Source organism: Drosophila miranda, chromosome XR (assembly GCF_003369915.1).
Source record: "Drosophila miranda strain MSH22 chromosome XR, D.miranda_PacBio2.1, whole genome shotgun sequence".
NCBI lineage: Eukaryota > Metazoa > Arthropoda > Insecta > Diptera > Drosophilidae > Drosophila > Drosophila miranda.
In genome coordinates, this window is record NC_046674.1 from 38,615,223 (window position 1) to 38,686,930 (window position 71,708).

At 45.0% G+C, this 71,708-nt stretch overlaps 3 protein-coding genes across 5 annotated transcripts; all 3 read left to right on the plus strand.

Moving 5' to 3' along the window:
* Positions 1 to 7,554: 7,554 nt before the first annotated feature.
* LOC117186785 (BTB/POZ domain-containing protein 7-like) lies at positions 7,555 to 55,046 on the plus strand. 3 transcript variants are annotated; one of them, XM_033388043.1, is made up of 5 exons: positions 7,555 to 7,695; positions 30,145 to 30,265; positions 51,514 to 52,151; positions 52,211 to 54,730; positions 54,787 to 55,046. In XM_033388043.1, exons 3-5 carry the CDS (start codon positions 51,774 to 51,776, stop codon positions 54,928 to 54,930), a joined length of 3,042 nt encoding a protein of 1,013 aa, XP_033243934.1. In that variant the 5' UTR covers positions 7,555 to 7,695; positions 30,145 to 30,265; positions 51,514 to 51,773; the 3' UTR covers positions 54,931 to 55,046. The 3 variants fall into 3 exon arrangements, with proteins under 3 accessions (XP_033243934.1, XP_033243936.1, XP_033243935.1); XM_033388045.1 differs by having other exon boundaries at positions 30,145 to 30,197; XM_033388044.1 differs by lacking the exon at positions 30,145 to 30,265.
* A 9,454-nt stretch (positions 55,047 to 64,500) lies between these two features.
* Positions 64,501 to 65,107, plus strand: LOC117186396. Its single transcript, XM_033387137.1, has 2 exons — positions 64,501 to 64,795; positions 64,852 to 65,107. The coding sequence occupies exons 1-2, from the start codon at positions 64,544 to 64,546 to the stop codon at positions 64,993 to 64,995; spliced, it is 396 nt and encodes a 131-aa protein (XP_033243028.1). The 5' UTR covers positions 64,501 to 64,543; the 3' UTR covers positions 64,996 to 65,107.
* Positions 65,108 to 67,071: 1,964 nt separating this feature from the next.
* LOC117186397 lies at positions 67,072 to 68,210 on the plus strand. The gene is made up of 2 exons (XM_033387138.1): positions 67,072 to 67,894; positions 67,951 to 68,210. Exons 1-2 carry the CDS (start codon positions 67,643 to 67,645, stop codon positions 68,092 to 68,094), a joined length of 396 nt encoding a protein of 131 aa, XP_033243029.1. The 5' UTR covers positions 67,072 to 67,642; the 3' UTR covers positions 68,095 to 68,210.
* The last annotated feature ends 3,498 nt before the right edge of the window (positions 68,211 to 71,708 follow it).

The window sequence follows — 71,708 nt, forward strand, 5'->3', positions numbered from 1 at the left end:
TTGTAGAGGCTTGGCTAGTTGCCGCGGGACTGGAGCTGGCAACCCCAAAAACAGAGGCAGTCCTCATATTTAGCCGTAAAGTGGTTGAGACCACCAGAGTGCAGGTTTATGGTCCAATCCAATCCAATCACAGAGGCCTATCAAGTACCTGGGCATGCACCTCCTCCTTCAAGGGGCACTTGGAGTTCACGAAGACTGGCGCGACCCCGGGAGCGCTATCCAGGATGCTGCTGAACACCAGAGGACCAAAGCAGGGAACGAGGAAGCTGCTGACGAGCGTCGTGAAGTCGCAGATGCTTTACGCCGCACCAGTGTGGGACACACAGAGTTGAGCGTTTTCAAGTGCGGTTGTTTTGAATCACGGGCTCCTGATTTTCCGTTTTTAGCATCCGCGCTGCGCGTGTTACCTGGAAGAAAAGCTTTTGAGAGCAGGTTGCTGTCGCACCGGTACGTACTGCGTATAAAAACCGGCCCCACCGGCATCCCGCTCTGTTGCAGGGGCACAATCAGTGCGCTCCAGGCAGCAGGGGAAGGGGGGGTGAACCCTTGTTTTGGCGCCTTCCACTTCCACTTTCCACATTGTTGGTGGAGGGAAAAAAGGAATTTTCACTCAACTTTTCTTCTTTCTTCTTCTTCTCGTCCGGAGCTTCACACACAGCAGCTGATCGCGCCGCCAGACAGGTGATCGCGTAGAGTTGCCACACGGACGGTGTTGCCAGACAGCCCCGATCGAACCAGGGCTGCCAGAGTGTTGGAGAGAGCTGGAGTTGCGCGCCAACGGAGGGAGATTTTAATTTCGAAATTCAAATTCTAAAGTAAACAATAGGAATGGAGGAGGATGAAAAGCTCGCCTTCAGGAAGGGTAGCATGCTCGCCCGATCGCCGGCACCCGAGCCATCTCCATCTCCAGCAGCAGCGGCGCAGAGTCGGGACCTTGACTCTAGGGAGACCCCCAAGAGGGTTCGGGACCCAGCCAGCCCGGGAAGTTCCCAGAGGCAAACGCCGCCCAAGAAGAGCAAGGCCCACCAGGAGGCTACCTGCCTTGAGAACCTCTCGGAGCTGGGAAAAATCCTTGATGAGTTTCAGACCAGGATGATGGACAAAAATACGCGCCACATCAACATGGCCACCAGAGGGTAGAAGCGCGCTGCAGGAAGGCTCCGACGCCCAAGGCCTGTGCCCGAAATGCTCACAGAGCACGCGGAGTTCAGACAAGGAGCAGCAGACAACGACCGTCTGGAGGAGAGATGCCGCAGCGCAAACCGAACCGTGGCGTAAGCTTAGCCAGCCATCCGTGGCCGAAGGTCCAATGGGGGAGCCGGGAACCCCACCTACGCGCCCAAGGCAGCGAAAAGGAGCTATCGCAACCAAGAGGACCCTTAAAAAGGCCCCGTTGCGGCCACACGGAGACGTGGCGACGACCAGCGCCTTGAGGCAGCCCAAGAGCCCCGGAATCCCGGACAGCGAATGGAGCGTGGTGGCCAAGAGGCCGAGAGCAGCTCGCCGCGCTCGCCCAGACGCGGTCATAGTTCAGGCCCCCGGGAAGTCGTACAGCGAGGTTCTGGCAATGGTCACCAGACGACACGACAACCAGCTTTCCGACCTGGGAAGCTGCGTCTCCAAGGTACGCCGCACCATAAACGGCAACCTTCTGCTGGAGGTGGCAAAAGACAGCGTGGAGAGTGCTGAGGGCATGAAAGCCAGCATCGCACGTGTCCTCGGCGATGGAGCGTCTGTGCGCGCAATGACGGAAGACTCGAAGGTGGTCATATTGGAGATACGGGACATCGACTCTCTCGCGACGGAGCAGGAGATCTGTGCCGCTCTAACTCGCCAATTCAACATTGACGAGGGTCGAGTAAGAGTCCGCAGTCTGCGCCGCGGATACGCGGAGTCCCAGCTGGCGGTGGTCAGCTTGCCCTTCTCCCTGGGCCAAGCGGTCCTAAAAGGCGGCAAGGTGAGGATCGGCTGGACCATATGTAGGATCCGGGAAAGAGATGGACTCCCAAGGTGCTACCGATGCCTGGAACCCGGGCATATCGCACGGAACTGCAAGAGACAGTGGACAGGAGTGGCTGCTGCATCAAATGCGGGGAGAAAGGGCACAAAGTTGCCGAATGCAAAAAAGAGCCTGCGTGCTTCATCTGCTCAGCAGCTGGAAAGAAGGAGGTCACGCACCAGGCAGGCACTAAAAACTGCCCAGCCACGCGAAGCGGGGTCGGCAAAACCAGGACGACATGCAGATTCAACTCAACCTGAATCACTGCAGGGCCGCACAGGATCTCCTGACGCAGGCGGTGCGCGAGCTTGGCTCTGAGGTGGCACTCCTCAGCGAACCACATAAGGTGGGCAGCAGCAGCGATTGGGCCACGGACCTTACTGGCAAAGCGGCCCTGTGGCTCTGTGGCGTCGACGCGCCACAATTGCGCGACACCAAGTCGGCAGACGGGTTCGTCCAAGGGTATGTAGGCGGCATATGGTTCTACAGCTGCTACCTGGCACCCAGCCTCTCACTGGAGACTTTCAACCGCATTATGGACGAGCTGAGCTGCGATCTGCGAGGACGGAACAACGTCGTAGTCGGAGGCGACTTCAACGCCTGGGCCCTGGAATGGGGGTCCTCCCGTACAAACGCCAGAGGCCGCACGGTGTTAGAGGCTTTTGCCTCTCTGGACGTCGTCCTTCTGAACGAAGGGTCCCAACAAACTTTCAGCAGGGCAGGTGTAGGGTCGATCATCGATCTCACCTATGCCAGCAGCGCGCTGGCCCGGCACGCCCGATGGAGGATCAGCGACGTATATACTGCCAGCGACCACGAGGCCATACTATGCACCCTGGGCACCCTTGCCCGATCGAGAGATACCCCGTTCCGGCATGGGAAGGCGTACCGCCAGGACACGCTGAGGGCCCAAGCCTTCGCAAGCGCCCTTGAGAGCTACTCTGCAAACGATGCAGACGGAGCCAACGATATGGCGACCAAATTGGCGGACGCACTTGAAGGCACCTGCGACCAGAGCATGCTACCGAGAGGGACGTTCCGGAAGCACAAGGATCCAGTTTTCTGGTGGAGCGAAGCGATTGCGGTTCTCCGTAGAACCTGCCACCGGGCCAGAAGGCTGCTCCAGCGAGCCAGAGGCACACCGCGCTTGGCCCGATGCAGCGAGACCTACACAGCGGCGAGGAAGGATCTGAAGACCGCCATAAGGAACAGCAAGAGCGAATGCTTCCTTAAGCTGTGTGATGCCGCCGAAGAGGACCCCTGGGGAGGCGCGTACAGGATGGTGGTGAAGAGGCTGAACGCGGGCAGTAAAGCTCCAACAGATCCAGAGGCACTGGAGGGTATAGTCAGGGCACTGTTTCCTCGAGGACGGCAGATCCCTAGCTCCCTGCGGTTCGAGCATAGCCCGAGCGACATCTGCGAGGTTACGGAAGCCGAGGTGTTGCAGGCAGGCAGAAACCTGATACCTAGGAAGGCTCCGGGTCCGGATGCGATCCCCAACAGCGCGTTGAAGCTGGCACTTCTTCTACTCCCGAGGGAAGTTGCGGGCCTTTTCAACAAATGCCTCCAGGAGGGGACGTTCCCCGAGAGTTGGAAAAGGCAACGGCTGCTACTATTAACCAAGCCGGGCAAGCCGCCAGGGGTGGCCTCTTCCTACAGGCCCATCTGCCTTCTGGACTCCATGGGAAAAGTCTTCGAAAGGGTGATCGGTGCGAGGCTGAGCGCAGCCATCGAAGCAGCAGGTGGTCTCTCCCAGAACCAATACGGGTTCAGGAAAGGGAGGTCGACGCTGGACGCCATCTTGAGGGTCGTACAAACGGCGGAGGAAGCCATTGCTGGGACTAAGTGGAGAGGCGGAAACAAGTCCTATTGTCTGGTGGTGACACTGGATATAAGGAACGCCTTCAACTCGGCCGACTGGACCCGGACGCTGGAGGCACTGAGGTCCTTCAACATCCCGGGCTACCTACTGAATATAGCGCGCAGCTATTTCAGCAATAGGGTGCTGACAATGGACACATGTCAGGGCTCTAGGGGATACGAAGTCTCAGCCGGAGTCCCGCAGGGCTCCGTTTTGGGACCTCTGCTCTGGAACGCCATGTACGACGGGGTCCTACGGCTCCCGATGCCAGCCAACACTAACCTGGTGGGTTTCGCTGACGACGTCGCAATAGTGGCGGTAGCGAAGGAACTTGCCGCAGTGGAGGAGCTTGCCAACGGCGCCATACAAGCCATCGAGGCGTGGCTAGCCGCCGCGGGGCTGGAGCTGGCGGCCCAAAAAACGGAGGCGGTCCTGATATCCAGCCGTAAAGTGGTCGAGACCGCGATCGAATCGCAGAGGTCCATCAAGTACCTTGGAGTCCTCATCGACACGCGCCTGTCCTTCAAAGAGCATCTGGAATACGTCCACACGAAGGCCGGTGGGACCGCGGGAGCGCTATCCAGGATGCTTCTAAACACCAGAGGGCCAAAGCAGGCAACGAGGAAACTGCTGACGAGCGTCGTGACGTCTACGCCGCACCGGTGTGGGCAGAAGCCGCGAAGGTGAGGAGCTACATGCGAGGAGTGGAGGCAACGTACAGACTGTGCGCCATTAGGGTCGGGTGCTCGTTCCGGACCATCTCAGACGAAGCCGCGTTAGTCATTGCCGGGCAAGTTCCGCTCAGGGAGCTGATAAGGGAGAGGAAGGAGATCCATGATGCCATGACGGACAGTGCAGCCGAGGTACGCTCCAAAGCAGTAATTAAGGACGCCGCCAGAAGGACCAGCATAGACAGATGGCAGACTCGATGGGACCACTCACCCAAAGGCCGATGGACCCACACCCTCATCCCAAGCATAGCATGCTGGGTTGAGAGGAAGCACGGCCAGGTGGATTTCTACCTTACCCAGGCACTGAGCGGACATGGCTGCTTCCGCGGCTACCTCAAACGCTTCGGCCACGAGACAGAGGACTGGTGCCCCGAGTGTGGCACAGGCATAGAGGAGGACGCTCGCCACGTCCTCTTCGACTGCCACAGGTTTGACCTCGAGCGTCAGACATTGGAGACAGCAGCAGGGTCTAGGGTCAGCACCGAGACTCTGGTGCCGCTGATGCTGGCAGACCCGAAGGTGTGGGAAGCGGCCGCGGAGTTCGCCTCTAGCGTGATGCGAACGCTTAGGTCCTTGGAGAGAAGGCGGAAGGAGCAGACGGAGTAGGTGTCCACGCCACTGCGAAGCAATGCTTTGCGGCAGTACCGCAGTCCGCGGGGGCCCTAGTCCCAACATACTCTTGTCCGTTAAATTAAGTTAAATATAAATTGTATAGTATATATTATAGAGCAAATAAATAAGTATATGAATATAAAAAAAAAAAAAAACCAGTGTGGGCGAAGCCGCGAAGGTGAAGACCTATATGCGAGGAGAGAAGGCAACTTATAGATTGTGCACTATCAGGATCGCGTGCTCGTTCCGTACCATCTCGGACGAAGCAGCGTTAGTCAATGCCGAGCAAGATCCACTCAGGGAGGCGCCAGAAAGACCAGCATGGACAGATGGCAGACACTCAACCAAAGGCGGATGGGCCCACACTCTCATCCCAAGCATTGCCTGCTGGGTAAAAAGGAAGCACGGCCAGCTGGATTTCTACCTCACCCAGGCACTGAGCGGATGGCTGCGACCTCGGCTACCTCAAGCGCTTCGGCCACGAGACCTCTGGCATGACGCTAACGCTTAAGTCCCTTTAGAGAAGGGATGCTTTGCCGTAGTACCGCAGTCCACGGGGCCCCTTGTCCCAACAGTACCCCTGTCCGCTAACTAATCATACAGAAAATAAAGAAGTGATACATCTACAGTCGATCGATTAGGCTTGCAGTTCGGGAATCAATCTCCAAGTCTGTCAGTGCACCGTTTTTGTCGAGGAAGGCTACCAGGATGTACTCTTTTCAGTTAAGGGACGCTTCGATGATCGATGTGATCGAGTGTTGGGCCGTTTCGGTGGATCTTCCCTACCGATAGGCATGCTGGGAGTCTGAGATTAGACTATGCGGAATACTCGCCATAAGATGCAGCCCCAGAAACCGTTCCATTGTCTTCAGAAGGAAAGACTAGAGACTTATGGGTCTGAAATCTTTGGGAGCAGTAAATGAGGGCTTGCTTGCCTTAAGAATGAGGACGACTTTGGTCTGAGGCCAGGTGTCAGGGATGTGCTCGTGGGAGAAGACTCCCCCGTAGATCCTTTTTAGCCAATTAATGGCTTTTTGTCCAACATGAATCAGTTAGGGAGGGATGATGTCATCTGTAATTGCAGAGTTGTAGGGCTTACATTTGATTGCCCAAGAAATGTGCTAATGACTTAGCCGGTTCAGGATAGCACTTGAGGCAACATAAGAGGCACGATGTAATTAGGTCTGTTTTCATCGCAGCTAGGGAAGTTGGTATTGAGGAGAAGATTTAATGATTCATTGCTGGATATTGTACAAGACTGTTCGGCTTCTTCACGTAACCCAGGGTTATTATTATCTTCGAGAGAATTAGCCGGCAGGATTTACCAAGTGCCCTGCTGCAGCCCTCGGTAAATGCTTTAACCAGACGGGTCGTGGAATTCTTGAATTTCCTTTTCAGGGGGGAGTTCGGGGACAATACGGCCAAGTTGATTGAGGTTACACAATTGAACTGGACTTGGAAAGGAGAAAGTGAATACAGTTTCCACGTACCTGTGGTCAGTGACATGCCAGCGGTTCAACTCCACTATTGTTTTCTCTGGGTCGCTATCGGGGCACTCTAACGCCTCCCCGACTCTGATAAGTCTGAGACTCCTAGGTCTAGGCTAGGTTGCTCTCGTCGGACTCGTAGTCGTCCAGGATGTTGTCCGCCACCACAGACGCTATGTTCGACGCTCCCGGGTTGGCCTCCACATTCGGGTCCTCCCCCATCGGAATCTTTGGGAGCTCCGGATATGATATGATCACCTTGTAGCCATAATCCACTAGTTCTCCTCATTCAGGACGATGATGAACTGGCCTCTCAGCCCTGTAATATCCTCTACCTTGGCCACCTTCCATTCAACTGTAGTAAGGTGAGAATTGCAGACCTGCAGTAACCTCAGGATCTTCTGCGGCTCTGCAGGCTTCGCCAAGACCCAAGTTTTGGCCCCCCTGCATAGACCTCATTTAGGTCAGCTACCGTCTTCATATAGAGGGCCGCAGAGCGAACTTCGTGGCAGGCGATGGGTTTTAACGTGCCTTGGTGCCTTCCTGCGTTCTTAAATTTTGATGGTAGCCCGCTGTTCTCCTCCAGCTTATTATTTCTAGTCAATTTAAGTGTAGTGCAATATTTAAGTTGTTAACAATTTTAAATTTGTTAACAAACAGGAAACAGTAAAATGGCAGGGCATGCTCAAAACCGTTTTATCGTTTCCCACGAAAATCAACCCATTTATACCAACGATATATGTATCGTGTCTCAGTATTAGGCTCAAACAGTGAACATCTCTTTCAAGAATACCATATATGTAATTATGTGATTCAGCGTATTTCGTAGTAGAATTAGTTACGTGTGCAGTCGATAAATTTTAGTTAAAAAACGGGCTTACTATTTTTGCAAACTTTTTTTTCCTGTAAATAAAATAATCATTTTTAACTTTATAAAAAACACAGTTAAATGTGAATATTAAATGTTTTTCTGAGCAGCCAGCTGGGAATTGATTTTACATATTGGTAATCCAATTGTGTGCTCTTTAATACATAAATACATCTTCATAACAGTTTTAAAGTGCATAAAAAACCACTTAACATTAGTACGTACATATGTACATATTATTGTACATACCACATGTCGATGTGTGAGAAGCAATACATATTCATACGTATGTTTTGAAAAGTGATAAAATATTAGAATTCCTCTCAATCATAAATAAACAAAGATTGATGTAAATTTTCGTCTGAAATTTTCAACAGCCGCTCTCCGAACTCATTTTGAATAATGAATGAGAATTCATGTTTGTTGCTTTGATAAATATTTCGTTTGGGCATGTGTTCATGCATATGATATGTATGTATTAACTTCTATGGATTTTGTGTGTATATTAAAGATAAAAATGAAACCAATCGAATTAATTGAAAAAATTGATGCTTCTTTATACATATGTATGTATATGTATATCTGTGCGCATAATATGTATGTATATATGCAAACATATACGTTATGAGGTATACAACATGCATTTATTATATTTTTTCCAGTCCTTTTATTTCTTTAAAATAAATGTACGTTTCCCCAATAATTACGTACATATGTAAATATGTATAGAATTGAATACAAATTTTTTAAATTTCTTCTGCAATTAGGTCAAGGTTGACGATTCCATATTGGTACATACTACACATAAGTACATAAAAGTTGAAGCAACACAAAATATATACACTAGTCGGCATAATTATTTTGACGAAGTATAAATCGTGTATTTTTTAGCATAACATTTTTGTGACTTTATTAAGAATTTTTGATTTATTTTTTCTTTTAAATATATAACTAATAGAAACTTAAAAATAAGGAAACAAATATATTTTCATTCAAACTTTAAAAGATTTTAATTAATAAGTAATTTCACAGTATGGCATAAGTATTTTGACAAGATTGTTTAATTTAAATAACAAAGTTTAAACTTTACAAAAGTGAATGAATTAAGCAAATTTTAATAAAATATATATCCTCCTTTAGCTTCAATAACTTCTTAGAGTCGCCGTGTTACAGAATCCACTAAATTTTGAAGGATCTCCGGAGATACCGCTTGCCAAAGGGAAGTGAGTTCAGAAATTGTCTTTTCTCTCGTATTGTTGAACGAAACTGTTCACTATAAATTTAATAAGTTTAAAAAACATAATGGTTTCAGAAATTTCACCAGATCATGCGCCAAGCGTAAAACAACTCCAACTGATGTCCGAGTCCTTCTACGCGCATTTACAAAAAATGTGTTTCTGAAGCCTCAAATTGCTTCACACTTCTTCCACTTGAACGCAGAGAACCCAATCAGTTAACGCAGCCTGACGACGTTTAAAGGAATGACATTTTAATACCTCTAAATCCAAGGACGTGCCGTTTATGACAAAGGCAAACAAAATAAAAAGACTGGCCTTTGCAAAGGAGTATGTGCATAAGCCAAAGAAGTTCTGGAGAAGCGTTTTGTGGACTGATAAAAGCTCATTTGAGTATAACTCATAAAAACTAAAGTTTTCATAAGAATGCCAACAAAGCAAAGAAAAAGTAAACGGTTTGTAAAAAAGTGATCCGTGGCGGAGGCTCTGTCATGTTTTGGGGATGTGTTGCATACAGTGGGCTAGGAGACTTTATTCCTATCACCGGCTCAATGAACCAGGGCAATTATTTATACACCCTACATGAAAACGCATTCCCCTCCGGTAATAGGCTGATTGGAGAGTCATTAATCCTGCAACAGGATATGATTACCACATTTTTGAGGGATGTTGGTGTTACCACATTGAACTGGCCTCCTCAAAGTCCAGATTTGAATATTATTGAAAACGTCTGGTTTGTTTTAAAACGCAAAAGAACAGTTTCGTTCAACAATACGAGAGAAAAGACAATTTCTGAGCTCACTTCCCTTTGGCAAGCGGTATCTCCGGAGATCCTTCAAAATTTAGTGGATTCTGTAACACGGCGACTCTAAAAAGTTATGGAAGCTAAAGGAGGATACATATTTTATTAAATTTTGCTTAGTTCATTCACTTTTGTAAAGTTTAAACTTTGTTATTTAAATTAAACAATCTTGTCAAAATACTTTTGCCATACTGTGAAATTACTTATTAATTCAAATCTTTTAAAGTTTGAATGAAAATATATTTGTTTCCTTATTTTTAAGTTTCTGTTAGTTATATATTTAAAAGAAAAATAAATCAAAAATTCTTAATAAAGTCACAAAAAAGTTATGCTAAAAAATACACGATTTTTACTTCGTCAAAATAATTATGCCGACTAGTGTATGTTTCAACATTTTTTTAATACAGTTTTAACATTTAAAAATAAAAATACTGCCTTTCTCCAACACACAGCTTATTTGAACCGGACTGTTTAAAAAATTATTTTTATACCCGATACTCAAAATGGATGTGTGTAACGTCCAGAAGGAAGCGTTTCCGTCCCCATAAAGTATATATGTATGTATATTCTTGATCAGCATCAATAGCCGAGCCGATTGAGCCATGTCTGTCTGTCCGCCTGTCCGTCCCTATGAGCGCCTAGTGCTCAGAGATTATTCAAAACTAGAGCAACGACATTTTATATCCAGACTTCTGTAATATGTCACTGTTACAAGTATATTTCAAAACTTTGCCCCGCCCACTTCCGCCCTACAAAGGACGAAAATCTGTGGCATCCACAATATTAAAGATACTAGAAAACTAAACTAACGCACAATCATAAAGAATGACCATATCTACCAGATTGCCGAATCTGGATCAGATCGCAAACAGTAACAAATCAATTTGCAGTGGATACACCGCGCCTGACGACATGTTCAGACACGTTTTCTGTCTCCCGCACGCACTCTTTGCCGCTCAATGTAGCCATACTGACTACAGTCAGCACAACATTTATTCGGACACTCGTCTATATCAACTTTCTTTATAAATAACTTGAAAAGTATTTAAGTTTAAAAAAAAAAATTTTTATTTCATTATGAACATGGATATTACTACTATTAATTTCAAATCTAAAAACATAAAAAACCTTCTTTGGAATATCAAAAAAAATTAAAAGTATCAAAAAGGCCACTTTTTTACGCACAACAATTATTCGGACACTTTTTATTTTGTACGAAAAAAACTTATTGTCCCCAATTTTTTCTGATTTCAATATTTTGTGGGGCCGCCCTTAGCTTCAATAACAGCTTTTAGACGTCGGGGCATACTTTTTACCAAATGATTGGTTTCATTGGGATTAATTTTCTCCCATTCCGTCATCAGAGCCGTTTTAAGGATTTCCTTGGAGGAAATTTTATGTTTCCTAATTTTTTTTTCTAGCAAATCCCAAACATGCTTTATGGGGTTCAGATCTGGTGACTGCGGCGGCGTTTTTAACTGCTTGCACTGATACAACAGCCATTCTTGAACCAAAAACGAGGTATTTTTGGGGTCATCGTCTTGTTGAAACAAGAAATTCATCGCTTCAAGACCCAATTTTTCGACACTCGCCATTGAATTGTCAGTCAAAATTTTCTTGTAGATGTGTTTGTCCATCTTGGTCTCAATAAACACCATTTGCCCAGGTCCAGCTGCTGCTATACACCGCCGGCGGTGGAAATGTAATGGTTTGGGGTGTAAGCAGCAGCTGGACCTGGGCAAATGGTGTTTATTAAGACCAAGATGGACAAACACATCTACAAGAAAATTTTGACTGACAATTCAATGGCGAGTGTCGAAAAATTGGGTCTTGAAGCGATGAATTTCTTGTTTCAACAAGACGATGACCCCAAAAATACCTCGTTTTTGGTTCAAGAATGGCTGTTGTATCAGTGCAAGCAGTTAAAAACGCCGCCGCAGTCACCAGATCTGAACCCCATAAAGCATGTTTGGGATTTGCTAGAAAAAAAAATTAGGAAACATAAAATTTCCTCCAAGGAAATCCTTAAAACGGCTCTGATGACGGAATGGGAGAAAATTAATCCCAATGAAACCAATCATTTGGTAAAAAGTATGCCCCGACGTCTAAAAGCTGTTATTGAAGCTAAGGGCGGCCCCACAAAATATTGAAATCAGAAAAAATTGGGGACAATAAGTTTTTTTCGTACAAAATAAAAAGTGTCCGAATAATTGTTGTGCGTAAAAAAGTGGCCTTTTTGATACTTTTAATTTTTTTTGATATTCCAAAGAAGGTTTTTTATGTTTTTAGATTTGAAATTAGTAGTAGTAATATCCATGTTCATAATGAAATAAAAATTTTGTTTCAAACTTAAATACTTTTTAAGTTATTTATAAAGAAAGTTGATATAGACGAGTGTCCGAATAAATGTTGTGCTGACTGTATGTACATATGTATGTACATATGTATCGGGTATAAATGTAGAGTTGCGGTCGCAGCAGAAACTTACAACGTTAGATCTCGTTTTTATTTTTCTTTTAAAATAAAAATTAATATTTGGTAAGCTCTACTTATTGTTTATAGCCATTTTTAAAATATTTTGCATCGAGTCGACTAACTTTCCTGTGATTTATCGCATAATTTTCCCCCACTCCTCTGCACATACTGTTGTTAACCAATTTTTAACGTTTTATAATGTTTTGATCCAATATCAGCCAAAAATTCTCAATACCCTTTAAAGTCAGGAGACTGAGCCAACGGAATCATCAAATGGAGACTTTATTACTTTGGACAGTTCCGAGTAATTCGCGGCTTATGCTGAGGATATATAGGGCTATATTAGTTTTGTGGCGGATGCGGATGTGTGCAATACCCAGAAGGAAGCGTTTCCGCTTCGATATAGCCATGTGTGTCTGTCCGTCCTGATGAGCGCCTAGATTTCGGGAACTAACTAGAGAAACCAAATTGTATCATACTGTAACTAGTGTATTTCAGTATTTCGTCCCGCTCTTTTCCGCACGCGCACAAAGAAGAAAATTCTTTAGCATCCACAATTTCAAAGAAACGACAAAACGAAGGATCGTAGAAAACCATCTATCTATCCATATCTACTAGACTGTCGAATATAGAACAGATCATTAAAAGTTCGAGCAAAATGAGCTAGTTAGCGGTTTGAAATCAATTCCTCCCTTTTGGGAACGGCTGTACCAAAAGACAGAGAAAAACAGACCATACGACAGCTATCGTCTCTGAAACCAATTCCGCCGCTCACGTATTTACGTGTAAAATATATTGTATAGTTTACATATGTAAATCATAAGCTCACACTGACTGACCAAAGAAAATATATAAATATAGTAATATAAATTAAAAAAAGTAATAATATATAAACAATAAGGAGAACTTACCAAATATTAATTTTTACTCTAAAAGTAAAATAAAAACAAAAAATAATTTTTTAAGAAATCCGGGTTTTTTTAATCGACGAAATCAGCGCTGTCTCGATCGCACAAAGTCGATAGAGCACCCAGATGTAAAACGGAATGAGCACGTACATATGAGTGTGTTTTTGTCCATGCAGCCCATTTCCGAAACGAAACCTGTTTATAAAATTTCTTCTTTTTCGAAAATCATTTTGCCATTGACTGGTTAAATAATAAAATATTTATATTCAATGTAATCATATTTAATTTCTTATTCTGCTTAAATTCGCTGTGCTGTGCACACACACATATGTATGTACATGCATGCATACGTACTTCAAAAGACTTTGCTTATTGACACGACGCACGCTGAATACCCTAATGACAATTATTCTAATGAATGAAATACATTAGGTATTTTTACATATGTGTATTAGCTCATAAAACAAATTGTATTAATATTTAGTTGAACCTCCTCCGTTCTTATATCCGGTACTCGAATAGTATAGGGGTATATTACATTTGTGGAGAAAATGGATGTGTGTAACGCCCAGAAGGAAGCGTTTCCGACCCCATAAAGTATTGTAACGAATGGAGATTAGGTAGGCTGAGTATCGTCATGCCGGATTATATTGTTTGGAACAACACACAAATTCTTTTGGAAATAAAGTCTCTTTGTTTAAGTATAAACTATCTCTCTGTCTCCGTTCCTCTATCCGGAATACGAACTATAGAAACGTAACAACTGGTGTCAGAAGTGTCAAAATCGAGAATGGTTAAATACGGAGAGCTTAAATTTTAACAGTTGAGCAGTTACCGAGCGGCTTGAAAACCAAGCTGCAGCTGCGGTTAAAAGCTGCAATGGAGAGAGCAGACCTTAATGTAGAGGGTTATGAGTTCTTGGATAATCAAGGCGCCAGGTCGCCAGTGGAGAAGAATCAGCCGGTGGCGGACAATGACCAACAACAACAGATGATGCTGCATATTAAAGATCAAGACGAGACGATTAAGGGTCAAGGTGACCAACACTAACAGCAATAAAGCAAGTGAAGGATCAAGGTGAAGTTCAATCACAGAAATAAGAAGCTATGACAAAACAGATGGCAGAGAAGTGGGCCAGCGTTGACAAGAAACTCCAGGAAAACTCAAACAGTTCAGCGTCTGGATGAAGAGATCACACGTCTTGATGAGAGAAATCGGCAAGATTCCGTCAATTGGATTTGGGTGTTCCTGTCAACAACATGAAAACAGCCAACCCGAAATTGGCTACACTTAGTTTTAATGGCACAACAAAATATAGCGTTTTCGTGACACAATTCGAATAATTGGAATAATTGGACGGAAGCTGACCGCCTGGCCGCTTTTGTGCTTTCCTTGAAGGGTACTGCTGCTGAGTTGCTACAATTGATTTCCGGCGCAGATAAATTGAATTACGAGGCTGTTAAGCGTGCCCTGGAGTGTCGATATGGAGGTAACCACATGCCGGAAATTCATCGCTTGGAGTTGAAGGGCAGGGTACAATGTTACGCGGAGTCCCTTTAAGATTTCGCGACAGGCATAGAGCGATTCTCACGGGACTTAGACACACGCTGCGCAATGGTTCTGATGGAAAAAACGTACGAGGAAGCGGTCAGTCAAGCATTGACCTATGAAACATCGCTTTTAATATGATCTCTATCACCAAAAGTGCATACTGTAAATGCTGAGGTGAATAATAATAGTCTACCGACAAGAACCCAAGGACAAGGAGTATTCAACGGAAGATGCTTCATTTGCAACCAAAGGGGTCATATGGCGAGACAATTTATCGATAGACAAAAAATACCGAGATCCTGGTCTATGGAGGGGGAATTATTACAGGAACAAGGGCTTAGGAAAAAGTTTGGTAGAGATCCCCGAGATAGATTTTTTAAATTAGAACGAATCGGCACAGATTTTATCGGAGTGGACATTATCGACATCATTATCCTTTATGACTTTACAATAGATTTAAAAAAATAATTCTAAAATATGGAAATGTAGAATTGCCTATAAGTGGAAGTAGAGACGACAACTAGGAATAGTTATGCATCGTAGGGCCGCCCAATATGGAAACTATAGTGTGGATTAGGTTATGCCGGAAGGAAGATGAGAAGTTGTTGGTTGTCGAACCCTTTGGAAAAGAAAAACATTTTGTTGTGAAAAACCCTTGTAAACGCTACCGAAGAATGACAGATTCCATTAAGGTTCTTAAACCCAACTAGAACGAATCAAATTATCCAGAAGGGAGACAGAATTTTTGGCAGTTTCAAGAGGTTACGATGGTTATAGATTGCGAAAGAAATGAATCTCAAATGAATAGTTATCGTGTGGAACCTGAGCCTTAGAAGGATTACAGTCACAAAAATATAGGTTTGTCTACTATTAACAAGTCAAAAGATAAAAGCTTCTTCATTGTTGAAAAAATGTTTGCATTTAATAAGGTAGCAGGAAGGACTACTGGCACAGGAACTACAGGACCAATTCTGTATCTGCCACGTAGGGTTCCACTGGCTAAGAGGGACGAAGCAAGAAAGTTAAAATTAGAAATGGAACGTAGTGGAATAATATAATCGTCTATTAGCCCATGGAGCTCTCCACTAAAGAAAAAGAAAGATGTCAGTACACGATTTTTCGTAGATTATTGGAAGTTAAATGATGTAAAAAAAAGGATAGTTAACCTCTTCTAAGAATAGACGAATTCCTAGATTCCCTAGCTGGCACGATTTGGTTTTCGACTTTGGACTTACGAAGCATATATTTTCAAGTGGATATGGCTAACGAAGATTGAGAAAAAGTTACGTTCACTATTGGTGATGGGCTATGGCAATTCTTAGTAATGCCTTTCGGTCTCTATAATGATTCGCCTACTTTTGAACGATTAATAAAACGAGTGCAAAATGGACTACATTGGAAGACCTGCCTAGTCTACCTAAATGACATTATTGTGTTGGGAAATGATTTCGACGACCATTTAAAAAAGCTACAGGAAGTATGTAAATGGATCGAGAAAGCTGAAGTACAACTAAATCCAAAGAAATGTGGCAGACAGCCAAAATGAACTGACAAGAAAAAAATTAGTGTTACGAATGGACAGAGAAAGAAGAAAAAGCTTTCCAACAATTAAAAGTTCTCCTGTATTCAGCGCCGATCCTGGCTTATCCGGTACTGGGCGAAAAATTCATGTTAGATACAGATGCGAGTGGCACATTAATGTGCCAAGTAATTGAGAGACAAGAGAGAGTGATTGCCTATCACAGCAAGGTTTTGTCAAATCCCGAAAGAAACTGCTGTGTCATGAGAAGAGAACTATTGGCAATCGTGGGAAAGCCAAACAATTTCATCTGCGAACTGATCAGGCAGGGCGTCGATGGCTTCTACAGTTCAAGGATCCAGAAGGACAGCTCGTCCGATAGAGCGGTTGCAAAAGTATGACTTCACTATCGAGCGCAGAATAGGAGGATTACAAGGAAATGCTAACGAACTGTCACGTTGTCCTTGTGAATCTGAATGTAGACAATGTTCACAGTCTGATGCTAAAGAAAACATAATTGACATTTAATTAATGAATGTTCTTCCCAAAAATGAGTGGACAGATGACAAAATCTATAAAGATCAAGAAAACAATGAGGAAATCGCAAGACTTGTAGAGGGCCAAAAACATAATAGAAGGCCAACTCGTTAAGAAATGACAATTAAAAGACCTGTCGCGAAGGCATACTGTGCTCATAAATTTCAAGAGAGCTTAATCCCAATGCGTTATTTTGTGCTTTCAGCATAATAATACTTCTTCTGTGTATTTGTGCACATGAGAAATAAATTAAATCTTAAGAAGAAATTTTTCTCATTTAAAATTAAATATATTATACAATTACCATTTGTTGTATATATATTATTTTAATGTTGAAATGATGTCCATCTTTCCCACGGCAGAACAAAATGGGATACTGTAACAATGCGTTTCCAAAACACAAAGCGGCGAATTGTGGGTTCATGCAACACAATGTCACACAAGGGGAAACCTTATCGAGTGTACATAGGTACACTAAGTCTCCCCGCGTGTTGGCCAACAGAAACTTAATCAGCACGAATAACGATGGTTTGATTATCCCACGGCATACGATCGTAAGCAGTTTTAAACAACCACCAATTTGTTCTAATTGTGGAAACTTTTTTATTTGTTTTTCCAACGAAATAATTTTGTAAAAATTTTAATTCAGAATCAGGAAATAGCAGCAATGACCATAGGTTAGGTTAGGTTAGGTAGAGCCGGCTGCCAGGCTCGCTCGGAGCCCGGCACACTCAGGCCGGTTTCGGCCGATGTGATACCGCTTGGGATCATTCCCTCCCTGCAGTGAGATTTCATGTCAACAGTTGTTCCATCCGGATGCTCTTATAAAGTTTGCGATCTTTCTGGGACACAGCGTGGACATCTCCGAGATGTCGTTCAGAAAGGCGGAGCCCAAGTGATGCAGCCTCCTTCTGCTAAGCGCTGGACAGGCACAGAGCAGGTGTTCCACTGTCTCGTCCTCGTCTCTGCAGCTGCGGCAGAAATCATTGTATGGGGCACCCAGCCTACTTGCGTGGGTGCCTACTAGCCAGTGTCCTGTGAGGGAACGTATGACCGCGCTGCACCTTTCCCTGCCTAGTTTGCAGAGCTCGGCGGTGCGCTTCTTATCTATGGTCGGCCATGTTTGCCGAGCTGTGCGACAACGTGGCCCTATTTGCCACTTGTTGTCTGTTAGTCGCATGTACTGCTCTTTTATGATGAGCTTGCTGGTGGCCATAGGCATACAAATATCCTCCTTATCTTGGAGAAGGGGGGTCGTAGTACCAGATCTGGCCAGCTCGTCCGCTATGCAGTTGCCCTCGATGTCCCGGTGGCCCGGGACACATATAAGGCTGATAGCAAATTGCTGAGCCATCTCGTGAAGAGATCTGCGGCACTTCGCCACAGTAGCCGAGATCGAGGAGATCGCGTTAAGTGATCTGATCGCAGCTTGGCTATCGCTGTAGATGTTTAGATTGGTTGCCGTGGTGGTAACCGTGTGAAGGCAGTACAGAGCCTCCCTGATTGCTGTAACTTCCGCTTGGAAGACGCTACAGTGATCCGGGAGCCTGAAAGATTGCCTTATGTTTAGCTGTTCAGAGTAGATTCCTCCTCCAACCCTGCCGTCCAGCTTTGAGCCATCCGTGAAGATGCTTATGGCCCCGTCTGGGCCGGGGAGTCCCTCGAGCCATTCGTCTCTATGAGGGATAATTGTGCTGAATGGAGTCTCCGTGTGCTCCCTTGGAACTTGATAGTCCGTTCTTGCTGGGACCATGTTGTTTTTATTTAGTAAAGATAAGTGACCTATGTGTTGAGGTACCCATTGTTCAGAGTCCCTAAGACGTATTGCTGCCATTTCTGCCCGCTCCTTTACTGCAAGGTCAAGGCTCTGGAGGCATAACATGGCGTTTAGCGCATCATTTGGTGTAGTTCGAAGAGCTCCACTGATGCAGAGGGCGGCTGTTCGCTGAACATTGCCCAGCTGATTGGTGATCGTCCTTTTTGTTAGGGCAGGCCACCAGACAGTAAGTCCTTAGAGTATTATAGGTCTGACTATTGCCAGATATGTCGATAGGACTATGCTTGCGTTCATGCCCCACTTTAGGCCGATAGCTTTTTTGCAAGTTTAGAGTGCTGTCGTTGCCTTCCTTACTCTATCCTTGACATTCAGGTTCCAGCTAAGCTTTTTGTCAATTACCAACCCTAAGTAACTGGCACTGTCGCTGAAGGAGAGCCTGTATCCATTTAGTATTGGGTGGTTGAGGGCCGGGACCTTGTATTTTTTTGTAAATAACACGAGTTCCGTTTTCGAGGGATTTAGTCCCAATCCGCGCGATTCTGTCCATCCGGACAATCGAGCAAGCTTTGCGGTCATTAAGTCGCACAGTGTTTGGGGGTATTTCCCCGAGAAGATAATCGCAATGTCGTCCGCATAGGCCACGACTTTGCAGCCCCCCTCTTCCAGGTCGCATAGAATCTTATTGATTGCCATGTTCCACAGAAGAGGAGACAGAACTCCCCCTTGTGGGGTTCCTCTGTTGACATACCTTGACTGGGTGGACGATCCCATCGATGATGTCACCGTCCTGCGTATGAGCAATTGATCAATGAGCATCACCAAGTGACGGTCCACCCCCAGGTCAGTCAGGGCTTCTGTAATGGCGCCCGGTGTGATGTTGTTGAAGGCTCCCTCGATATCGAGAAAAGCTATTAGGGAGTATTTTTTGAGATGCAGAGATTTTTCTACACTCGAGATCACTTCATGAAGTGCCGTTTCCGTGGATTTTCCTTTCCGGTAGGCATGCTGCGCACTTGAGTACAGCTGGGGACTTATGGTTGTCCGTAATTGTAACCCGATAAGTCTCTCAAAGGTTTTGAGTAAGAAAGACGATAAACTGATTGGTCTAAAGTCTTTCGGGGTTGAGTGTGAGGCTTTGCCTGCTTTAGGGAGGAAAACTATCCTAGCCTTAAGCCATGCTTGCGGTATTGTACATACCGCCAGTATCTTCCTGAAGATACTATGTAGCCAGTCGATGGCCGTTTCCCCGGCCTTCTGAAGTTGGGCCGGGATTACCTGGTCCGGGCCTGGCGATTTAAACGGGTTGAAGCTGTTTACTGCCCAACTTATGTTCCGTTTTGTAAGGATATGGTCCATCGATTCTACCGATCCCTCTCCTTGGAGGTGTGTCGGCTCGGTGGTTGTGCATCCGGGGAAATGCGTGTCGAGCAGAATGTGTAGGGACTCCTCACTAGAGTTGGTCCACGTACCATCATTCTTTTTGAGATAACCTACCGAAGGAGTAGTTTTTGAGAGAACTTTCCGGAGTCTTGCGGCCTCCGAAGTTTCCTCGATTTCGGAGCAAAATTTTTGCCAGGAGGCTCTTTTAGCCTTCCTCGTTTCCTTTTTGTATAGTGCTAGACTGGTTTTATAGTCTGCCCAGTGAGTATCCTCCTTAGCTCTTGTGGCTCTATTGAATAGAGTCCTACAAGTCCTACGAAGGGTGTCTAGTTGCTTAGACCACCAGGGGGGTTTCTTTTTCCCCCTTGGTCTGGTAGAAGGGCATGCTGCCTTGAAGGCTTTGTTGCACGCATCCGTAAACCTGTTCACAAGGCGGCTTAGGTTGTCTTCCGTGTTCGGGCAATTAGGGGCGTTAGGAGGGAGTAGTTTCTCCAGGGTTGTGCTATATTTTTCCCAGTTGGCTTTTCTGGGGTTGATATAGTCGGTTGGTTTGGGGATCTCGAAGGATAGTATCGTCTCGATATACCTGTGGTCCGAGAAGGAGTGGTCTCCTAGGACTCTCCAGCTCTTGATTGTGTCTAGCAGTTTGCTTGACACTAGCGTGAGGTCAATGACCTCCTGCCGATTTTTAATTATAAACGTGGGTCGTTACCCCGATTGCAAATGAATAAATTTGAGTTCAGGATGAAGCTGAACAGTGACTCACCCCTTACATTCGTGTCCGTGCTCCCCCATTGGGTGTGGTGGGCGTTGGCATCGCAACCTATAAGTAGGTCTTTGTCCGTCCTTTCGCTGTCGCTGGCTATTTTGCGAACAAGGTCGTTGGGAGGATCATCTTCCTCGTGGGCCATATAGGACGCCAGCAGCCTGAGATGATTCCCGTTTAGCTCTAGGCTTGCCGCCGTGCTATCGCCATCGCTATAATTATGGAGCAGAAAGATATTTAAATGATTTCTCGCAAGTATGCTCGCAAGTACGGATTTTACCTTCATTTTGGTATACAATGATCTTGTATTCCATCGTCCCCAATCCACAGACCTTGCTTCTTACCACCCAAGGCTCCTGGATCAGGACTCCGTCGGCTCCGCTTGCGTCTAAGCGGATTATGAGAGCAGCCGATGCTGCTTTACAGTGGTGGAGATTTATTTGAAGGATCCTTAGGACCATCTTCAAGATTCTCCACCACCGTAATGTCTGCGTCCGAGTTGTCTGAGACTCTCTCTCGGCACATTGACTCAAAGTCGAGCATCAGCTCCGTCTCCGAAGATAAGCCTTCCTGGTCTGGCTCCAGCTCGTCGTCAGGCGCTTCGAGCTCCGCAGCGACATCCTGCACGTCTGGGTTGACGACAGGAAGCGCCGCGGCCGCCGTGTCCGCTTTGTACACCTTGATGGTGACCGAGCTGAAGCCGAAGTTAAGCTCTCCTTTTGCTGCCTCTATAGAGGCCAGCGACTCTTTATTGAGAACGAGCACTGCCTAGTTAGTCGGCCCTTGTGTCGTCTCAACATTGGCTACCTTCCAATCCGAGGTCGGTAGTCCTTGGTTGCATCTTTGCAACATCTTGAGGATGCGTTCTGGCTCCTTGAAGGTAGCCGGCACCCAAATTCTGGCCCTCGGTCTGCTGGGCACCTCTCTCCAGTCGACTGCGACGAGTTTCGCCCCAGCATAGACCTCGCCGACCTGCGCTACCGCCGCTTTATAAAGCTTTACGGAGCGCTCGTCTTCGCAGGCAATTATCTTGACGTTGCCCTGGAACCACCCCATGTCCTTGCAAACTGGCGGTGGTCCTGGGTCTTCGTCGAGGAGGTCGAAGCAGCGGTCGGCCAGTGCCGCTTCCACCCACTTCCACTGACTCCTTGGGATTCTTCCCTCTGCGCTGCCTTTGTCGAGGACGCCGATTAGCGTCCTCTCCTTGGCAATCTGCGCAAAAGAGACATTTGGCAGCACTCTGGAGCGCTTTGCTGCCGGTCCCGGTGTCTCCTGCGAGCGTTCCAAGGTGAACTCCGGGAGCACGGCCGAAGCCCATTCCACCTTCTTCAGCCAGTCGGCTGATGGGCTGGCTTCATTGCTGGCGTGTTGCCGACGGAGTATGTGCCCTGCACTCCTCTTTTCGGCATAGGTGTATCTTTTGGCTTGGGCGCTTGTCGACGCAAGTCAACCCCCTCTGCTTTACCAGAAGGTCGGGCAGCCGCAGTATTGCTTAGCTTTCCTTCCAAGGTGTCAGCTTCGGGAGTTACCTTGCCACCCACTCCGGATTCGGGATGGGACCCCCTCGGGTTCGCACAGGCACCTTCCACCTTACAGGTGTAGAGCCGGTTGGGCCAGGCCTTTGGGCCGCTGCCTTTCCGTGCTTGGGATTGCTCCCGGTTGGCATTTGGGGAGCGCCGCACTCATTTGTTTTTTTGGTGTTTTTTTTTGTTTTTATTTTTGTTGTTATACATCTTGTTCCCACGAGATGCAGAGAAACGGAAAGGTCAGCCCGGGCAGAGATCCACGTTGCCCGGGTAAGGCATCATTAGAACAGGGGGCTGCCAAGTCTCTGAGCCCTCCGTTAGCGACTGGGCTAGTTTTTATACCGGGCCCCCAGCCAGGCTGACTCTCGGCACGGGTCGAGTAACACACTTAGTCCGGCCCGGTGTGAGGTGGGTGTGGGGGTTTGGGATATGGGTAGGTATCGTGTATGGATGGGAGTGTGTGAGCTACTTATTGAGGCGGCACCACAAGCGCATCGTCAGTGCTGCTACCTAGCTTACACCCGCTGGCTGTCCGGGACTGCTTATTTCGGTACTCTCCCGTGAGGGATGCCCGTATGGCCCGTATGCCCGGATGGCAGTATTGAGAGAAAATTCATTAAATTTCTGAACATTAATTTTGTAACCTGATGATATAGTTGAAGTATCGTGGCGCAACGATGAATCAGTTTTTCACTTGAGCTTTTTCACTTCTGCAGCCAATTTAATTTTGGGTAAGAGAAAAATTTTCTGGCACATTTCCATCCGCAATGTTTTGTTTTGGACGGCCACAATGAGCAGTTTCTAATAATATTGATTCAGTATACTTTAACCAATCGCGGTGAAATTGGAGAACTGAAGATTTTTACGATCGAGTACCATATTTTGTGCACCATATATTGAAAATATGTTGCCCTGCAAACACACAATGATATGAATCCCCTTTCAAAACCAAATAGAAAATTAAAATAAAAAATAAATAATTATATAATATAATTAAATGATAATTAAATAATTTTCACATTAAACACAACAAAAACCTTAAGTAAACATAAAAAACATACACAACAAAGGAATAAATACATAGGTTACGCAAAACATTAATTTCACAAGAATCACAACATAAATTAGTTTTTATTAATACTTAATATAAAAGAAATACCTTTAACTTCAAAATCCATTGATCAATTAACCAATTACCGACTGATTTGAAGAGCGCATTTGCTCTAAATAGCTCGTCCCTCTTTCAACTTCGCTTTGAAAATTAAGACGTTTTCACGCTTTTAATTCTCTATTTAGAATGTCCCGTTAGATTACAAGAAAAATCTGCTTTGCCATTGTGAAGTTTAGACATTTAAGAGACAAATTGTGTACTTTTTGTGTAAATACTTTTTGATACATTTTTTGATTTTTGGCCTATGGACGGAACCACTGTGCAGTGGGATGAGAGTTTAGCATAGAACTAAATTTGGGCGACCACTGCAGATCAAAGCAAAAGGCGAAGCGGCGGCTGCAAAGCGTCCTTTAAACGCAGCAGAGCTGCCGAACGTCAGCGTTTGCATTACATAGGTGGTTCATCGGCGGCTAACCCGAAAAATTTCAGCATTTAACATGTTTGACGAGCTGTGAGTAACAGCATGCAAAAGAAAATTAAATTTCTAATAGTCAAATAATTAATTGGTGGCACTTACATTTTGAATTAAATGTGGCGGGGAAACAGCTGTCCATACCGCGCTGTTCGGTTACGCGCATGTTAAGAGATCAGTCTGTGTTATTATGCTCAAAAATGTATTTCTTGTTTCCTAAAAGAAAGATGATTTTTGATCAAAGTTTTTCTTCAAGTCCTTTCTAAAAAGAAGGTGATAAAATAATAAAAAAAACACATGGAGAGATAAAATAGAGATAGATAAAAGTATTAGAGATCCTTTAATCCTTTTAAATAAACAAATCGCTTCGCCGTTTTGCAGATTATTGTTTTTTTTATACCCGATACTCAAAATGAGTATTGGGGTATATTAGATTTGTGGTGAAAACGGATGTGTGTAACGTCCAGAAGGAATCGTTTCCGACCCCATAAAGTATATATGTTCTTGATCAGCATCAATAGCCGAGTCCATTGAGCCCTGGTCTGTCTATCCGTCTGTCCGTCCCTATCAGCGCCTAGTGCTCAAAGACTACAAGAGCTAGAGCAACGACATTTTATATCCGGACTTCTGTGATATGTCACTGTTACAAGTATATTTCAAATCTTTGCCCCGTCCACTTCCGCCCCCACATAGGGCGAAAATCTGTGGCATCCACAATTTCAAAGATACAGGAAAACTGAAAACGCTGAATCGTAGAGGATGACTAGATCTTCTAGAATGCAAAATCAGGACCAGATCGTACACTCCCCGACACTTGAATACGACATACTAAAACGTACACTTTAGGCACCAATATTTCCGGCACAAGCCAAAGAAAACGGTGAATTTGAATTTTCCTCAAATCTCTATTCAATTTAGCATAAATAAAAAAAAATTAAATGCAATATTCATCAAAGTAGATTGAGGAAAAAAATTTAATTGACATAACTCAAATTTCCGCTCCCAAAAAATGCGACACTTGAATACGACATTCACATTGAAAAATTTTTTATTTTGGATGTGGTCGCGACCAGACATTGAATAAATTCTCAAAAATCAATTGGGGTGTCCTTATTACGAGAAAAAAATTTGGGTTATGGTAAGTGCTTTTCAAAGGACGAAAACTCCACAATAAAAGCCTCGAAGGAAGTAGGTCCATCAATAATGAAAATAAGTGATGAAATTGGTAAAACTAGGTGTGTTCTGAGTGATTTCATAAAGAACGGGTCAAATTATGGCAAAAACATAAAAAATCGCACCAAAATTGCTACTTCCGAGACCTCTATGAGATCTCATCTGCCAACCGCATCTAAAAAACACGACTAAAACTCGATTTAAAAATCTAAAACTGTACTTTAAGCTAGTGCTAAAATAATAAAACATGTTTTTTCGAAGACTCCACACCATAAGGGACTGTAATTAATAAAAAAACCCCTCAACTTTGTTGCATACTTGATAAACTCGACTTAATGAAAAATCAACTGGTCCACGCCGTTTTAGGATCTTGCTCACCACAGAATAAAAGCGCTCACACTGCTGTGAAAACGATCCAATTATAATTCTTCTTTACTCCTCACTTCCTTTACTTCCTTGAGTCCTTATAAATATAAAAAAAAACCCTTATGACCCTTAAAATTTAAATTTTTGTTCCTTTGAAAATGCTATATAGCGACAGTCTCTACTCCACGCCATATGAATATGCAAAAGTACGGAAGTATTCTACGTTTTCGTCCGTTGGCTTAGGTTTTCTCGTAATAAGGACACCCTGATTGATTTTTGAGAATTTATTCAATGTCTGGTCGCGACCACATCCAAAATAAAAAATATTTCAATGTGAATGTCGTATTCAAGTGTCGCATTTTTTGGGAGCGGAAATTTGAGTTATGTCAATTAAATTTTTTTCCTCAATCTACTTTGATGAATATTGCTATTATTTTTTTTTTAATTTATGCTAAATTGAATAGAGATTTGAGGAAAATTCAAATTCACCGTTTTCTTTGGCTTGTGCCGGAAATATTGGTGCCTAAAGTGTACGTTTTATGTCGTATTCAAGTGTCGGGGAGTGTATAATTATTATAGCCAGAATCAAGAAAACAATTTCATTCTTTCTCGCTCTGTCTTTCTCTAACACAGGTTTCATGGTCGGTTTTGCCAATTGCAAAATATGAGTTCAAGGATCTCAGAACCTATAAGAGCCAGAGCAATTTGGTATCCACACTCCTGTGATATCGGACCTTGACCGTTTTGTGTCTAAATTTCGCCACACCCCCTTCCGCCCCCGCAAAGGACGAAAATCTGGGGCATCCACAAATCTCAGAGACTATTAAGGCTAGAGCAACCAAATTTGGTATCCACACTCCTGTTAGATCTCACTATAAAAAAAATATCTCAAAATTTCGCCCCACCCCCTTCCGCCCCCACAAAAGACGAAAATCTGTGGCATCCACAATATTGAAGGTACGAGAAAACTAAAAACGCACAATCATAGAGAATGGCCGTTTCTATGAGATTGCTGAATCTGGATCAGATCGGATCATTTTTATAGCCGGTGGCTTTAAACTCGACAAACCCCACGGGTTGTGCAAATCGAGCTTGCAACAAAAGAGAACTTTCGTTACGCACGAATGGTTTTTTTTTTTTTTTTGTATAGACACTGAGAACGGACAGACCGGCACACTTTTGCGCTGCTTGACTTCAAATTAGAAGTGTTTTTACCATGCAACGTCCAAGCGTCCGCTGCCAGCATAAGTTCTTAAGTGATAAGAGCTGTGATATGTAACAGCCTAAAAAAATAATAGGGGAAGTGGTTCGGGTGTCGCCATCGCTTGGTTTTCAATTCATAACTTGTGACGAAATTGATATTATACTAACATATTCATATCTATGTTAAGCTGCAGATCTTAGCTAAAAACTGGCGAAAAACTAAGTTGATTCGACACACTGATTAATAATTTATTTAGTACTAATTTAGTAAAGTGCCAACAACAAATTTTGGTTTGGGTGTGGCTACCCTTGAGAAATGTTCTAAAAATTGGAAGAAAAAAAAACGAGATGAAACCACTGCAGGTACCTTAGTAAAATGGCTATATGTGCAAAATTTATTTTCAATTTTTCTTAAAAAGTAATAGATGCTTGTTGGGTTTGACTATGCAGTTCTTATCTCTTATTGTTGTGCTCAGTTATGACAAATTTTCGTCTTCTTTGAACTCCATTTGTGGTACCATTAGCTTAGATAAGAGATCAAGCTCGCGCTCTACGTAGAAAATAGATATATGTGCAATCATGTCTATTCATGTTTTGAGAGTCGCAGTGTTAGCATCTTTTCAGTAAAAGTGACAAGCTCATTGATTCTGTACGTAAGCACTCATTATTGCTTCAAAGCAATACAAATTTAAAAAAAAAATTGCATTTTAGTTAAAAATGCCACATGGTAAATCATTTTCTGAGGAAGAACAGGGAAGGATCAAGAGAATGAAATTAGCCGGCATAAAAACTGGTCGAATAGCTTCGCTAATGTATCGACATCAAAATACTATTTCAAACATTTTCATAGATCCAGACGGTTACCGCATAAATCGTCGACTTGGCCCAGTATCAACCATAATAGAATTGACAAAACGGCACTTGGGGCAGTTTGCAACTGAAGACCTAATGAGCTGCAACAAAATCAAGGCAGAACTCGGGTTAACAATCCCCAGGCAACGTGTGAGCCAAATTTTGAACGAAAATTTTAACCTGGCATATCAAAAGAAAGTGGGCAAACTCCTCTAAACTAAACGTCATAATGATGCGCGCATGTCATTTTTGAAAAACACAAGTTCTGGGACCCCAAATTAGAAAATTTCATTTTAAGTGATGAAAAAAAAATGAGTTTACACGGTTCAGATGTCCATCATAAATATTGGAGAGACCCGCGTCATCCACGAGCAACTTGCTACAAGCCAAACCATGGTGATGGATCGCTAATGATATGGGCTGCCTTTAGTGCTAAAGGGAGGTCTCCAATATGTTTAATATCCGGCCGGATCAATGCTCAAGCATAGATAGAATTGATAGATAGTGAACCTTTTTCATTTGCTGAGCATTTCCATGGTGATCAATAGACATTTCAGCAGGATAATGCGCCAATTCATGTTTCCCGGGCCTCAATGGACTACTTTGAGACCCACAATAAACCGTTGATTAAGTGGGCTTCAATGAGTCCGGACTTAAATCCAATTGAGGATCTGTGGGGAATCCTTGCAGCAAAAGTCTATGCCTGTACAAGGCAGAACGATACATTGAAGCAATTAAAACAAGCGATAGTTGCAGAATGGAACAGGATAGAAATAACAACACTAAAAAACTTTGCGAATTCAATGCCCAGTAGGCTGCAAAAGCTTCAGGAGCATAAGTTTAACTCCATTAATTATTAAAAGAGTACATATTCCCATAAACTTGTTCCTTGGAAATTTTTTTCATACAAAATATTTTTTGCTGTTATACCCATTTTCTATATGAAAAATGTACAATTATTTTTTTTTTTATTAAAAAAATTGATATTGAATTTCTTTATGCCTTTTTGTTTTGTACTTATTAACAGCTACCCAAATAAAAATATAAAATAAATCAAGAAAACACGTGTTGAAAAAAAACGTCATTCAAAGCAATGCACATATAGCCATTTTACTAAGGTATATTCTAAATTAAAATTTGTTTATTTATAAATTCTGTTCATTCATTATTATTTGTCTCCGTCCTCGTCAGACACCCTTGAAGCAACTACAGTGGGGTTAAGAACTAATAGTACATGTACAGTGCTATATTGTTTTGATATATTTGTCAAAAAAAAGGGGTAGCCACACCCGAGCCAAATTGAGTGGCCACACCCATATTTGGAAGTGATTTTCAAACTTCACGAACTTCACCCTTAAGTTTGCCGTTAGCAAGTTTACGGACACTCCATTTGAATGGGAAACACGACCATACATAGATAAAAGAGCCATATACTCGCGTAAACGCATCTGGATGTATTTGACATCGAGATACTAGGTCTGCAGGATTTTCCTTGGTGGGCACATGTCGAAGTTATGTCCTGTATCTCTGAAACTCGATTCGAAACAAATTTAGTTAACTGGAAGGGATGAGTTTTGCAGCCAATGTAGAACAATGTTGGGCAGGTGCACCCAAAAAATCGTGGAACGATGACGTTTTGCAACCTTTGCATATTTACAGCCATCGACTCCCATTTTTGCTGTAAGTTTGAGGGGATGTGATCGTCCCAACTAAGGTTTAGTAGCCAAATATCCTTCAAGATAATTTTTCAGACAATATTTGAAAATGTCAGCTTGTGGGTTCCAAATCAGACTAAAAATGAACAAATTTTCTTGTTGACTCTCAACCAAATAGCAAATTGACAAATAGCAGCCCTTTTCGTCACCACAAATCCTGCTAGTTCTACGATTTAAACTAGATGTTCACGCAATATTCGTATTCGGATTTTGTGTTTGCTCCAGTTAGAAGATCGTCAACATTAAAATCTAAAGCAAGAGACTTTGAGCCAATTGGATGAGAATTTGAATGAGCGGCGCACAGTGGGGAATTCCGCCGTTTCAGCTTGCTAAATTAATAACTTCTGAAAAAATAAAAATATCTTCATGAAACAAACTGCATTTGAAAGAAAATATTTTTAAAATTTAATCTGCTTAAGTAAACTATGCTACAGTGTCTAAAAGCTTCAAAGTAATGGGTTAAAGTTGAACTTTGTTGCCGGTGCATATTTTCCTTTGTAAAATGCTCTATTTTTATCGATAAAGTATTTTTAATGCTGGTTTTTACTATAAAATATTATTTTTTATTTAATTTTCAACTTAACCTAATTTAAATAAATTTAAAACAAGAAAACTATCTTTTTTTATTTTTAAAAATGGTTGGTTTTTTTTATTTCTGTAAAATAATCCTCTTCTTCCTGTTTAGTGGGGGGAAAATCTAATAAACTTATTATTTCTGAAGAATAACTGCTTGCCGATTTAATTTGTGATCTCACATATCTAATGGATGGAATATATGGATCTGAAGAGGCTGCCGTTTTTTTTTTATCGTTTTTCGTGCGAGGTTGTGACAGGTAAATCGGTATAGAAGCCAAACGGCTCTGAAGCGCAGAAAAGGCTTTTAGACTTAGGTAATAAATAGTTCAAGGAACATATAAAAAAAAATTCTCGGGAAAATTTAAGGATATATTTTTTAGAAGTCCAGTCAAAGTTGAAAAATAGCCCAAATTTTAGATGGTTTGCAAAACAACTTTTTCTAAACAACTGCCTATGTAACTGACCATATTTTTAAAAAGTTTTCCCAAGAATTAATGCAACTAATTGGAATAGGTTAAATAAGATTCTAGACTTAATTTTTGTTACTGACCATTGCAGAATGTGACATGCATCAAATGCCGTTGGTATTGTCAGCTTCTTATAGTGATTTCTACATACCTTTCGTCATATTATTGCTTCCAGAAAAGTGCATGGCTCCTATAGGCTACCGTGGTATACGAAGGGTCTTGTGAAGTGTAAGTAATCTACGTAAAAATTATTTTAGAGGATTTGGTGAGACCTGTGACCCTGTTGACTAGCCGAGGTACGTGCAGCATAAGCATAAGCGTGAGTTTGCGTTTTTAGAAAAAATTTATTCATAATCAGTATATTGCCAACGTTAATAGGTGACTAATCAATCCCAGGCTGTTTTTGCGTGTCATGAATTCCAAAAGGTCGACGAGTTCTCTTCCTTCAGTTTAGAACTCTAATACGGATAGTGGCATAGCAAACCTTTTTGCTTCTTTTTTAGCTCAAACTTTTGAGCCATTCGCAGCTTGTCATAATTTCGTTGTCCTGAAGTCTATTCCTTCGGTGGTCAATATTACCACACTTGATGTATCAGAGGTGGACATTTTGGAAGCAATTGATGAGTTAGACAATTCTAATAAACCCGACAATGATGGAATTTCTTCCTTCTTGCCTTCCTGCTTCGCAACTGTGATGTTGCGTTCTGTGAACCTCTTCACAAATTCGCTGTTAACGTGTCGGTTTATTGGCAAGTGGAATTCTGCCATGATTGCGCCAAGTTCTAAGAAAGCTGCCAAAATTTTCGTCTTTAATTATAGACCAATTGCCAAACTCAAAATTTCTTGAGTGAATCATAGCTAAAAAGATCACATTTCTCATGAAATCGTAAATTATCGCAAATCAGCATGGTTTTATGCAGAGTAGATCAACGACCACTAATCTTATCGCTTTCAGTAATTTTTGCACTTATGTCTTTGAAATGCACTTTCAAGTTGATGTTGTGTATTCTGACTTTGCCTTTGAGAGAGTCCGCCGCCTTAATAGCCAAACTGCATCGGTTAGGGACTCATTCCTGCCTGCTCAGTTGGTTTAGATCATATCTTGAGGGGCGAGAGTAGGTAGTAATTGTAAATGGGAAGTTATCGGACCCATTCTTGGCTACGTCCGGCCTTCTACAGGGAAGTGCACTTGGCCCACTACTGTTCTAAATATTTATCAATGACATATGTCTCAGCATTCAAGCTTTTGAGCATTTGCTTTATGCTGATGATCTTAAAATCTTCCGATCTGTCAAAACCTTAGACACAGTATCCTTCTTCAGCGCGACCTGAATAGAGTTGCTCGTTGGTGCAAACTTCACTCGCTGCCTCTCAACATTATTATTATTACTCTATTTCTTTTAGCAAGTGTGTCTTCAATGTGCTGCTCTCATATTGAATAGATGGCCATCAGCTCATAAAGCAGACGGAGATACTAGAACTCGATTCAAAATTTCTTTTTATCGAGCATTTGAATTTAATCTTGCCATGCGATGTTCGGCTAAGTCTGTACTCATTCCTTGTGCGATCGAGCCTTGAATATGCTTCAATGGTCTGGAATCCCAATGGGGTTTTTCAAGTTTCACGCATCGAGGGACTGCAAAGAAAGTTGTTAAATTTTCAGTCCAGCCTTTGCCCTTTTCCATTACGTTGCCGTCTTATGTCGTCTAGTGCATCTCTCCTCTCTCGAGGATCGAAGGACCATTGCCTCTCAGATCTTTATTTATGATCATCTAGGATTGGCTTCAGTACGCCTGCCAGGAGCCTAAAGACCGATGCACCCTTTGTAGTTGATCTCCACCGGACCAACTATACCTGAAATGAGCCCATTTGTAGGGCGGTTCGCCAGCACAATGCGCTGTCAGCTAGGATGCGTTTTGACTTTTGCCAGGGGAAGGGCGCCGTCAGACGGTTGCTTGCAGATCTCTTCCTTTTCCATATATCATTTTGTTATTTTCTATTATTTAAGACAGATATAAGTGAGTCTAGCCAGTTAAGGATTATTATGATTTTATTTGCGAATAATGAATTAATAAATAAGTTTCTGTTGTAGATCTAGGTATTCTGCATCCATTTTCTGGTTTTGGAGTTGCAAATTTGGCGCCAAGGGTGCCCTCACTGATAAAATTATGTTGCCAAATCGAATATAGGTTGACTGCACTTCGTTTGTTATTGTGCTGAAGGTGCTGATGCCTATCTCTGTATTACGAGCGGTGCATCCAGGAAACAGTGAGAATAGACCAGTTTCTTTCAGCGTTATGGTTAACGGAAACCAGTTGCATACTGCTTGAAGTTCCATTGTTTAGTGCGTTGTGCATTTTTAGGCAGCGTCGAAAGTCCTCGGGTGATATCCTTGACCTGATATCGATGGATGTACACAGTTACTGTGGGGGTTCTGAGATCGATCAAGCTCCAACTTGTTGAGTCCCAGTCAGGAAGAAGACTTCGAGCTGAACTATTGAGACCAGAGGTCAGAGGTAGCGTCACTTAGTAACCGACGTCTGTTGCAGTCGAAGTTCCTTCGGCCCGTATGATTCTGTATGGTGGCATTACATTTTGCGTTGTGACAGGCAGTTGTGATTAAATTTCAGATGGCAAATGATCCCGTATTTGGTCTAGTTGGTCTCTTAATTGTTCGGGAGACACAAGCGTGAGGTTTATTCTCCGATGAAGAATACTGATTAGTACATCAGATATGCCAGACTGCATTCGTTGGAGACATGTTGTGAGTAGGGTTAATTGTGTTAAGTACGCTTAGGTTAGATAATCGCTGTGTTATGATCCCCTCTCTCGGTTAATAGTTGTCACTTGCTGTTCCAACATTTTTAGGCGATTATCCGTGTATAATTTGGCTTTTCTGACTACGTTTATTATAGCTTGGACAATTGATGCTTGATTTCGGAGCAGATTTAATAAAAAGTCTTCATTGGTTTTCAATCTTTCAATTACTTTGTTTATTTCCTCAGCGTATTTTGAGTCGAGAACAACAAAAAGACTTGTTGGTACATTTCCTATTATATCCAGCGGTGTTCTGCGTTTTCGAGTTTTTCATTAAAACTTTTCCTCTTTGTAGCTCATTATATAAATTTTGTTTTGGCTATCCAATCCGAAAGCTGGAGTGCAACTTTAGGACGATGAACTTATGGACAGATGCGGTCGCTTTTCAGTTCCAGGGCTCATTTTGTAAACGAACAAGGGAAAAAGCCAAATGCAGTGCAGTCTATAAACAGATTTGGTGGAGGCACAGTGGTGTTCTGGAGTGCACGTCGTATTATGGATTTGAAGACTTCGTACCAATAGAAGGCACTCTCAATCAGACCGGCTATCTTCTAATATTGAATAATCATGCTTTTGTGTCTGATGACAGGCTATTTCCAATCAGCAACTGGGTTCTACAACACGACACTGCTCCATGGCACAAGGGATCGGCACCAGCTAAATTTGTAAGAGATCTCAATATGGCTGTTCTTCCCTGGTCTACGCAGAGCCATGATCTGATTATTATTGAAAACGTTTGGTCATTAATCAAAGGGCAAACAACCGAAGACACGACGATATCATCATGGAAATTACAATAATTTGGTCAAAATTGGATCTTGCCAATGCTCGGAACTTGGTGGAACCAATTTCAATCAGGTTGCAGGACGTTATTGATGCCAAAGGTGGAATCACTAAATATTAGTTATTATTGTTATTCTTCATCCAAAAAAATTAAACAAAAATCATTTAATCATAATAAACGAGGGGGAACGTAGTGAGTTCCTGCTGCGACCGTAACTCTACATTTATACCCGATACTTAGACAGTATGGCTCTCCTCCGGCAGATGCCGCTAATTTTAAACGACACGACAGTCGGGCGGTGCATAGGCACAGCAAATTGATTTGTTCCTTTTGGCTATTCAAATGATCCGATCTGATACAGATTCGGCAATCTGGTAGATATGGTCACTCTTTATGATTGTGCGCTTTAAGTTTTCTCGTATCTTCACTATTGTGGATGCCACAGATTTTCGTCCTTTGTGGGGGCGGAAGGGGATGGGGTGAAATATTGATATATACGTTTTATAGTGACATCTGACAGGAGTGTGGATACCAAATTTGGTTACCCTAGCCTTAATAGTCTCTGAAATTTGTGGATGCCCCAGACTTTCGTCCTTTGCGTGGGCGGAAGGGGGTGTGGCGAAATTTTGACACAAAACGGTCAAGGTCCGATATCACAGGAGTGTGGATACCGAATTTGGGTGCTCTAGCTTTTATAGTCTCTGATATCCTTGAACTCATATTTTGCAACAGGCAAAGCCGACCATGAAACCTGTGTGTTAGAGAGAGACACAGCGAGAGAGAATGAAATTGTTTTCTTGATTCTGTCTTTTATACGATTATACGATCTGGTTCTGATTTTGCATTCTAGAAGATCTAGTCATCCTCTACGATTCAGCGTTTTCAGTTTTCCTGTATCTTTGAAATTGTGGATGCCACAGAATTTTCGCCCTATATGGGCGGAAGTGGACGGGGCAAAGTTTTAAAATATACTTGTAACAGTGACATATAACAGAAGTCCGGATATAAAATGTCGTTGCTCTAGCTCTTGTAGTCTTTGAGCACTAGGCGCTGATAGGGACGGACAGACGGATAGACAGACAGGGTTAAATGGACTCGGCTATTGATGCTGATCAAGAACATACATATATACTTTATGGGGTCGGAAACGATTCCTTCTGGACGTTACACACATCTATTTTCACCACAAATCTAATATACCCCAATACTCATTTTGATTATCGGGTATAAAAAGGTTTGCCGAATGACTTTTGAGTTTTTGAATACGTGCCATCGGTGAAGTTAGATAACATGAGTGCCCACATTTCACTGTCCACCACTGTAGAACTTGAGAAGATTAGCATGATCAACGCACAATCGCCAATGCCTAAGTCCATCCAAGTTAAAATGTTTGGCTATTTACAAAAACAAGAAAAAGATAAACTCAACACTACTAAGACGTGGAGAAATCTCAAACACTTATTATCTACGTAGAGAAGGCAAATAACTTAGGCTTTATTCTAAGCAATACGCTCTCGTGGGATGATAACGGGAGCAAATCCGTTGGGAAACCCTATAGGATCTTAAGGCTACAAAGGGCGAAAATCTGTGGCATCCACAATTTCAAAGATACGAGAAAACCAAAAACGCAGAATCGTATTTGGTATCTACACACCTGTGATATCGATACTGCACAAGTGTATTTCAAAATTTCGCACCACCCATACCAAATATGGTATCCACACTCCTGTTAGATCTCACTGTTACAGGTGTATTTCAAAATTTCGCTCAACCCCCGTCCGCCTCCACAAAGGTAGAAAATCTGTGGCATCCACACTTTTGCAGATACGGGAAAATTAAAAACGCATTATCATAGAGAACCATTTCTACCAGATTGCCCAATCTTAATCAGATAAGATTATTATTATTATAGCGTATGCAGTGGCTACGCAACGCCCGACGACACGTTCAGATTGATTTCTGTCCCCTCTCGCACGCACTCTTTTTCGTTTAATGCTAGCGCCGTCTGCCGGAGGAGAGCCATACTGACAAAGTATCGGGAATAAATGTAGAGTTGCAGTCGCAGCAGCAACGTTTTATTTTAGAGTTTTAGAGTCAAAAAAAATGTTCAGGGAAACCTAATTCCGCCTAATAAGCACCACATTCCGCTTGCTGACGCCCTCATCTTCTAGGACGATTCTGATCCTTGCCTTCGTGCAAGATTAGTCAGGCATATTTTTTCAAGCTTTGTTATTGTATTGTGTAATGATATATTCAAAAAGTTTGATTTTTCCAACGATGGGTAATCTTAGCTAAATAATATTTCTACATAGTGGGAATTGAGACATTCGACTGGCAGGGAAATGGTCCCGGCTTTAATCTGATCGAGAATCTTTAGCATATCAAGAACGTTTTAATATGAAAGTAGAGACTATCTAAATTGTAAGAAATATTTAAAAAAGGTTGGCAAAACGATATAAACATCGAATCAATCTACAAATTAGGAAGTGCCAAGCATTCGCGTAGAAAACTTTTTAAACTGTAAACACCTACGAGGTTCCAAAAAAATATTTAACTAATTCATTACATACTCTTTAACATTCATAGAACGTAATAACAAAGACTCGAAACCTAGGATGAATTTTTCCGTACAATTATAAAAGTGAATACCAAAGTGAATACTTTTTGATTTAAGGATTTTTTGAAAACAAGGATGTTTGGACTTAAGCTGTTAATCTGTTTCGAAAGCGTTTTATATTGTTTAGTTAGTTTCATGAGCAGTCCGATTTGGTTATCGGAAAGTTGGCAAGACTTAAATTTTTCCGCATAACAGCACAAATGTACATGTAACAGCACAGACTGTGCTTGTAACACGCACGTAACAGAAAATTTGAGTAAGGAGTAAGTTACCGTAACATTTAATTCAAAATGTAGGTGCAAAAAATTAACTTTCTATTTTTATTTTCAATATGCATGCTGTTACTCACAGTTTGTCAGACATGCTAAATACACAGGGGTTGCATCTAAGATTTCTTGATCGTCTTGATGTCTTGAAAATATACTGCTGTATATTTTCAAAGCAATCAGGTCAGCTGTTTTTGTTTGTCAGAACCGATGAGAAAATGAAACACATCGATACCAAAAATTTGTGAAACCGGGGGCACACACTTTTCGTAGTGCAATGTGTCCTCCCAATGGCGGGGAGGAGTTATACTGACTAAGTATCAGGTATAAATGTAGAGTCGCGGTGAATGCAGAATCTCCCAAACTCGTTGAATAAAGCTGGGAAGAAGGATGTAAATCGCTGTTCAAGGTCAACTGCAAAGGCCCTTAGTTCCGTCTTTAAAAGAACGTTCCCATGTCCCGTCAAATTTTTTAACATTATATTGTGGGACAGTTTGTCTTTTGTAGCGTTTGGTTAGTTTCCAAAGTGTGTAATTAGAGGATTCATCCGCATTGTGTTGCTCTAACATTCTGTCCGTTGAAGCTCTTTTGAGTAGACCTACATAGCTCCTTGTTTACATTATAGGAAATTCGACGAAATATTCTATCATTGTTGAAAATTCCCTTGAATTCCCTTCCCGTCTGATCCGTTCCTAATATAAATTTGTTTCAAAGCTGTTACGTTTCCGGATTGGCTGTTTTTAAGTAATTTATACTCTTAAGAAAAGTATTTATTTGCTCCTTAATTAAGATCTCGTAAGTTTTTCAAAAGGCCGGAAGTATGGATGTTGGTCCGCAATCTAGAGAGATGCTTTTGGGATAGGTAATATTTTAGAGGCGTCTGCCAGGCTCGCTAGGTGCCCTTCAAACTTTGGCCGGTTCCGGCCCGTTGTGGTACCGCTTGGCACCTTCCTTTTCTAAATCGTGAGACATGATGGCAGAAATTATCATATCCGGAAGCTCTTATAAAGTTGGCAATCCCAAGTTGTGTTTCCATTTTCTTCTGAGAGCTAGTCAGGTGCAGAACAGGTGTTACACCCTGTCTTCCTTTTCTTCGTCTCTGCAGCTGCGGCAAAAATCATTGTAGGGGCGCCCATCCTGTTTGCATGTGTACCTATTAGCTAATGTCTTTTGAGGTTACGCATGACTGCGCCTCACATTTTTCTGCTAAGCTTGCAGAGCTCAGAGTTGCGCTTCATATTTATTTTCGGACATATAGCGATTTGATCGCAGCTTGGTTGTTGCTGTAGTTAAACATATGCGAGTTGCCGTGACGGTAACCGCTTCAAGGCAGTCCAAGGCTTCCCTGATTGCTATGACTCTTGCCTGGAAAACGCTGCAGTGATCCTGAGTGCCTGAAAAAGTTCATTATTTTCAGCTGGTCGGAGTAGATTCCCCCTCCGACCTCCGATCTTGTTGTCCATCCTCGATTCTTCTGTGAAGATTTTTATAGCCAGGTGGTCGAGCCATTCATCTCTGTGAGAGAAGATTGCGTTGAAAGGAGTAGCTGTGTGTTTTTTTGTGAACAATATTTCTAATATATTTTAATATATATATTTAATTTATTTTAATATGAAAGAGTGACCCATTGTGCTGTGCTGTGATGCCCATTGGTCGGAGTCTCTCAGAAGACATAAGATGGTATTCAGCGAATCATTTGGAGTGGTGCGAAGAGCTCCACTGATGCATAGGGCGGCGGTTTGCTGACCCTTGCCCAATTGGACCGGCCACAACACTGTAACTCCGTAGAGTAGTATTGGTCTAACTATTGCCAGATATATCCATTGGACTATACTATAGAGACTATAGAGTTGCCTTCTTCACTATGTTTTTGACGTTCATGTTCCAATTAAGCTTTTTGTCAATTACCAACTTAAGTAACTGACACTGTTGCCAGTTGGGAGGTTGGGGTGTGGCACCTTGTATTTATTTTTGAAAAGCACGAGTTCCGTTCTCGAGGGATTTACCCCCAGTCCGCGCGATTCTGTACATTCTGACAGTCGCTAGCTTTGCGGTCATTTAGTCGTTGGGTGTTTGGGGGTTATTTCGATGAGATTCACCAAGTGGCTGTCCACCCCTTTGACAGTCAGGGCTTCCTAATGGCCCCGGTAAGACGTTGTTAAAGGCTCCCTGAAAGCATCTGAGGATTCACAGCTGTCCTTAGCTGTTGCCCGACTATTTTCTCAAAAAATTTGAGAAGGAAGGACGATAGACCATCATTTTTTTTGAGGTACCCCATCGACGAGATAGTTTTCGAAAGGATCTTGTGTAGCATTGCGGCATTTGACGTTTCCTCGATTTCAGAGTAAAATGTTGGCCAATTTTGCCTTATTTTTCCCCAGTCTGTTAGTCTTCCCAGTGCTTCTTCTCTTTAGCGCTTTTGGCGCTTTTAAAGAGCGTCCTGCAGCTTTTCGTTGTATATCGATCCCACCAGGGGGATATCTTTTTCCCCCCAGCTTTGTTGAAAGGGCATTCTGCCGTGAAAGCTTTGTTGCATGCTTCCGTGCACTTGTTTACTAGACGGTTTAGGTCGTCCTGTGTTTGAAGCTTTGGTTTGGTGTTTTGTAGGGGAGTATTTTCTCCATGGCTGTTCTGTATTTTTTCCAGCTGGCTATCCTGTGATTAATATTGTCAGTTTTGGGGTCTCGAGAGATGATATCGACTTTTCAAGTCTTGAATATGTCTGACGCTGGGATTTTTTGACAGATGTGAAACCCCGATCCACACTGGCGCCATCTGCCATCCGTCAAAAAGCAGCTGATAAGCTAAAATTAAAAAGTTTTGGTCTAAATTGTGAAATTTTCACAATTTTAAATTAGTAAATTGCCTATATTATTGGCTGTAATAAAACAATCTATATATGTACAATAAACGTTATTCTTTGGACTCCCTTAAAAATTGTAGCACCTCTGTTTGGAAGTTGGTTTTCCAGAAGATTTTCCGGTTTAATCCGCTTTGCGTGGATATTAACGGAATTATTGGTCAAATGTTTATAGCGAGCTTTTCCATCTATGCAGTCAATTTCGACTTGCGTGTTTTGTTTGTTCAAATAAAGACTGTAAAATACTAATCATAAAAAAGAAAGCAAATACACACATACATATGTACATATGTTTAATTATTACCACCAATTTCTGGTCTCTGCTGCCACAGTACTCCCCCTAGAAAAGTTACAAATCTATAGTTTTTGGGAAACTTTGATCGTCAGTAGAGCTTGTCTCGGGATTCGCTTTATATGCTGGCTTAAGTCTGTCGACTGAAATAGCTGTCTCTTTTCCATTAATGCGGATGATGAAGACCCGGTCTGATGACTTGGAAGCAATCGGGTATGGTCCTGTGTACGGTGGCTCCATGGATTTTTTTACAGCATCAGTCCGGACGAAGACATGAGAACAGTTGTGAATATCCTTAAGCAGGAAGAGTTTGTGCTTGATGTGATACGAAGCTGGAGTTGGCTTTACCACCTGCATTCTTCTCCTGAACTGGCTGGCAAGGTCGAGTGGCTCCGACGCCACATCCACTTCGTAAAAGTATTCGTTGGGAATACGTAACGTACACCCATATAGCATCTCTGCTGCTGATGCCTTAATGTCCTCCTTGAAGCACGTGCGGAGGCCCAGCATGACGTTTGGAAGCAGCTTGAGTCTTTCATGGACCTTTGCCAACGCTCCATCATGCCAATTGACTGGGGCTGGTATGGCGTCGTGTGAATGTGCACGCTTCCCAGCATATTCGCCAGAGACTTAGACTGCAGATTCGAATTGAGTTCCTTGATCGGTTGTAATAATCAATGGGCACGCGAAACGCGATATCCAGCGCGACCATATTGCTTCACATATGGTCTCTGCAGTCATATGTTTCAACGGCACAGCCTCCGGCCAGCGGGAAAAGCGGTCAATCATTGTCAGACAATATCTGTATCCGTCAATCAAGGGCATCACAACAATGTCTAGATGTATGTGATCAAACCTTCCATGGGGGACAGTGATCTTTTCCGGAATTAGAGCGTTGTGCTTATGAATTTTGCTTCGTTGGCACGGAAGGAAATTCCTCGACTACTCCAGAACGTTCTTACGCATTGACGGCCAAACGTATTTTCGAGAGATTTGTTTGAGAGTTGACCTGCGACTTGTGTGAGACAGTCTGTGTGCGTTTTGAAAACACATGGAATCGCAAAGATTGAGAAATATATGGTCAAGCCGTTCCCGTTGCCATATCGCAATAGATGATGTCCTCGTCAACTGGAATTGCTTGTAGGTTTAAAGACGTTTCTCCATTTAAAATGTCAGGCAATTCGATATCCGTTGCCTGAGCAGTTTCAATAGCTTCCAGCACTGCTCCAATGGCAGTATAATTTGCGTCACACGTGAGACTTAGTTCTGCATTAAGACTGGGGTGAGCGAAGGTTGTGGCGTTAGCTATACTATTTTTGCACTTTTGAATGCTTTGATCGAGATTGGCGTCCACTGCACTGGCCGTTTGTCGTTTTTCTTCATGTTGCGTGTCGTTGAGTGGCGCCTGTATTTCTGATGCAAAAGGTATGCAGCGGCGGTAATAGTTAACTATACCAAGAAAATTACCTAATTCGCAGATAGTTTGTGGCTGAGTGTACTCAGTAATTGACTTCACTCGATTCTCTGGAGGCTGAATTCCGTTGCCTTTGACTGTGTAACTCAGTAGTGTCACTTAAGGTTGTGCGAAACAGCACTTCTTCTCGTTGATGCAAAGTTTATGCGCTTGTAAGATTTACAACACATTATTCACGTGTTGTGTGTACTCCTCCATTGAGTTGGAGATTATGAGAATGTCATCAATGTAGCAAAACACGTATTCCACCGTTTGCTGCATTTTTAAGTCCAAATGGCATTTTTACAAATTCAATTAGCCCAAACGGTGTGCATACTGCTGACTTTTCGATGTCATCTTCGGCCATCGCTATTTGAAAGTATGGTTGTTCGAGGTCTAGTGTAGTAAAAACGTTTTTGCCATATGAACGGTCAGCAAAATCGTAAATGTGTGGAATCGGGTAACGATCTGGAACGGTTATGTATGTAGTGGCGAACTGAAGGTGAATCTGATGGGTTCGTGTTGTCGAGGTTGAAGTCGGTGTGTCGGTCCTTGCCTTGATGCGCTTTGTCGATATTTGGCGAAGCAAAATCCTGCGAGATTACAGATAGGCTTGTGCACTTGGTAAGACGTTGTGCAAGACCATAGTGCAGGGAAACCTCTCGCTCTGGCGAGAGAGAATGAAATTGTTTTCTTCATAATAATAATACGATCTGGTTCAGATTCTGCAGTCTAGAAGATATAGTAATTCTCTATAGTTCTATGTTTTTGATTTTCTCCTGACTTCAAAAATGTGGATGAAACAATATTCATCCTTTGTGAGGCGGAAGGAGGCTGGGCGAAGTTTTGAAAAACACTTGTAATAGTGATTTGTCATAGCTCTAGCTTTTATAGTCTCTAAGAACTAGGCGCTTAAAGGGACGGACAGACATTGCTCAATCGACTGGGCTATTGATGCTGATCAATAATATATATATACTTTATGGGATTGGAAACGCTTCCTTCTGGGCGTTGCACACGCCCACTCTTCCCACAAATCTAATATACCCCTATACTGATTTTGAGTATCGGGTAAACCAAAGACACCAAGACCGGTTCGACCACAATACAAGGTAGGTGTCCTAAGGAGGGATGAACGCGGTCCTTTTCTTAGCGCTGGTTGGAAGCTACAACTCTGACTCCACATTTACAAACTAAAATTACAATTTAGCGTTTATTGTTCAATACTGTTTGTGTGTTTTTGTTAGAGTTTGTTCACGGCCACGGGAACTTAGATTTAGGTGTTAGGCGCTTCGACGATGAAGGCCGACTGTCTTGAAGAGTACTGAGTCGAAGCTGTGGATTATAAGAAGTAAGAACGTTACCTATGTGTGTGCGCGATAATAGAAAGCTTAAGAGATACGTTCTTGATGTTACTTAAGAGCTATACTCCCCCCCGTTGAAAGACCAGGGTATCCTCAGCTGGAAGGACGCACAGCTTGTTGACAGCTAGAGTGGTTCCAGATGGGGTCTTCAGGATGGCAACTCGTACAGCGCCATCAGCTCCAGCGATGACCTTGATTACCCGCGCTAAGGGCCACATCAACGGCGGCAAGTTTGACCTCGTTGACCTGGATCGAGGATTGTGGTGTGCAACGTGTAGGCACGTTGTCGAAGCAGAGTCAGGTACTCCACACTCCAACGTTTCCAAAAAATCAGCTGGGCACAGGCGACTCGCTGCCAGCGATCGAGTCGATTGAATTTGAGACCCGTAACGTTTGGCTCAGGAAACTCCATCAGCGGACGACCAATTAAAAAATGTCCGGGTATAAGGACGCCAAGATCTTCCGGGTTTTCTGAAATCGAGATAAGGGGATGAGAATTCATTACAACCTGGATTTGGCACACCAATGTCCGCAGCGCACAGAATCCAAAAAGTGACGATCCCAACGTGCGATACAAATTATGTTTGACCGCCTTCACTGCTGCCTTCCACAAACCGCCGAAATGCGGCGAGCGAGGCGGTATGAATCTCAAATCGAAGCCGTTGTTGATGCATTGATTATGAACTTCAGCACGATACTTCTCGCTCATAAATAGCCGCGAAGGTCCTCTAACTCGTTCCTTGCGCCCACAAAATCGGTGGCATTATTAGACCAAATGCATCGTGGAATACCGCGCGTGGCAACGAAGCTTTAGAGGGCGCTCGAGAAAACAGCAGCGGATAGGTCCTTCACCAATTCCAACCAGACGGCCTTTGTTGCAAATGCAAGATTGCTGATGTAAGATTTCATTGGAGTTCGACTGCGGCTATCTGGCTTATAGTAGAAGGGACCGCAGTAGTCAATTCCAGTGACGCTGAATGCAGGCGAATCCTGTACTCGATCCTTCGGCAGGTCAGCCATGATGTGTTCCACAAGACGAGGACTGGACCGGCAGCAGATGATGCATTTTCGCAAGGCGCGAGACACAGTTTTCATGCCACCGATGGGCCAAAACTTTAAGCGAATCGCTCCAAGTAGTGACGGTGGACCAGCATGGATATAATTCCGTTGAAAGTGCGTAATGATGGCGAGCGTTAATAAATAATCCCTGTGCAAAATGATTGGGTGGCGTGAATCGAAGCCGAGAGTTGAGTGCCGCAGGCGGCCACCAACGCGAACTAGACCACCAAAGTCATCTATGAAAGGCGAGAGCAAGATGATTCTGCTGGAAGACTCGACGCAGTTCCCTTTCCGCACAGCAATGTACCGTTGAACGATGCGACATAATAATCCTTTGCGAGGGTACTCAGACGAGAGATCCTACTGATGAATTTCTGAACGCAAGCAAAAATACGCATCATGACTCCAAATGAGTTGTGCTAACGAAAGTGTATGAAAACGGATGAGTGTATGAAATAGCTTGGCTTGAATGGTGGGGAACAGACATAAGCAGATCATTTAACGAAAGACCAGATGTGGTAGCTGCAGAGCCGTCGAATATGACCCTCAGATTTGTTGTGGAGCTGTCCTCTTTGACGACGCAATGATGTAGCAAGAAATATTTGCACTTGTGCCTATCTTCCTGGGGCACCAAAGACATATGATCGAGGGACTCCTTCATAAATGCCGAATATTTGTCATAAAGATCTGGATTACGCACGAACTTGCGCTCCAAGTTTTCAAGGACTCTAAACCTCGCTTCATAGGCAAGCGAACAGAGTATTCCCCTGAGGGTAAGCGAGTGTTGGCGATGGTTGACGAAGTATTCCTCGCAGTGAAGTTCCTCCTTTGTTGCCCTAGCGATTGGCTCAAAGATGTGCTCCACTTCCCAAAATTGACTAACCAAGTCATCGAGCCGAGTGCTGTGATTGGTGTCATCCGAAGATTGGGTTGCGATAAACGGCGAGGAGTTGAGGGCCGAGTGCCCGCCACCAGATAGAATCCATCCGAGATGTGTCTTCTGCAGCAAAGGTAATCCAGACGCCAGCTGAATTTGTCCCACACATAGCAACTCAAAGAAAAGTCCGGATCCGATGAGCAGATCAATCCGCTGCGGCTTATGGAACGAAGGGTCAGCAACCTGGATATTTAAAGGTGTAGGCCAATTAGCAATGCTAATTGAGACGCCATGTTGACTGTCCGTAATCTTCTGGGCAACGACGGCAGTGATGCTAGTGGTGAAATCTGAAATCCGCGATTTCAGAACGAGATCCACCGAGATACCTTCAGTTGAGAAGGTAGCATCTCCTATGCCAGAGACAGCAGTAAGCGATTTAGTTTTACGCAGTTGAAGCTGATTAGCTATACGAGTAGTTACGAAATGCAATTGCGAGCCCGAGTCCAACAATGCGCGACATGGTATGAAAGTTTCAGCGCTGTTTTTGACGAGAACGACGACGGTGGCTAATAGAACAGGCTCAGACGGACGCTGGAATAAATAAGCTTGCGGCGAGGAGGGCGACAATGCAACCATGGCGGTATGATTTGGCTGTGGCTCAATTGAAGAAACAGTATGGAATGTCTCTGTTGGACGAAGAAAATGTGCTTCGATTGGCAAGTACGGCAGGGACCTGATTTACAATCTTTCATGTGATGACCCTTTCGTAGGCAATTGACGCATAACAAGACCCTCTTTGTGTCCTTGGGACGATCATTCGGCGATAGATTTTTGAACCGATGGCAATTGGCGATCATATGGTTCGTGCCTTCACAAAACACAATGGAAACAGGAGCGCATGATGCTACAAACGATTTTCAGGATGCGTACTCGCGGTTTTCCCTAACCCGGTTGCCAACCTGACCATCTTGCCCTTGCATGGAGTGGTGAATGCCTTCAAGGGTACGACATCTTTGCTCCAGAAAGGCAGATAATTTCTCCCAGGATGGAAGATTGTGATTCGACGACTCTGGTTCCTATTTAACTTGAGTCTGCCTGTCCAAATTCTTCCAGAGTGCGTGGACGATGATGCAATCAGCTATTTCCTCCTTAGTTGCCAGCGCTTCCAACGCGCGAAGATGTGAGGTGGCGGCGTCCGTAAACGCCCGCAGCTGAACAACAGATGAGTCCCCACTCGCCAGCCCAAATATTTCTCTAATGTGTGCCTGTAGAATGAGACGTTTATTAGCAAATCGTTTTTTGAGAATACCTAATTGCAATTATTGTAATTAGCCTCGCTCATCTTCAACGAACTAATGGTGTCCAACGCAGCTCCGCTCAAACAAGACCGCAAATGCTATAATTTCTCGATAGAAGTCAGCTCAGCTTTACTATCAATCACAGCTGTGAACATCGAATAGAAGCTTGTCCACTTTGTATAGTCTCCGCTGAACTTGGGCAGCTGCAGCTGTGGCTAGCGCAATCGATTGGCTATGTACATAATGGATTGGGATTCACTTGGGTTCATTTGAAACGTGGAACAATGCGTGGCTTGCGAACTTTGGCCCCAACTCACGTTGAAGAATGGTCCTCAAAGATAAGATGGACGAGTCCAATTTTCCAGGTGTTGTGTGCCACAATAAAATTCATTTAAGCATCGTCAATGATTTCAACAATCCTCGCAGATCATATTCATCCATTTTGCGCAGCTTTTGACGATCCATCTCTGTTCGTCTGGACTCTAGCCTGTCTAAAATGGCTCTAGCCCTTAGCCTCATGAAGGAAATCCGAGATGCAAGGAATTGGGTGCTGGCTGCGTTAGCACTAAACCTTTCACCAGATAGAGCAGATCAACAGCGGACAGAGAAGAAGAGAAACCGAGCGAAGCAGTGAAAAGGAGAGAACAGCAGCATACGGACGCGACTCAAGCAGCAGCAGAAAATCAGCAGAAATAAGCCGTAACATTAAGAACTTTTGTAAGCACACATACCAGGCCACCGCGATAATAATACGAATAAACAATACTCTAAATAATATCTTACATTTAGGGGCTTAACCAGTCGCCTGTGTAAAGTGGAAAAAATCAAAAATTCGGTTCAAAAAAACTGCGCATTAATGAATAAATAAATAAAAAAAATTAGACTCTCAGAAGCCGCAAGGAGAGGAAGCGAGACAGCGAGTGGGTGAAAAGAAGAACCGAGAAAAGAGGGTTGTTTCAAGCCGGCTGCCCACAAGAGTATTGCGCAGTAGAATTATAATGGAAAATACAAGTGGACCACCAGCCGGGAATATGCAGCAAAACGAAGGCCCAAGTGGATCAGAAGCAAACAGGATCAATCGCCAGCAAAACGCGAACGAGGAAGCGATGAGGTCAACAGCTCCAACAGCTGGTTCAACTGCTCTCGATGAAAATAAATGGTGATGAAATAGACAAGAAAAATGATGCAAAGCTGGTAGTAGAAAATATTGCCAAAATTATTTCAGAATTCAACGGAGAAAATATGTAGGTAAAGCAGTGGTATATTAACTTCGAGCTTAACGGACTTAATGACAAACAAAAATACGTCCAAGCCCGAGCAAAAATGACAGGTACAGCCGCTCTTTTTCTCGAGTCCACAGCAGTGTATGAGTACGGCCAATTGCGTCACCACCTTTTACACGAGTTCGAGTGTGAGCGCTTATGCAGTGCGCAAGTTCACAATCAATTGTCTCTGCGAGTAAAGACTGCCGGCGAAAGTTTTCACGAATATATACTGCAGATGAAACGCATTGCTGCACGTGGGACAACAGACACGGAGTCGGTGATTCGATACATTGTCGACGGACTGAATTTAAAAACGGATTATAAGTACACCTTGTATGGATGCTGCTCATACAAGCAGCTGCGAGAGAAGTACGAAATCTACGAAAGAACGCTCGCGGTTGATGGGGGTTTTGCCCCGAAACAAAAAGACTCACAGCCGTTCGGAAAGAAGTCCAATTTCACAAAATATGAAAGGAAGCAACACTGCTACAATTGTGGATCCCAGGAGCATCTACGCAAGGATTGCCGAGCTGCATTAAAGTGTTTCCGCTGCAATCAGACTGGACACATGTCTAAGGATTGCCCGAGTGCTGCTGCCGTAAACGTTGCATACGAGGAAAAACGCCTGAAGTCTCTACAAATTAACGACGTGCAAGTCAAGGGGCTCATAGACACCGATGCAGATGTTTCCCTATTAAAGATGTCAGTGTTCAGGAAAATGAGTGGTGTCCATCTGCAAGCCAGTTCGTCAACTTTGAGGGGACTCGGAAACAACATCACACGCTCCGCTGGGCAGTTTACGGCAGAAGTGGAGATCGACGGAATGCGACTGGCACACAAATTCCTTGTGGTGGCCGATCATGCCGTCGGATGCGAATTGTTGCTTGGACACGACTTTATATCCAAGTTCACAATGACATCAACGCCAGGAGGATATAAGTTTTCTCCCCTGCCGGGGGAGGAAACTGAGGACACCAAACAGATAAGTATTTACAACGTGGTCGAAGAAAATACTGACATAAACATTCCATCGCAGCTCAGAGATGCCGTCAATGATTCAGAAGCAGACTGCAGTGTGCCCGATCATGCTGAAGATCGTACCGGACGAGAAAATAGCGTCGTTTCGACATTCGCCAAGTCGAGTGGCTATCAGCGAAGCCGACGTTGTCAAGCAGCAGATCGATGAATGGGCCAACGCTGGGATAATACGACGCTCATCATCAAATTTCGCCAGTCGGACTGTAATTGTCAAAAAAAAGGATGGGAGCAGCCGGGTCTGCGTGGACTATCGTCAGTTGAACAAGATGGTCTTGAAAGATTGCTTTCCCGTTCCAATCGTTGAAGAGGTGCTGGAAAAACTGGAAAATGCTAAGGTGTTCACCATCATGGACGATATCGTTATACACGCTGACACCGCCTACGAATGCCTGGGAAAGCTGAAGAAGGTTTTTGATGCAGCAGCTGAATACGGGCTGAAGATGAAATGGAAGAAGTGTCAATTTCTGCAGTCGACCATTACATTTTTGGGTCATCAAGTTGGAGGAGGTGAAATCAAGCCTGGATTGGAGAAAACCAAAGCCGTCAGCAAGTTCCCGATGCCGAAAAACATAAAGGCTGTGCAGTCGTTTTAGGATTAAATGGGTTTTTTTCCGTAAATTCATAAGAAACTATTCGCTAATCGCCAAACCACGGACCAATCTGCTGCGAAAAGATGTCCCATTAAAAATGAGTCTGGAGGAGCAGCAGTCGCTTGCTACATTAAAGGAAGCATTGGTGAAAGAGCCGGTCTTGAAACTTTATCGCAGGAATGCAAAAACCGAGATACACACTGATGCGTCAAAGGCGTTGCAGCGGCGTTGTTACAATGGCACGAAGGACAATTGCATCCGATCTTATTCTGGAGTAAGAAAACCTCGGAGTCTGAAGCACGACAGCATAGCTATATACAGGGAGCCAAAGCATTTTCCTAGCGTGCAAAAAATTTCGTCAGTACATACTTGGAACCAACTTTAGGTAGCCCAATAGATCCTGTACCTGCAGGACTACGACTTTGAAGTGGAACACAGACCAGGAGAACAGATGAAACATGTGGATTGCCTGAGTAGGTACCCAATTGATGTTATGATGGTATCTTCGGAAGTCACAGCAAGAATTAAGAAAGCCCAGCAGGAGGATACGATGATCAAAACTGTTTCCGAAATTTGAAAAGTAAAACAACTTTAAGTTGAAAGCTGGTCTCGTATACAAAGTGGTGCAAGGCACGGACTTGCTGGCAATACCGACGCTCACAACGCAGGACACTTTGCCGCTCAAAAAACAATGCATACCGTACAGCAGAGCTATTGGATTCCACATCTGGAAAGAAAAGTAATGCAGATCATAGGAAACTGTATGAAATGTATAATCTACAACAAAAAGCTTGGCAAAAAAGAAAGATTTCTGCATCAAATCGACAAAGGATCACAGCCGCTGTATACTATACATGTGGATCACCTTGGGCCTATGGATGCTACTTCAAAGCAGTAAAAGTACATCTTCGCAATGGTTGATAGCTTCAGTAAGTTCGTATGGATGTATCCCATAAAAACAACAGGAGCAGACGAAGTTCTCAAGAAGTTAAGGGAGTGGTCTGATGTATTTGGTAATCCGGCACGCATAGTAAGCGATCGTGGAGCAGCATTTACATCTTCAAGCTTTGAGGAGTTTGTCAAGGAAAAGAACATCGAACACATATGGAGCACCACAGGGGTACCAAGATAAAACGGACAAATTGAACGCGTAAACCGATCTATTCTGAGCATCATTTCCAAATTGTCGTCGGAGGAACCTGGAAGGTGGTATAAGTTCGTACCGCGAGTTCAGAGGGCTATTAACAGCACTGTTCATGTGTCTACAAAGCGTTGTCCATTTGAGCTGATGATCGGGGTAAAAATGCGTTGTGGACCGGATAACGACATACTTCAGCTGATAGAAAAAGAGATGGTTGATAATTTTGAAGACGAGAGACAAAAGCTGCGACAAGAGGCAAAAGAAAATATTCAGCAGGCCCAGGACAGATACAAGGAACAATTCGATAAAAAGCGGAAATGCGAATACGGATACAAGGTCGGAGATCTCGTAGCCATACGTAGAACACAATTTGTAACCGGAAGAAAGATGGCCAGCGAATTCTTAGGACCATACGAAATAACCAACGTGAAACGAGCGGACGCTATAATGTTCGGAAGGCAGCAGACGTCGAAGGACCAAGCAATACGACCACAAGCAATGATAACATGAAACTATGGAGCTTTTCTGTAGAAAACGAGGACGCATGGTCATCAGGGACTGATGACTAATAAGGATGACCGAGTGTATGAAGGAGTGGGCCGCTGGCCTATTGAGGGGGCAGCGGGGATAAGCAACAGCAGCAGAGGAACAGCAACAGCAGTAGTAACAGCAGCACAGCAACAGCGGACAGAGAAGAAGAGAAACCGAGCGAAGCAGTGAAAAGGAGAGAACAGCAGCATACGGACGCGACTCAAGCAGCAGCAGAAAATCAGCAGAAATAAGCCGTAACATTAAGAACTTTTGTAAGCACACATACTAGGCCACTGCGATAATAATACGAATAAACAATACTCTAAATAATATCTTACATTTATGTCCATAATGTATGCTCCGCCAAAGCAACGAAGCGACGACCGAAAAGAACCAACAGTTATGCACAAGCGAACGAGTTCAAATTCGAGAGAGAGATATGTGCAGACGGTCAAGAGAGCTGACTGAAGCAAACGACGAAAGAGGAAGCGAAGAAAACTATCGGACCACGCTTAGATCTCTATGCGACGAAAGAGAAGCGAAAACGAAAGCGGGTCGCTAAAACTGCCACGGTCGGTCACAACCTTTCGACAAATGTTACGTTCACAATGTTCGAATTTGATTTAACGAACTGTATAAAACACCATTAACACACAAGTCCATGGCTATCGTCGGGGTCACCAAAATGTTGTTAGCTGCCGAGCTTTTTTGGCAACTCTGACTCCACATTTTTAACTTAAAAATTACTCCGTTGTTAAGGTTACAATTTGGCGTTTATTGTTCGATATTGTTTGTGTGTTTTTGTTAGAGGCCGTGGCCGTGAACTTAGATTTAGGTGTTAGGCGCTTCGACGATGAAGACCGACTGTCTTGAAGAGTACTGACCTATTACCTTAAATAGTACTGACCGACTGTCTGACCGAAGCGTCGAAGCAGTGGATTATAAGAAGTAAGAACGTTACATATGTGTGTGCGTGTATGTACTGAGAGCGTACATGGGATGAACGCGATAATAGATATTAAGAGATATGTTCTTGACGTTACTTAAGGGCTATTCACGGCTGCTGCTCCGAACACTGGTCATTACGTTTTTGTAATTTTTATATTTTTAACTTTTAATCACGTTATAGTTTTCTACATGTAGTGTATAAGTTTTGAAAATAAAACAGATCGAATCTAAAACTCATCTGCCTAAGCCTTTACGACCGCTATGGGCTCCGTTTTCCGATCGCTCAAACTGAATTAAGAAAATATTTTGATGTCTTGTGATATTTAAAAATTTGTTTATTCCAGAATCAATGAATGCCAAAATGAACAAAAACACGTCGACTCTGGAGGACTTTTAAACCGCATAAGCACTATCTCGAAGGTTCCATATACCCATTCGGATAACGTAGTGCCATATTGGCCTAAGAGTAGCCCCAAGAGGGGCGTCCGGCCTAAATATTGAGCATGAAAAAAATTGAATCTCTATGAATGCCCTAAAATGTATCAGGGCGTATTGATAGCGCCTCATATTTGGAATAGGAAAATTTACTTACCTTAGCTGGAAAATGGGAGCCAGTACTTCCAGTATTAACTATCCTAACGTCGCATCATCAGGAGCTGCACTTAATAGTACCGGAAACTCTAATGGAAACATATCGGTGCTGCTGCCCATGAGCATGGCAGGTATGGTCACAGCAGGAGCGGTTGGTATGACGACTGGCAGTGGTACTGGTATCAGTGGCGCACAGTACCATCGAGATCAAAGACGAAAGCGTGTAACTGGATTTGCGACGCTTAAGAGAAAGTTTATACGTAGACGACGTTCGTCAAAAGCATATGATCACGCTCGCGTTCTACGAGATTTTGTGTCAGACTGGGCACCTATGGAGCTGGCAGCTCTTTGCGAGGAGTTCGAAGCTTTGTCGGCTTTAAGGGACTTATCGGTTAGAATGAAAACATTTATTGTTTGTCTATTAGTTTTTTAAACATCATATATTTATAGGTGCAAGCTGAATTGGCGCGACCTCCGGCAGCAACATACAAACAAGACCTTGCTGCTCTTTACGATCTAAATTTTTGCACTGATTGTGATCTGGTTTTTCGCGGGACTATTTTCCCGGTGCACCGATCAATATTATCAGCTCGTTGCGCCTATTTCCGCGACTTACTCGCAGGTTGTCCTGGTTTCGGAGCTCGTATATGTCTTGAACTGCCCACTTCGCCTATTGACGTGCCGCTTTTCTCTTCCCTATTGCGTTATTTATATACTGGCGATATGTGTCCGCATGATCCGAACATCGAAATCACAGTGTTGCGTCAGCTGGGAGACGACTTTGGCTCACCAAATCCTCTAGATCATGATCTTCGCTATTTGTTGGAGACTGGCGACTACGCAGATGCGGCACTTGTTTTCACAGCAGATGGTAACAACGACAATCTGCGACAAGACTCGGGTACCTCGGAGTACGGGTTTCGACCAAAGATCGAACTTCCATGCCATAAAGCTATTTTGAGTGCGCGCTCACCCTTTTTTCGTAACTTAATTGCGCGTCGAACGCGCAACATTGATGAGTACGTTGAACGTTCCTTACACGTTCCCACGCGAATTGTATTAGACGAAAGCGTTATACCGAAGAGATATGCGCGTGTACTGTTGCAAGCGATTTACCTGGACGTTGTTGATTTGACACTGATTTTACGCGGTGTTGGATCGGGTACGTCGGCCGGATCACTAGGGGAAGTGCATGCCTTAACCAACACAGGAAGAGTTCGTCCAACGACACTAGAGGAAGCTATGGAGCTTTACCAGATTGGTCGGTTTTTAGAGCTTGATATTTTGGCGCAGGGCTGTGAGGATTTAATACTCGAGTGGCTGTCCCTTGATACTTTACCAACAGTTTTAAAGTGGGGTTGCCAACCCCATGGCTCCGCGTGGGTGTTTAGACAAGCATGTCAGTACCTACGAGAAGAATTTACCGTTATAAGCACCTCACCTGTCCTGCACCAACTAGATAAAAAGCAACTGTTACATGTTCTGCAGAGTAATTTTTTACAAGCTTCTGAGCTTGAGATTCTGCAGGCTGTTCTTAAATGGGGAGAACAGGAGCTCATTCGCCGTATGGAAGATCGTGAACCAAACTTGTTGTCACACACAGCCCACTCAGTTGCACGCAAGGGCGTAAAAAAACGTGATTTGAGTGATGTAGAGCTGCGAGGCATCATCGCAGAATTATTGCCTTTAGTGCGCATAGACCATGTTTTACCACCACATAGTGAGATACTCTGCCAAGCAATTCGTCGAGGTCTTGTCAGCACGCCACCTTCACATATGATTGGAGATGAACGAGAAAATTTACGTATCAATGCCTGGATACGTAGTGGTAGTAATCAGGGACTCTTTGTAAGACCACGTCTCTTTATGCCGTATTTTGAGGAAGTAAAGGCTTTGTTGAAGGATCGATTATCTTCATCTCACCACCAGGTGGAACTAATGCGTATGCGTAGGTCACGACACCCGCCAGATATTCCTGATACCTTGTATATGGTGTCCCACATGAATGCAGCGGCTAATAATGGACTTTGTAGTGTTGTTAATCGTGGTGCTATTCATGAAAATATTGACATGATGGTAGGGTCGGCTGTTATACCAGCACCAGATAACCAAACTTTATTGGCAATGCGTAAACGCGAAAATAAGCTTCGCCAGTCACCTATGTGCCAGCGAGCATTGCTACTGCCACTTTCATCAAAACATGAAATTGAACGACAAATTCGGCTTCGGGTCGTGAGAGAGTTTAACCTCCCTGATGAAGTATCTGATATTCTGGAAAGCTCACACCAATCCAGCCAGAAAAGTGATGATGTTCACAAAGAAAATCAGTGTGGAGTTGCGTCCACTACTCAAAGCGAAGACAATTTGCTTGAAGATGAAGATCAAAGCCCACCGCCATCACCAGCGGCTACTGGCTCAGTTCCGCGAAACACAACCGTTGGATCTTCTTTTTTATCGTCCTCGTCAATGGGATCGTCAGCATCATCAATCTGTGGCACCGATGGAGTACACCCCTATTATAGCCGAAATCTCACTTTTCCGCGTCACCAATCAAATGGTCTTTTTGGTGTAGCCAGTATTTTAGCACCCAACTCTGGTCCTGCGCTTCAGTGTAGCTATGCACGTATTTCAGCGTCAGCGCGTCCACGAAATGAGCTGCCGTCATTAATAACTGAAGGGGACTTTCGATTTCCGCATGGAAATAGCTTAGGCTTGGATATGAGTGTTGAGAACGGCGCATGTGCTTTGGACTCTGGAAATAGTCATCTTTCAGATATGATGCCGGATGTGGCTATGGCCACCGCATCGTTAGGTCAGCTTCATTTGTCGAATAGTACTGGAAATACTAGCGGCCGTAGCATCGGCAGCAATAACGACATGCCAGAAAGTTTACAATTAGATTTGGGCGATGGTCCAAGCCCTCGCGTAGTTGGAAACGTTCCAAGTGCACTGACCCTGCGAAGTATACACGTTAGTATTTCCTTCTCGGTATTTATCCTAAAATAAAAATTTTCCATTAATTTTAGCACGCTCTGCCACAAAGCAACTATCACCGCTTCGTGCAGCGCTCTAGCTCGCCATTTGATATGATGCGTCATGGACAGTTATCGCCCACATCACACCCTCCAAATCCTGGGTCATTCAACTCTGGACCACCCAGGTTTTTATAGAGGTTGCAAGTGGGCCCCGATCCGGAGCACTTTATTTTGGCATGCCTTTCTGAACAAAAATTAAACTAAAAATGTAATTTAACAATCTAGATAAATAAAATAAACTATTAAATAAAGCTTACGGAATTTTTCTCTTCGGCAAGGGCTTAAAATTAGATAGTATGTATAATGTTAAAAATACTTAAGTATGTATATTATCTCTGGTATTTGCGAAGAAAAAACAAGTTTAAGTAATTTGTTTATTACATCTGCAACCCTTTTGCACCTTTGTTACTTGTTGACCCTAGTAGTTGGAAGATTACAACACACAATAAATTGACCTTCCTTGCCAAATTCAGCCCACCATAAACTTAAGTCGTCGAATGCTTTACCCGCTTAATCTTTCGAAATGTATAAAGTAACTAGACTCAAGATACCTCTTGGTCATATGGTCATATATTTCAGATGTTTTAGATTTTATATAGAAAGATATCTCTCTAGTGAAAGGGAGGTACTGAAGTAGTGTATCTTTCGGCGTCTGGCTCGAATTGGGAGTGTGAGATCGCTCCCCTGCGGTTGGCCGAGGTTTTTTCGTTCTATCAAGTTCCACCAATAAACTGAGCAAGACAAACAAAATAAATGTATGGGACCATATAGTCTGGAAGTGCCAGCTGAAGTTATATACATATGTATATTTATGAATGCCGGTTTCAAGCCAGCCAGATCCAAAGCGGACGGAAGAAGGCGCCGACGCCGTCTCGTAGCGCAGAAGGGGAGCGGCGCCCGATCAGCAAGGCCAAGCCGAGATAGGGGTGGGCAAAGCCAAGAAGCTGCGGATGCAGCACGCCAGTGATTTCTACTTTTTCGCTTACACGTATACCCTTCACCCGATAAGCGCAGAGGAGGACCATTAGAAGCCGTTGCACGGGCAAGGCGAATGGGACATGCCCTGTAATCTGGAAAAAAATCATAGCTAACTATCATACCCTAACAAACCATATACTATATTAAAACTAGTCTTTAGTCTTCAACACATATGTAGCTATACCCCCAAACCATAATGGCCATAATTGGATAGCAAACCGACATTTTACTTACATAAATCAGTCGAAAATTTCATATAGCACATAAACTTTATTATAAAGGTTATTATTATTAGGATTATATTTGGTTTTTTTATACCCGATACTCAAAATGAGTATTGGGGTATATTAGATTTGTGGTGAAAATGGATGTGTGTAACGTCTAGAAGGAATCGTTTCCGACCCCATAAAGTATATATATTCTTGATCACCATCAAAAGCCGAGTCGATTGAGCCATGTCTGTCTGTCCGTCTGTCCGCTCAAAGACTATAAGAGCTAGAGCAACGACATTTTATATCTAGACTTCTGTGATATGTCACTGTTACAAGTGTGATGGACCTATTTCAGGCTGAGGTAAGCTCAGTCACGTCCAGGGGTCAATCCACAAGAAATTTGTATAAATAGATGGAACCTTAAGGGTGGCGTCGGGGGCGGCCTATCGTAGAGAGGTGGATCGGGGCTAGAGTGGGCGTCGCTCGTCGTGTATACGAAACGGCGTGCGTGGACTCGGGGTGGGGTAGTGTCGGTGCCTCGGCTAGTTGGAATGAACTTACGCAATTGGGGTGTTACTCTGATAATTTGACACTTTATTATAAATCTTAGCACTTTAAATTAACTTAGTTTGATTGGTCGCCGGTGTTTCCCGTAGGTTCCTGGTACAACGTCTGTACTCCGAACCAAGTTTCTGCGCAAGTCGTTCCCTGGTTCTCGTCGTCGTCTTTTTATGCGTCCGTATTGCTGAGTCTGCGGGTTCGAAAGTGCGCTTCCGCGACGGGGTGCACTTCGCCGTTTTTGGTGACCGTCGCAGACTTTCGCGGTGTCATCTTTCCGCAGTCGATGAACCCGGAAGACTGCACTTGGCCGATGGCTTGGCCTGGAGTAGGGGATGTCCGCGTGACCTGATGTCTTTGGTCAGCGTTATGGAGTCGGCGCGTGTTGATCGGTGGCTACGTGTGGAGAGGGGGGCGTTGGTTGCGAGGTGTTGTGTGATTCGCTCATTATATGTCGGGGGACGGATTGTATCGAACCCTTTTAGGTTCGTAACACCCTCCCCTTTCTTCCCCGGCGAGAGTTACTAGGACTCGTGGGTCGGGCTCTTGTGGTTTCTTCTGTGGTCTGCGTTGGGGTTTCCGCGTTCTCTTCGCTTCGTCAGCGGATTTGTGGGGCGCGCGGTCGTGAGCGTTACGTTACTTCTCTTGCTGGCGTCAGCGCTGTTCGATTAATTCGTGGTTGCGCGGTTCGCTGCGCTTGTATTCTCGGCGGTATTATGCCTTTATGCCGGGCTTGCTTTTTGCCGATGCTGTCTTTTGGCCGGGTATCCAGGGTTTTGCTGGGGGTTGAGGCGTCGGGTTAATGTCTCGTTGCTTTCCTCGTCGATGTCAGCATTCTCAGGTAGGTCAGTGGATTCTTCGGACTCGTGATCGTGGAACTCTCTCAGGACGTTGACATTTGCAGTCTTCTGTTTCAGGCTTTCGCAACCCGGTAGGGGCCGTTGAACTTCGGGGCTAGCTTTGCCGCAAAGCGCTCGGCGGCGTTTGAGAGGTGGTGTTGGCGTAGTAGTACCAACGACCCGACGGCGGGCGCCATAGTCGCCGGCGGAGGTTGTAATGTCTCCCTTGCTCTTGACTGGCTCTCTGGATGTTGCTCCGGACGATGGCGAATACTTCTTTCAGCCTCGTCGCTTTGCTGGTGGCCGTCTCTGGCGTACTCCCTGTCCCGGGCGTGACTTCGTCGTAGAGGGCGCCGGGGAGTCGGGGCTCTCTTCCTTGCAGGAGGAAGGCGAGGCTGAATCCGGTCGTCTCGGAGACGCTGGAGTTGATCGCCAATGTCATCTCAGGTTGGAGCTCGCCCCATGCATTCTGGTGGTCGTCGACGAACTGGGCGATCATCGTTTTCACAGTCCGATTGTCTCTCTCAGTCGGGTTTTCTTTGGGGCAATACGGGGCTGCGTGTTGCAGCTCCACGCCTGCGGTTCGCAGGAATGTTCTGATCGATCGGCTGGTGAACTGGGTTCCGTTGTCGCAGACGAATAGTTTCGGCACGGCGAAGCTGCTCAGTATTCGTTCTCTGAAGGCTCGTTCGAGGTTTGCTGTTGTCGCTTTCTTGAGGAGTACCAGTTCGACCCACTTGGAGAAAGTGTCGAAGAATACCAGTAAGATGGTGTTCCCGTGCTTGGACCGTGGTAATGGTCCGACGAAGTCGGCACACAGGGTGGCGAAGGGTTCTTCGGCTTTACGTGTGAGCATCCTTCCCACGGCCTTGCGCTGCTTTTGACAGCTTACGCAGCCCTGCACGTACCGTCGCACGTCTCGGTGTAGCCCTGACCAGTAATATCGTTGCGTTGTCCTCAGGATGGTTTTCCGGACGCCGAGGTGTCCTGCTGTTGGTTCGTCATGGCATTCGCGGAGTACTCTCGTCCGGCCGTTTTTGGGCACGCATAGTTTCCACGGTGTGTGGTCGTCGTCGTCGGCTCCGTGTCCTAGATAGCGGTTTAGCTGCCCATTTTCGTGCATGTAGTCTGGGTTCTTCTGGGGTTCGTCTTGGACTTGTTGGATCCTTTGTTTAAGCCAGGTGCATGCTGTGTCGTCTTCCTCCTCGATGCGGGAGAGGGTTTCCAGTGGTTGTCTTGACAGTGCGTCCGCGACTACTTTCTGGTTGCCAGCCCGATAGTGCACGTCGTATTGGTATTGCTGTAGCTCGAGCGCCCATCTTGCTACTCTACCGTAAGGGCTCTCGAGGGTATTCAGCCACTTTAGTGCGAGATGAATGGTTATGACATCGAATCGGTAGCCTTCGAGATAACATCGCAGTTTTCGAATCGCCCAGATGACGGCGAGGCATACCTTGTCGGTGGCCGAGTAGTTTCCTTCTGCCTTGTTGAGGCGTCGACTGACGTATGCGATGACCCGCTCTTTCCCTTCGATCTCTTGGGTGAGGACCGCGCCCACTCCAAGGTTGCTTGCGTCCGTCTGCAGGAAAAACTTGACGTTAAAATCCGGACAGGCGAGTACTGGTGCGGTGGTGAGCAGTGTTTTCAGCTCGTCGAAAGCGTCTTGTTGTTCTTGGCCCCATATCCATGCTTTCCCTTTCTTCAGCAGCAGTGACATTGGTTGGACTACGGTGGCAAAGTTTGGGACAAATCTGCGGTACCACCCGGCCATGCCTACGCATTGTCGTAGCTCCTTCAGGATGGTCGGTGGCCTCAGATTCTTTACGGCTGCGATTTTGTCGGGGTCCGTGTGGATACCTTCTTCGCTGATCATGTGGCCCAGGTATTTTATCCGGCGTTGGAAGAAGGCACACTTGTCCGTGTTGACCCGTAGGTTTGCCTTCCGCAGTCGTGTGAAAACTTCTTTTACGTTGTTCATGTGTTCCGTGAAGCTTTTCCCGACGATGACGATGTCGTCGAGATATGCGAACGCGAACGGTTCCATGTCCGCGCCGATAACGGCGTCGAGGGTCCGTTGAAACGTGGCTCCCGCGGAATGTAAACCGAAAGGCATTACTTTCCATTGGTATAATCCTCGGCCGGTTATCGTGAATGCCGTGGCTTCCCGGCTGTCGCGTGCCATTGGTATCTGCCAATACCCGTTTTTCAGGTCTAGGGTCGTGATGAAGTGGGCATTTCGGAGTCGCTCTAGTATGTAGTTGATCCTGGGTAGCGGGTACGCGTCGGGATAGAACGCTCGTTTAGCTGCCGATAATCTACACACATGCGCCATCTCCCGTCCTTTTTGCGGACCAGGACGATTGGCGCGCTGTGGGGGCTCCGGGATGCTTCGATTAGGTCCTCAGCTATCAGTTGGTTGACCTGTTCATCGATGATCCGCCGCATGGCTGGATTTTTCGGGTAGTACCGTTGTTTTATGGGTCGGTTGTCCCTCATGACGATGGTGTGTTCCGTTAGGCCCGTCGTCCCTCGGAGGCCCGCGAGTGTCGGCAGCTCCTCGTCTAGAAATTTCCGTATTTTCGGCGCGATGTCGGGAGGCCATGGGTCGGAGATTCGTTCCGAATCGTCCTCGGGTGGGTCGTCGATTCCTGGTTCGCCAGTGTGGTCGGGGTTCTCGGGGAGGATTGTTGTGTCGAATGCGCTTGGTGGTTCGACTTCGCGAGTGTATTCGCTTATGCTGGCGACGATGGCGGGTGCCTCGATCATGAGTATGGGGCTCGTGTGTGTCCTGGGGGGTGCTTGCGCGGCGTTGTACTCAGCGTGATGTACGAACGTGCGGGTCTCGATGGCGATCGTAGCGTTTGACCAACGGCTAGTTTGGGCGATGAAGGTCCCCGACATGGCTCCAGGCGTGGTGCTGGGCCGCATGCCGGCGCCGTACGAGGCATTGCCCGGGAGGCGTTCCATGATGTCGGGGACGATCGATAGTGCGTCGGCTCCAGGTGCGTCGGGGTTCCGATGGGTGCCTCGTGTGGCAGTGATCGCCTTTCCCGGTTCCTGCCTGAGCGGACGCGGGAGTAGCGGGTCGGTCGGTGTCGTAGGGGTCGTTTTCGCGTCGAGGGCGGTGTCGACGCGTTCGTGGGCCAGGGTGGCGGTCGGAGGTGGTACCTCGGGCGCCTGGCTGCTGCGTGGCGGCTGTCGTTGCTGGGTCCGGGTTGTCTTCTGGAGGGGCGTCGTGGGTTCTTTTCCCTTCGTTGGTGGAACCGCGTCGGTACCCTCGGGAGACCAGCTCGCTTTCTTCGTGGCTTTGCTTAGTTTTGGGTTTCTCGGCGTGGGCCTGGGGCTAGTGTGCCTCGTCGTGGCCATGGGTTCCTTGTTCCTTGTGCTCTTGTCTCGTGTCGTGGCGGGGAATTCGTTGGCGGCGGAGGTCTCGAGTTCGTGGGTCCGGGGGCGTGTACTTGGCTGGCGGTGATCGTCGGCGTGTTTGGGATGGGGCGTCGGGAGCCTTGGAGATGGAGGCGCGTGGTGCCACATTGTATTGTGGTTTCAATAGCGCGCAGGAAATCCATCCCTATGATGGCTTGCTCTACCATGTTGGGTAGTACCAAGAGTGGCATCTGTACCTCTTGCTCGTCTAGTTTGACGCGCGCTAGCAAGATCTGAGTTATCTCGCGGCCGAGTTTGCGGGCGAGGTCGGCGTTGATGAAGCTTCGGGACGCCCCGGTGTCGACCGTGGCTTCCGTGTGCCGTCCTCCGATGGTCACTCTCGCCATTATCCGGCCGTCATGTACTTGAAGCGGGTTTCTTAGTTGGTTGTCTGAGGAAGCGTCGTGCCCGGCTGTTCCCGTGTCAGCTGGGGACGCGAGTCGTTTCCCGACGGGTCCCGGCGGCAACAGCCCACGGTGCGCGTTCCGCGCCTGCCGCATTCCCAACAAAAGAGGATCGATGGGTTGGTGCAGTCGCGAGAAACATGTCCAGCTTCTCCGCAGCGTCGACAGGCTGCGTGTGGGTTGGCGATGGGGGTGGTGATCATTCGATGTACCGTTTCCTGTGCTGGAGCGCCGGCTTAGTGCGGCTTCCTTGCGGGCTCCGAGGTGTCCCAGTGAGGTTTTCGGAATTGGGCCCGATTCGTCCCGCTTTCGTTTTGCACTTGTTGCGCCGTTGGCCGCGTGTACCTGGGTGGTTGCCGAGGGGGGATGAGGGTCGCCGGTACGTTTCGTTCCTGGATACTCTCGAACTCTGTGGCCAACATTGTTAATTGCGTCAGACTTCTCAGTTCGTGCCTTCGCACGTACAGCTGGTACGCCGGGAGGGTGTTGTCATAGATCCGGCTAAGCTCCTTGGCGTCGTCGTACCCGGCGTGGTGCATGAGTAACCGGAGCCCGATGACGAAATCCTTGAACGGTTCGCCCACCGCTTGTTTGCGGTCCCTGATCTGGCCTTCCAATTGCTCGAAGTACCGGGGACGCAGGAAAAAGGCTAGGAATTCCTGGCGGAAATCGGCCCATGCGGCGCTCTGGAGTCGGCTGGTGCGGAACCAACGCTTGGCTCGGTCAGTTAGGAGCTCTGCATGGCTCGCGGCAGGTAGTTCATGTCTAACCCGTACGAGAGGGCACGCTCTTCCAGTAGTTCGACGAACGACAGTGGGTCGTCCTGCCCGTCGAACAGGATTCCCCACTTTCGAATCCGTTCCGCTATCTGTGCGGCGTGACTGTAGTAATGACCGTCTGTGGGGCCATTTCCTCCTGCTGTCGGCAAGATCCTTCTCATGGGCCAAGGCCTTGGCTCCGGGGAACGGGGGCTTCGGTAGATCTTCGACGGTTATCGATGTCGGTGAGGTGCTGGCTTTGCCCTCCATGACTCCTGGAACTTGTAGGCTGAGTTTGGGGTCCGTCTTCCGCTTCTCTGTTAGTGCTGAGGTGTCGGGCTGGGGCGATCTGGCTCGTCCTGGCGACCTGGCGTACTGCCGCTCGAGCTCTGCCAACCATACCCAGGCATCGCGTTCGAGGGGCCCGGCGACTAGTTCGGCGAAATTTCTCCGCAAATCTTCCACGTTACCCTCGCGGCTGAATCCGAATTCTTCCGCGAAGGACTCCAGCTCCTCTCGGCGGCGTTTGTCTATCCAGCCGATACTCACCTCTGGGTTGACCACAAATTCTCCAGGGTAATACCCACTGGGCTGTTCCTCTGTATGGGATTCCATCGCTCCGACTGTTACTCGAGTTGGCTGTTTCGCTGGGCTTGCGCTTTTCCTTCACTAGGGCACTGTGTCAAGCTTCGCCGGCTGACGCTTCGAATTTCTTATCGGGGGTGACGGCACTGTTCGCGTTTCTCTGTCGCTGTGTCGCGCTTTCGTCTCGTTGCGCAACTCCTGCCGTTGGTATTGTGCGAGGTCGGGGTTTTCTTCGGGTTGTTCTCTTGTGTTCTTTTCTAGCGGCCGTGGGGTTTTATTCCACAAACCCTCGCTGACGTTCCCTTGGGTACCTGCTCGGGCGCCACTTGTGATGGACCTATTTCAGGCTGAGGTAAGCTCAGTCACGTCCAGGGGTCAATCCACAAGAAATTTGTAGAAATAGATGGAAACTTAAGGGCGGCGTCGGGGGCGGCCTATCGTAGAGAGGTGGATCGGGGCTAGAGTGGGCGTCGCTCGTCGTGTTTACGAAACGGCGTGCGTGGACTCGGGGTGGGGTAGTGTCGGTGCCTCGGCTATTTGGAATAAACTTACGCAATTGGGGTGTTACTCTAATAATTTGACACTTTATTATAAATCTTAGCACTTTAAATTAACTTAGTTTGATTGGTCGCCGGTGTTTCCCGTAGGTTCCTGGTACAACGTCTGTACTCCGAACCAAGTTTCTGCGCAAGTCGTTCCCTGGTTCTCGTCGTCGTCTTTTTATGCGTCCGTATTGCTGAGTCTGCGGGTTCGAAAGTGCGCTTCCGCGACGGGGTGCACTTCGCCGTTTTTGGTGACCGTCGCAGACTTTCGCGGTGTCATCTTTCCGCAGTCGATGAACCCGGAAGACTGCACTTGGCCGATGGCTTGGCCTGGAGTAGGGGATGTCCGCGTGACCTGATGTCTTTGGTCAGCGTTATGGAGTCGGCGCGTGTTGATCGGTGGCTACGTGTGGAGAGGGGGGCGTTGGTTGCGGGGTGTTGTGTGATTCGCTCATTATATGTCGGGGGACGGATTGTATCGAACCCTTTTAGGTTCGTTACACAAGTATATTTCAAAACTTTGCGAGATACTCTGCCAAGCAATTCGTTGAGGTATTGTCAGCACGCCACCTTCACATATGATTGGAGATGAACGAGAATATTTACGTATCACTACGAATACGTAGTGGTAGTAATCAGGGACTCTTTGTAAGACCACGTCTCTTTATGCCGTATTTTGAGGAAGTAAAGGCCTTGTTGAAGGATTGATTATCTTCATCTCACCACCAGGTGGAACTAATGCGTATGCGTAGGTCACGACACCCGCCAGATATTCCTGATACCTTGTATATGGTGTCCCACATGAATGCAGCGGCTAATAATGGACTTTGTAGTGTTGTTAATCGTGGTGCTATTCATGAAAATATTGACATGATGGTAGGGTCGTAAACGCGTAAACGCGAAAATAAACTTCGCCAGTCACCTAAGTGCCAGCGAGCACGACAAATTCGGCTTCGGGTCGTGAGAGAGTTTAACCTTCCTGATGAAGTATCTAATATTCTGGAAAGCTCACACCAATCCAGCCAGAAAAGTGATGATGTTCACAAAGAAAATCCATGTGGAGTTGCGTCCACTACTCAAAGCGAAGACAATTTGCTTGAAGATGAAGATCAAAGCCCACCGCCATCACCAGCGGCTACTGGCTCAGTTCCGCGAAACACAACCGTTGGATCTTCTTTTTTATCGTCCTCGTCAATGGGATCGTCAGCATCATCAATCTGTGGCACCGATGGAGTACACCCCTATTATAGCCGAAATCTCACTTTTCCGCGTCACCAATCAAATGGTCTTTTTGGTGTAGCCAGTATTTTAGCACCCAACTCTGGTCCTGCGCTTCAGTGTAGCTATGTACGTATTTCAGCGTCAGCGCGTCGACGAAATGAACTGCCGTCATTAATAACTGAAGGGGACTTTCGATTTCCGCATGCAAATAGCTTAGGCTTGGATATGAGTGTTGAGAACGGCGCATGTGCTTTGGACTCTGGAAATAGTCATCTTTCAGATATGATGCCGGATGTGGCTATGGCCACCGCATCGTTAGGTCAGCTTCATTTGTCGAATAGTACTGGAAATACTAGCGGCCGTAGCATCGGCAGCAATAACGACATGCCAGAAAGTTTACAATTAGATTTGGGCGATGGTCCAAGCCCTCGCGTAGTTGGAAACGTTCCAAGTGCACTGACCCTGCGAAGTATACACGTTAGTATTTCCTTCTCGGTATTTATCCTAAAATAAAAATTTTCCATTAATTTTAGCACGCTCTGCCACAAAGCAACTATCACCGCTTCGTGCAGCGCTCTAGCTCGCCATTTGATATGATGCGTCATGGACAGTTATCGCCCACATCACACCCTCCAAATCCTGGGTCATTCAACTCTGGACCACCCAGGTTTTTATAGAGGTTGCAAGTGGGCCCAGATCCGGAGCACTTTATTTTGGCATGCCATTCTGAACAAAAATTAAACTAAAAATGTAATTTAACAATCTAGATAAATAATATAAACTATTAAATAAAGCTTACGGAATTTTTCTCTTCGGCAAGGGCTTAAAATTAGATAGTATGTATAATGTTAAAAATACTTAAGTATGTATATTATCTCTGGTATTTGCGAAGAAAAAACAAGTTTAAGTAATTTGTTTATTACATCTGCAACCCTTTTGCACCTTTGTTACTTGTTGACCCTAGTAGTTGGAAGATTACAACACACAATAGGCTGAGTTTGGGGTCCGTCTTCCGCTTCTCTGTTAGTGCTGAGGTGTCGGGCTGGGGCGATCTGGCTCGTCCTGGCGACCTGGCGTACTGCCGCTCGAGCTCTGCCAACCATACCCAGGCATCGCGTTCGAGGGGCCCGGCGACTAGTTCGGCGAAATTTCTCCGCAAATCTTCCACGTTACCCTCGCGGCTGAATCCGAATTCTTCCGCGAAGGACTCCAGCTCCTCTCGGCGGCGTTTGTGTATCCAGCCGATACTCACCTCTGGGTTGGCCACAAATTCTCCAGGGTAATACCCACTGGGCTGTTCCTCTGTATGGGATTCCATCGCTCCGACTGTTACTCGAGTTGGCTGTTTCGCTGGGCTTGCGCTTTTCCTTCACTAGGGCACTGTGTCAAGCTTCGCGGCTGACGCTTCGAATTTCTTCTCGGGGGTGACGGCACTGTTCGCGTTTCTCTGTCGCTGTGTCGCGCTTTCGTCTCGTTGCGCAACTCCTGCCGTTGGTATTGTGCGAGGTCGGGGTTTTCTTCGGGTTGTTCTCTTGTGTTCTTTTCTAGCGGCCGTGGGGTTTTATTCCACAAACCCTCGCTGACGTTCCCTTGGGTACCTGCTCGGGCGCCACTTGTGATGGACCTATTTCAGGCTGAGGTAAGCTCAGTCACGTCCAGGGGTCAATCCACAAGAAATTTGTAGAAATAGATGGAAACTTAAGGGCGGCGTCGGGGGCGGCCTATCGTAGAGAGGTGGATCGGGGCTAGAGTGGGCGTCGCTCGTCGTGTTTACGAAACGGCGTGCGTGGACTCGGGGTGGGGTAGTGTCGGTGCCTCGGCTATTTGGAATGAACTTACGCAATTGGGGTGTAACTCTAATAATTTGACACTTTATTATAAATCTTAGCACTTTAAATTAACTTAGTTTGATTGGTCGCCGGTGTTTCCCGTAGGTTCCTGGTACAACGTCTGTACTCCGAACCAAGTTTCTGCGCAAGTCGTTCCCTGGTTCTCGTCGTCGTCTTTTTATGCGTCCGTATTGCTGAGTCTGCGGGTTCGAAAGTGCGCTTCCGCGACGGGGTGCACTTCGCCGTTTTTGGTGACCGTCGCAGACTTTCGCGGTGTCATCTTTCCGCAGTCCGCATCTTCCGCAGATGAACCCGGAAGACTGCACTTGGCCGATGGATTGGCCTGGAGTAGGGGATGTCCGCGTGACCTGATGTCTTTGGTCAGCGTTATGGAGTCGGCGCGTGTTGATCGGTGGCTACGTGTGGAGAGGGGGGCGTTGGTTGCGGGGTGTTGTGTGATTCGCTCATTATATGTCGGGGGACGGATTGTATCGAACCCTTTTAGGTTCGTTACACAAGTATATTTCAAAACTTTGCGAGACACTCTGCCAAGCAATTCGTTGAGGTATTGTCAGCACGCCACCTTCACATATGATTGGAGATGAACGAGAATATTTACGTATCACTACGAATACGTAGTGGTAGTAATCAGGGACTCTTTGTAAGACCACGTCTCTTTATGCCGTATTTTGAGGAAGTAAAGGCCTTGTTGAAGGATTGATTATCTTCATCTCACCACCAGGTGGAACTAATGCGTATGCGTAGGTCACGACACCCGCCAGATATTCCTGATACCTTGTATATGGTGTCCCACATGAATGCAGCGGCTAATAATGGACTTTGTAGTGTTGTTAATCGTGGTGCTATTCATGAAAATATTGACATGATGGTAGGGTCGTAAACGCGTAAGCGCGAAAATAAACTTCGCCAGTCACCTAAGTGCCAGCGAGCATTGCTACTGCCACTTTCATCAAAACATGAAATTGAACGACAAATTCGGCTTCGGGTCGTGAGAGAGTTTAACCTTCCTGATGAAGTATCTAATATTCTGGAAAGCTCACACCAATCCAGCCAGAAAAGTGATGATGTTCACAAAGAAAATCCATGTGGAGTTGCGTCCACTACTCAAAGCGAAGACAATTTGCTTGAAGATGAAGATCAAAGCCCACCGCCATCACCAGCGGCTACTGGCTCAGTTCCGCGAAACACAACCGTTGGATCTTCTTTTTTATCGTCCTCGTCACTGGGATCGTCAGCATCATCAATCTGTGGCACCGTTGGAGTACACCCCTATTATAGCCGAAATCTCACTTTTCCGCGTCACCAATCAAATGGTCTTTTTGGTGTAGCCAGTACTTTAGCACCCAACTCTGGTCCTGCGCTTCAGTGTAGCTATGCACGTATTTCAGCGTCAGCGCGTCCACGAAATGAACTGCCGTCATTAATAACTGAAGGGGACTTTCGATTTCCGCATGCAAATAGCTTAGGCTTGGATATGAGTGTTGAGAACGGCGCATGTGCTTTGGACTCTGGAAATAGTCATCTTTCAGATATGATGCCGGATGTGGCTATGGCCACCGCATCGTTAGGTCAGCTTCATTTGTCGAATAGTACTGGAAATACTAGCGGCCGTAGCATCGGCAGCAATAACGACATGCCAGAAAGTTTACAATTAGATTTGGGCGATGGTCCAAGCCCTCGCGTAGTTGGAAACGTTCCAAGTGCACTGACCCTGCGAAGTATACACGTTAGTATTTCCTTCTCGGTATTTATCCTAAAATAAAAATTTTCCATTAATTTTAGCACGCTCTGCCACAAAGCAACTATCACCGCTTCGTGCAGCGCTCTAGCTCGCCATTTGATATGATGCGTCATGGACAGTTATCGCCCACATCACACCCTCCAAATCCTGGGTCATTCAACTCTGGACCACCCAGGTTTTTATAGAGGTTGCAAGTGGGCCCAGATCCGGAGCACTTTATTTTGGCATGCCTTTCTGAACAAAAATTAAACTAAAAATGTAATTTAACAATCTAGATAAATAAAATAAACTATTAAATAAAGCTTACGGAATTTTTCTCTTCGGCAAGGGCTTAAAATTATATAGTATGTATAATGTTAAAAATACTTAAGTATGTATATTATCTCTGGTATTTGCGAAGAAAAAACAAGTTTAAGTAATTTGTTTATTACATCTGCAACCCTTTTGCACCTTTGTTACTTGTTGACCCTAGTAGTTGGAAGATTACAACACACAATAAATTGACCTTCCTTGCCAAATTCAGCCCACCATAAACTTAAGTCGTCGAATGCTTTACCCGCTTAATCTTTCGAAATGTATAAAGTAACTAGACTCAAGATACCTCTTGGTCATATGGTCATATATTTCAGATGTTTTAGATTTTATATAGAAAGATATCTCTCTAGTGAAAGGGAGGTACTGAAGTAGTGTATCTTTCGGCGTCTGGCTCGAATTGGGAGTGTGAGATCATTCCCCTTCGGTTGGCCGAGGTTTTTTCGTTCTATCAAGTTCCACCAATAGACTGAGCAAGACAAACAAAATAAATGTATGGGACCATATAGTCTGGAAGTGCCAGCTGAAGTTATATACATATGCATATTTATGAATGCAGGTTTCAAGCCAGCCAGATCCAAAGCGGACGGAAGAAGGCGCCGACGCCGTCTCGTAGCGCAGAAGGGGAGCGGCGCCCGATCAGCAAGGCCAAGCCGAGATAGGGGTGGGCAAAGCCAAGAAGCTGCGGATGCATCACGCCAGTGATTTCTACTTTTTCGCTTACACGTACACCCTTCACCCAATAAGCGCAGATGAGGACCATTAGAAGCCGTTGCATGGGCAAGGCGAATGGGACATGCCTTTAATCTGGAAAAAAATCATAGATAACTATCATACCCTAACCAACCATATACTATATTAAAACTAGTCTTTAGTCTTCAACACATATGTAGCTATACCCCCAAACCATAATGGCCATAATTGGATAGCGAACCGACATTGTATATACATAAATCAGTCGAAAATTTCATATAGTATATAAACTTTATTATAAAGGTTATTATTATTAGGATTATATTTGTTTTTTTTATACCCGATACTCAAAATGAGTATTGGGGTATATTAGATTTGTGGTGAAAATGGATGTGTGTAACGTCCAGAAGGAATCGTTTCCGACCCCATAAAGTATATATATTCTTGATCACCATCAACAGCCGAGTCGATTGAGCCCTGTCTGTCTGTCCGTCTGTCCGTCCCTATTAGCGCCTAGTGCTCAAAGACTATAAGAGCTAGAGCGACGATATTTAATGTCTAGACTTCTGTGATATGTCACTGTTACAAGTATATTTCAAAACTTTTCCCCGCCCACTTCCGCCCCCACAAAGAACGAAAATCTGTGGCATCCACAATTTTAAAGATACGAGAAAACAGAAAACGTTAAATCGCAGAGGACGACTATACCTTCTAGAATGCAAAATCAGAACCAGATCGTATAATTATTATAGCCAGAATCAAGAAAACAATTTCATTCTTTCTCGCTCTGTCTCTCTCTAACACACAGGTTTAATGGTCGGTTTTGCCAATTGCAAAATGTGAGTTCAAGGATCTCAGAGACTATAAAAGCTAGAGCAACCAAATTTGGTATCCACACTCCTGTGATATCAGACCTTGACGAGTTAGTTTCAAAATTTCGCCCCACGAAAATCTGTGTCATCCACAATATTGAAGATACGAGAAAACTAAAAACGCACAATCATAGGAAATGATCATATTTATCAGATTGCTGAATCTGAATCAGATCGGATCATTTTTGTAGGCAAAAGGAAGAAATCAATTTGCAGTGGCTACGCAGCGCCCGACGACACGCTCAGACTGATTTTCTGTCTCTCTCGCACGCACTCTTTGTCGTGTCGTTTAATATTCGCGGCGTCTGCCGGGGGAGAGCCATACTGACCAAGTATCGCGTATAAATGTAGAGTTGCGGTCTCCGCAGCAACTCACAACGTTCCCCCTCGTTTTCTTGTAAATTTTCGAGTCAGAGTTGCCGAAAAAGCTTGGCAGCTTCCAACATTTTGGTGACCCCGACGTGATTGCCGTAGACTTGTCGTGTGTTAGTAGTGTTTCAAGTAGTTCGTTAAATCAAATTCGAAGATTTAACGTAACATTAGTCGAAAAGTAGCGAACCAAAAATCGTTGTGGCCGACCGTGGCAGTTCTAGCGACCAGCTATTCGTTTTCGCTTCTCTTTCGCAGTCTGCATCTGCCTGCGCAGCGCACTGTCGATACCGGCTGCATAGAGTTCTAAGCGTGATCCGTTAGTTTTCTTCGCCTCCTCTTTCGTCGTTTGCTTCAGCCAGCTCTCGAGACCGGTTGCACATACATATCTCTCTCTCGAATTCGAGCTTGAAAGAGTGCAAAACATCTCGGACGTTCTCTTGTGCGTAACTGTTGGTTCTTTTTCGGTCGTCTTTTCGTTGCTTTGCCGGCGCATACATTTTGGACATACACAAATAAAAAGTGCCGCAAAAGTGATCGCAAAAACATTTTGAGCTCGTCTGAACTCTCGCGTTGCATCATTTGTATTCAACTGTGATCGACTCACATACTCCGCGTCAACAATATATAGCCAAAACCATGGGCAAAAGGAAAAATAATAGAAGGAGTGGATCGTTGGCTATGGGCAATGATAGCGATACAGTGACAGTTGGCGATGCTTCATCTAGTGAAAGAGTTAGTGCGAACGCAACCGCCACCCAATTCCCTGCATCTCGGATTTCCTTCATGAGGCTGAAGGCTAGAGCCATTTTCGACAGGCTAGACTCCATACGCACAGAGATGGATCGTGAAAAGCTGCGCCAAATGGATGAGTATGATTTGCGAGGATTGTTGGAATCATTGACGGAGCTGAAATCCAATTTTATTGTGGCACACAACAGTTTGCAGGAAGTGGATTTTGAATCTATGTCCAGTGAAATACCTGGAAAATTTGACTCGTCCATCCTATCATTGAGGACCATTCTACAGCGTGAGTTGGGCAATCGTTCGCCGCCAACGCATTGTTCCACGTTTCAAATGAACCCAAGTGAATCCCAATCCATTATGTACATGGAAATTCGATCGCGCTTGCCACAGCTGCAGCTGCCCAAGTTTAGCGGAGCCTATACACAGTGGACAAGCTTCTATTCCATGTTCACAGCTGTGATTGATAGTAAAGCTGAGCTGACTTCTATCGAGAAGTTACAGCATTTGCGGTCTTGTTTGAGCGGAGCGACGTTGGACACCATTAGTTCGTTGGAGATGAGCGAGGCTTATTACAATACCGCATTAGATATTCTCAAAAATCGATTAATAATTAAAAAATCGCAAATAAACCTCTCATTCTACAGGCACACATTAGAGAAATATTTGGGCTGGCGCGTGGGGACTCATCTGTTATTTCGCTGCGGGCGTTTACGGACGCCGCCACCTCTCATCTTCGCGCGTTGTATGCGCTGGCAAATATGGAGGAAATAGCTGATTGCATCATCGTCCACGCACTCTGGAAGAAT

Coding starts and splice junctions, on each gene's coding strand:
- LOC117186397 (XM_033387138.1), top strand. CDS start 67,643: ATGAGTGTTGAGAACGGCGCATGTGCTTTGGACTCTGGAAATAGTCAT. Junction 67,895..67,950: donor TGACCCTGCGAAGTATACAC/GTTAGTATTTCC, acceptor CATTAATTTTAG/CACGCTCTGCCACAAAGCAA.
- LOC117186396 (XM_033387137.1), top strand. CDS start 64,544: ATGAGTGTTGAGAACGGCGCATGTGCTTTGGACTCTGGAAATAGTCAT. Junction 64,796..64,851: donor TGACCCTGCGAAGTATACAC/GTTAGTATTTCC, acceptor CATTAATTTTAG/CACGCTCTGCCACAAAGCAA.
- LOC117186785 (XM_033388043.1), top strand. CDS start 51,774: ATGGGAGCCAGTACTTCCAGTATTAACTATCCTAACGTCGCATCATCA. Junction 52,152..52,210: donor CGGCTTTAAGGGACTTATCG/GTTAGAATGAAA, acceptor ATATATTTATAG/GTGCAAGCTGAATTGGCGCG. Junction 54,731..54,786: donor TGACCCTGCGAAGTATACAC/GTTAGTATTTCC, acceptor CATTAATTTTAG/CACGCTCTGCCACAAAGCAA.